Consider the following 72,089-nt stretch of genomic DNA (forward strand, 5'->3'; position numbering starts at 1 on the left):
CTTGCAGCTTTAATTTAACTTGGTTTCTTTCTCACTTGCTAGTCTCAAGAGACCAGAAAATGTTCAGAAAACCTGTAGGTTGTTAATATTAAATGGGTGACGTGGAGTCCTCACATTAACCAGCGTTCCATGCAGAACTCCACATAATCAAATATTAAGAGCAAATTCATGTCATAGTTATTGTAGTGTGTTTAATTAAGCTAAGCCATTGCATCACTCTTCATCTGTTATGATAATACTGCAGTTTTTGACTCCCTTCTGTTCACTATTAAGTATGTAGGATTAATCTTGTGAATGAATGGTTGGTGGGCCCATGCACACTGAATCCAAGAGCAAAAACCTGCTGCTTCGGTCATGACACTGATGATTTTGTATATTCAGTTCATTGTGAGGGTTTAGTGCTCATGATTTTTATTTGTTCAAATCATGTATGTGATTTATTGCACACATTGTGTCACCAAAGTCTATATTCTTGGCAAACCCCCCTCTATTCTGGGTAACCTTAGGTCTCCTAGGAGTTAGAGACTTTAGACACACACACACACACACACACACACACATGCACATGCACATGTACACACACACACACACACACACACACACACACACCAGTCCTCCACCGCCACGGGATACCCTCTCATTGTCTCTCTCCTCTCTCAAATCTAATTTGTTCTTTTATTTGGGCAAGAAGCCAGAGCATGCTGCACCTCCTGCTTCAGGCTGTGTGTGTGTGTGTGTGTGTGTGTCATAACCTTGAACCTACCTGTTGTAACAAGCAGCTCTTGGGAAGTCAAAGTCACAGCCTCCCCTCATTGGCTGAGCCAGGACTGCTATGCAAATTCACAGCCTCTGATTGGTCTAGATGGTGGTCGGGGACAGTGGAGGTACCAGGGGATACGAGAGGAGAAGGGGAAAAAAGAGGATGTGGAAAGAAGGTTAGAACATTTTAGAAAAGAGAGAACATGCTAAGAAAAGGGGAAAAGGAAATATGACAATAAGAGTGGAGGAAGGATGAGGAGAAGAAGAGTAAAAGAAAGGGACTGAGGTAGAAATATGAGAGGCAATAACACAAGAGGAAGAAAGAGAGACAGCAGTGCCTGGAATTAGAGAAAAGAAGAGAGTTAGAAGATGTGTAGAAATGGGTGAGAGAATGAAAAGTGAATGAGCTCTCAAATGTTGCAAGTAACTTGTTGGCTGAGACGTTAGAAATACTACAACTATTATTGGCAATTTTTAAAACCGGAAAATAAGATGAACAGCGAATTATAAGTTGATGAAACTATCTGACACACAAACATAACAGCTGTAGCCTATTTACTCTAAAGCCACACTTTTCTGGAACTTCCCCAAACGTCTGGAGGTCCTGATTCAGAACTAAAAGCTGATTAGCTTGAAACATTGATATAAGTGTTGTTTCTAACTCTTGAAACTAACTTAACGTGATCCATTAAATCATCTCTCTAGAGATAACTTGGATGACCCATATGGATAACATGACTTTAGACTTTCAAACTGCACGCATTGCATACTGCAGTCTTTCACATAACTTCTGTGAGGTGACGTAGTATAAAGAACCCAGGAGACTGCTATTCATGGCCTCTTGTCAAATTACTTCCAGAATTAATTAAATTAGCTAAAGCTGACATAATCTACTGCTGGTGATATTTGTCACTTCGGTCACTCAAATAGACGCCTTGCGATGACTGAAAATAGAACACCTGCTAATGTCACATTTTTTTTCTAAATTGCTAATAAAAAGAGAGTTATTTAGTCGGAGCTAGGTGAATCTGGTTAATTTGCCAACTGGAAACGGGATCCAAAATGGAACCCAACTGGTAGGATATGAGCATGGATGTTTCAGCAAAACTGGATACATTATACCAAGATGGTGCCTCATTCATTCCAATTAAAACTGCTCACCAGGTGTCTACTGAAAAGGTTTTTCAGGCCTCCTCAAAAATCTCCATAAAGTCCATAAAGCACACACACCAGAGTCCTTCTCTGGGTGTGTTAGGTGACTTCCTGCAAGCTCCTTGCACACATGAATAGAGAAAAAAATAATGAACTGATACGGCTATATGGAGTGTTTGATGAGAAATTGGTAATAAACATTTTTTTGGGACCAGTGTTCGTCACATGACTTGAAATGCTGGCTACAGACGCTAGTCCAAAATTGCCTCACAGTTCTACATTTTTATTTATTTTTGGCTTGGGGATGAGTGGGAAGAAAAGGTAAAGAGAAATTAAAGGGGTGATGGGAAAGATGCCATGCAGAAGAAACAAGGATAGCAATATGGTGTACGACAGAGGACAGGAAATGAAAGCATGGAAGTGGAGCAAAGGATAGAACAGAGGTTACTTAGACCTTGTAAACCACAGTTTCCTGCTTATTGCTCTGTTTTTGGGTACCATTTTTGTCACTATCTGTATTCATGTTTCCCTTTTCCTCCCTTTGCGACTGCTGTTTCATGTTTGTCTCGCCTCTCTTTTTCGACAGCTCTCTGTCTCTTTCTATCTCTCTTGTAATGACGGCGAGTCTCAATAATACAGACTGTCACTGGAGATTTAAAGTGGGCAGACTTACACACACACACACACACACACACACACACACACACCATTTACCACATAAAGAGAAGCAACAACAAGTACAGAAAGACAAATGAAGGTGATAGTATGAGTTGGGGAATAGAGTGACAGAAAGAGAAGAGGGAGAAATAGAGGAAAGAAACAAAAATAGACAGTAAAGACAAAAGCAATCAATTCAACCACATCCAAGTAGCATCATGTCCAGTCATCTTTTGTTTCCACATAACCTATTTGTTTTTGGAAACTGTTACCATAGTATCTTTAAATATCTTCACCACAAATGTTATACATAGCACCAGCACAAACAGATTTATTTAAAAATGAGATCCAGTGACTGAGGAAAATGAAAAGGCAGATCAATATAACCACATAAATGGTATACTGCACAGATACTCAATCTTTTGAGCTATGACATACTCACCGCCCGTAGGCGTAAAAGGTGACTCTGTACAGTTGATTTCAATAGAGACCAAGAGTCATGGCAAAGCAAATGTGTCAAACAGTGTCAATAATCCAATTATTTACTATAAATCAGTATCTTACAAATACTCGCCGCAAAGCTAAACACAGTATTGGTACGGTATCGCCTCCTCATAGCTCCAAAGTTTAGCCAGAAGTAGCATATTTACCAGTTTATTGGCAAAATGGCAATTGTTTGTAACTTAACTGAGCATACTTGAGGTTTATCCAAGACTGAAGGCTTAAGCCCTGATTGCCATGGTGTCATAAAAAAAGGTTTTATCCATTTGAACATGCATGTGGTCAACAGAAATCATGGCAATCTGCCAATTAGATTTGTTTTGACTGTGGGGATAGATCTGGGAACCATGAATAACCCTAGAAAATGTACTAAACTGAAGACAAATTGAGTGTATGGTCACTCTTACAACTAAGAGTTTTTGAAATATATTTTTAGGAGAAAGAATCTTAAAAATGTTGACAGTGAATGTTGCAAACCTGTTTCTACAAACACGTAATGCAGGTTTTTACAGAATGTGAATTGAAAAAATTCTTCTGAAGCAGTTTGTTTTTAACCTCACACAGATTGCAGTACATAAAGTAGCTTAATCGAGATTATTTTATACAACACCATTATTAAAACTAAATTCACAAAATAATTACAGAATGGAAATAAGTGAAAATACAGTATGGCCTTGGACGCTAGTCACCAACTGACACAGACTGATGAGGACTGCAATCCTGTCACTCAGACAAAGCCTAGAGCAAGTAAAACACTATTAAATGTTCCTTACCATGCTTGGCCTGTTTTTAAAAAAATCGATATCTTCTTACTATTCATCCCTTCATCCATTTTTCCTTCTCTCCTTTAGCCTGATGCCAAAGCACTGAGTTTAGATTTGTGATTGTCCAATCAGCAGTCAGTCTCTCAACATTGTTGTGTCTATTATTACTTACCCACAAGGCATCACTCTGCCGTGGGCAAGAGCAATTTAGCACCTTTTAATGCAAAGTGTTTACCAATGTGTGGGAATGAGCCTGGATCGATAGCACATCCCTGTGTCTCTTAACATCTTTTAACACCAGACTCCCCGCGCTGCTCTCAAGCCTGTAATTGTTTCTCTTAGTTTCGTGGAAAATCAATCCAACAATGATTGGATCCCATCCTCACCCCTCCCCACCCAATGCCTGTCTTAAAGCTCTCATCTTGCTTTTGGTGATGCATATGTACATATCTGTCTATATTGTTTGTGCATTATTCTTGTCCCTCATATGTCTACTGAAAGATCTACTGGTCTGTTGGTGTATCTGTGTATGAATATGAAAAAACAGGAAATAACAAAAAATATTTAGATTAAGAGCGTGGCATTCTAAACTAAATACACTCATATTTTAGTTGATGTTTTCAACTCTACATTTTTTTATCATAAGCTATTGCTTAAGGTTTTTTGCATTTGACTCAAGGCTGAAATGTGGTGAACTCCTCTGAATTATATTTGCATGTACAGTAAGAGAGCTTAGCTTTTTTTTTTTTTTTTTTTTTTTTTTAAAGAAAACAAAATGTTTTACCAAGGTGACTGGCTGTGTAACCATTTGTGTGTGTGTGTGATGTTGATGTGAGCTTCCAACATTTTCAGTTATAAAGGAACACTCCACTGATTTTACACATCAGTTTGTGGTTAGTACCACACAGCCCATGGAAACAGTTGTATAAAGTATTCTGTGGCTCTAGAGGGAGCTTTGTCAAGTCAGCTTGGGTTTAGAGATTCCAGCTCTATAACAGAGACACTGCATTGCAAACTGGGGAGGTCAATAAGTTTGAAAGACATGGGCATAGACTAGTCAGGGAAGAGCTGATGAAAGATGCTGAAAGTTGCATTATATAGAGGATCCATTGTTTTGTCTGTGACAGCAATACGAGGGACTAAACATAGTATATCTCAGCCTTTGCTGCATCCATTTTACCTTTTAAAATCTGTCTCTTGCAAGTGCGCAGACAGTGGTACAATATAACATTTCTGGAGTTCCCCTGTGAACGGTATTTCAAACATTAGAACTTTAATTGGTTGTGCAGCTCCAGTATTAGCTTGAGGAACTTTAATTTTGTTCATTTGACTTTTTATCATCATGAGTGATCACTGTTTTAGGGCTTTATTAAAATTTTGCAGCGCAAGTTTTCACAAGGAATAATGCAACTGTTCTCAAACGTTTTCTGTCATGCCTCCTTTAGAAACCGAGAAGTGTCAATGCCCTACCAGCCCACAATATGTATCATTCCTCACAAATGATAGGATAAGCAACTAATAAAAAAAGGATCCAAGAATTTCAGTAAAATAAAAGTATGACTGCATCAAAAAAACTTTTGTTTGTTAATTCCTTCAACTTTTCTGTAGGGATTTCTGATCCAGAGAGAATGAGTCCCAATAATGTGACATGTTAAAGGCAAATTTTCTAATCTAATGAGCAGATTGACATGTAATTTGATGTGGACTGTCTGTTGTTTCTAATGATTTTAGTTTGCATTTATTGGTTCATCTGATACCAATGTGTACAGCAACCTTACTCCTCATTGCTCAGGCCAACATACTGTCTCAACACAGGTTAACACTAGCACCACCAAGACAGTCTGACAGACCATTTGGGTTTTTATAATTAAAAAATACAAACTTTTCAGCCTAAAACATTTCTGAGCATTTATACCTCTGACCACCACCAATAGTCAACAGTTGCCTTATGGCCTACATTATTTTTTTAATTTGTGTAGAGTAGAGAAAAGAGAAAGAATCCAGAGACAAACTAGTATAATCCTTCCCACTTAACTAATATTTTGTGGTGTTCTTAGCTATGAAGTTGCACCCTCATCACCTACAGATTCATCAGATTGCCCATTTCTATTCTTTTTTTTGAATCTCTGTAGGGTTCATTGCCTGAAAGGATATTAGTCTCCCTTTTTATGTTGGTGCTTGTTGTCCTCAACCTCTTCCTACAAAATTTCCCATCTCATCTTCAGTTGCATCCAGCCAAGCACACAAGCACCCTCCCTCTCTGTTTGTTTCTGATAGTCAATCTCATGCCAAAGAAGCACACACACACAGACACACACCGTCTGCCTCAACATTTGTAGCTCCTCATGCTGCCTTTTCTGCACTCTCCCTCTCTCACTTCACACTTTGCAGTGCTGTCCTCCAAGACTTCCCTTTGAATGTCTTAGATCAAATAGAGTCTTAGTAACATCTGTCTATCTCTCCATCTCTTCATCTGTATCTGTTTTTGGCTCCCTTCATACCAGCGGCTAAGTCAGGGCCTTGGGGTGTGTAAAGGGGGTCATGATTTTAGAGGAGCTATGAAAGAATCTGGCAGAAATGTAATGATTACAGAAACTCTGAGTCTCTTCCCCTGTGACTGTGTTAGGTCATTCTGGGTGGGAAAGAGAGCACATTTCTCTCTGCAAACAATATTGGCTATGATTGATATATTTATTTACTACCATGTTAAATTGTTGTGAAAGAAGGAAAAAATATTACCCAACACAGTTTTGAATTGGGAAGTAAGGACAATTTTTTTTCCTTGTCTGTTTTGAAGGCTTTTTAAAGCTTTGTATTTGAGAGCTGAAAAAAGGTTCAGAATCACTGCTAAATACACTCAGTCTGCCTTTTCCTTCCTCCACTCCAGCTTCAGATTTCAATTCCATAGAGTATAAAAAACCAACGATTTATTCCTGCTCTCCAGTGTGAAAAAGGAGAGTATTTTCTGTCCTCCCGCCGACATGACCTTCTTTCACTCTGTGATTGTCTCTGCAAGCTTTGAACACTGCGGTTGCGGTTCTTTCAGGGGAGTTTTAATACAAAGCTCTGGAATAAAGCCTGTAAAATCAGTATTTTCTGGCTATATCAATTGCTTCTAAGGAGAGAGGAACTGGGAGTGAGTCAGGTATTACAGTGTAATTGAAGGATCCCTTTGTGGACTTCGGTAATAAACATTTTTTTTGTGTGTTCTGTTGAAGTATGTCCTTCAGAAATAAAGCATGTAATTGCTGGTTTGGGCCGTAAGTCCAGGTATTATATTGTGGCAGATTCTGCACCTGCTTACTGTAATTTTTTTATTAGTATAAAAGTGGAGGTTCTACGATAATTTTTCAGTGTGGTCTCAAATGTGCCTAAAGTATGTGGTTTCATGCCAACATACGGAGCCAAAGGCCAAGTAAAGCAGAAATTGCTCCAGAATTTAGATTATCTGGTACATATGTAGAAAATGCATATATTATCAACATGTTGATTTGAAATTGATACCCTATGCACGTACTTTGGCCTTTGAAATTGGAAGGTTATGTTGAATTTGGCTTAAATTGGGTGGAGAGGCGTCTTCCAACCAAGCTACATTTCAAATCAAGTCAATTTGATTCATGACTTCCTGTTAGTTCTGACAGTGAAACAAAAAAAGTGAAATTAATAAGGATGTCTAGCTCTCGATACTGACAATGCTGCAACATCAGAGGAACATGCCTTGGATGGAGTTTAAGCTAGAAAACTAAGCTCTAGAAAGTGTGACAGCACTTGGCCACTGACATAACTCCAGTAGCGGGATCTCCATCAGACGATTCACACCTTAGGCAATATGTAATGAAGATATGTTGACTTGGACGGCATTCTGCCGCCAGTGTCCAGCACATCCAACTGCCTTTCAGGAACACGGATGGCATTCTTTATTAGCACGTGATAATTATTTTTTATCACCGCTGATGGATCAGAGAGTGAAGTAGATGATGTAATGTTAAGAAGTCATGATGTAATTTTAATCACTTAGATCTATTTGCACATTCTACTGGGCATTAATTAACTGATTAACTATATTCTAAGTATTTGTAGGTTTACAAATGAACAGAATAACATTTTTTATTAGTATTAAGAAATCAAGGAGATTTATTTATCATTATTCAATGAAATGACAGTTTGCAGTTCATTAATGCTACACACAAAGAGAATTTAACTAACATAGAAAATAAATAAAGTGAACCAATGTACAGTCGTCTCTTTAATTCACACACTATGATTCCTTTTCTGATGAATGTAGGTTCTTTCTGGTAATACGTGTTTCAGCAATAAAGCCAAAAATGAATTAAAACAAAAACAGAGAAGTTTGAAGGAGCTAGACTGGCCACAGCATCTGAATGCACAGCCATTGCCATAGTCAGGACCTCCTGATCCAGTTTTAAACAATTTTGACTTAGCCTTTAAAAGTCAAACCCAATTAGCATCATCATGCAATGATGTTTTTGGCAAGCCAAACAAGAATTACATATTAAAGCAAAAATGTAGTAAGTTTAAAGGAGCTACCCACCACTGCACATATCCATTACAATAATATGATAATGATAATGATATGATGCAGTGATGTTAGACTTAAACCCTCACACTTTTTCAGCCACATTTTACTATACCCACCATTAACAAGACAAGATTAAAAAATCCGTATTTTCACTGTTATAATAAGAATGTTATAATAAAATGTGTTTGTGTATAAAAATAGAGGCACTGTTCTTTCTTTTGATGTATTCACTGTACTTATTCATAGAACAAAATATTCTTGAAATATTAGTGAATATGGTCTAAAATGATGGCAGAGGCTGGTAACTTACGATTATTACAAAGAGGTTTAAAAGAAAGTTTATGTAACTGTTTGTACGAACATTTCAATATTTCAGCGTGTGTGAGCCTCATGTTGTAGGTTCTAATGCGGCACAGGTGTTTGTCGTCTTTGTCCAAAGCTGTGTGTATGTGTTTGGATGTCTGTGTATGTGTGCTTTTTAGTCCCATGTGTGTTGTATCTCACTGTGTGTGCTTTATGCTTTTCATACTCCTGCGTCTAGTCACAGCAGGATACCAACAATTCTGCACTTAGCAATAAGCACGTAATGTTTTATTCACATTATTTTCCATGTGAGTTTGTGTGGATGTCTGATACTGTGTTTGTATGTGTAGTTGCAGTAAGCGGCAGACGTTTGTACACCTGAAGCCTAGTGCTGAATATGCTTTTGTCTTTACCGTTTATGGTTTATGTACCCACATTAGTGTTTTACCAGCTCTTTGTATGTTTCCAGTATGGAACCATTAACATTGTAATCAGTGTGTTTCTTTCTTCTTCTTTTTGTTGCGTTGGAGTGTTTCTCAGTTAGCTCGTCCATCCATTTAACATTCCCTTCATCCATCAATCCATCCATCAGTCACTGGTCTACCCCCATTCATTGTCATATTCAACTGGGACATTTAGAGTGGCAGTTTACCAAATCTGCACATAAATATGCATGAATAATAACATTACTTGATGAGTGGCAGTGCTTCAGTGTTTTATTGTACTTAGTCTTAAAATATATATTTCAAATCTTTACTGTTCTGCTTACAGTGGAGCTGAGTAGATAAACTGACATTAGGATAGCGGTCTTCACTCTTGATCCCTTGTTTCCTCTCTGAACAGTATTATACCAACCACATGTGTCTCCCCCTCCCCATTCTTCCTCCTCTCTCACTGTGTGTTCACCCTCCCTCCCCTATCCCCCCTCTGGCTGATTGCTGGGCATTAACAATTTAAATTGTTTGCCTTTTTAGTCACGCCAATTGTAATATCGCTCTCGGAGAGGCAGTAGTTAATGAGTTTCTACTTTGGGGTGCTCCCGCCGAGACGGCACAAGAATAGATCTCTCTCCTTTTCCTCTTCTTTCCATCTCACTTTTTTTTTCTTTCTCTCTTTCTGTTCTCCTTCACTGGCTGTCTGACTATAGGCCTCTCACTCTTTTATTAACAGAGGATATAGAACATGACAAAAGATCACAGGAAGTTATTGTCTGTGTGGGTCATTTTAGTGTGTCTGCATCTGTGTGTGTGTGTGTGTGTGTGTGTGTGTGTGTGTGTGTGTGTGTGTGTGTGTGTTTGTACCCTGAGGGCTTATTGCAAGTGTAGAATGTGTGCTTAATGAGAAAGCAGTGAGGTTGAAAACTATACATGCTTACTAATTTCTCCCTGTCTTTTCTAACTCTCTCTCGCTCTCTGTGTGTCTTATTCCTTTTAAAACCCTGCAAAACAGCAGGAAATTAAAAGAAAGTGTCAAACATAATTTATTGAGTTATTAATTTTTTTTTTATTACAAGCAGAGGCTGTCACATATGTTGTGGCAAGACATCCCATTACTGTATGTCTCTCACTCACTGCAGACTAAAAAGATGACTGTAAAACGTTTACAGCAGTAACAATATCGTGGCACATCATCATTACCAATTATTGCTTAATTTTATGCCAAAACACATCAAAATGTCCAGATAAAGTTCTCAAAGCACTCCTGCAAGCATATTCCACTTTGCTGCTGTCCATCACTATGCTCAGTATGTTCCATGTTTTTGGGGAAAATATAGCTCATTACACAACTGTCATTTACTGTTAGAGATTGCAGGCAGGCTTTAAAATTGATTTCCATGTTATACACATCTATTAAAATGACTTTTTATGACATTCATTTAGCAGCTGCTTTTGCCCAAAGCGGCTAATCGTAGGTAGAAAATGTCAAAGGAACAAGAGCTAATTAATGTCCTTGAAAGTGCACCCCCCCACCCCAACAAACAACTAAGAGCATGTTAGGTGCTGCAGTACAAGTGACTGACCACCTGAATAGACTTCTGTATACTTAATATTCTCAGAATTCATGATGATACACTAGCTAATATAGTTTATGTATATATATATATATATATATTTATATTTTGTTCTATGCTGTTTGTATAATATATGTTGTATGTATATCTGGAGTTTTTAACAAAAATAATTTCCCCCTGGGATTATTAAAGTATTTCTGATTCTGATTGATTCTGATTCTGGGTGACCGATAACATAACGCCAATGGAAGAGCAGGAAGTTGGTGCTCCAACTCATATACTGTATTTTCCTAGCGACATTTGAATTTGAACAAAACACATTGCAAGCATATATCCAAGGCTAAAGTATTTACAATCCCCTCTGCAGTATTCAAAAAAGTGTGCTTTCTTTTATTATTCACAGGAAAAAAAATCTATAATAAACATGTAATGTGAATAGTCCAACAAGTGATGAAAAAAGTAATAATATAGTTTCTACTATTGAGACTGACACTGCACATACTGTCCATTTACGAATGTTACAAAATGTACTCAGCTTTGGAAGCAAAATGCTGTTTAAAATGGGAGGCAGAAGTTACAGAGAGAAAAGGGTGATGCTATAAAAACGAGAGTTCAAAAGAAGGAGGGATATAATAGGTTTGAAAAAGGTGAGAAAGCAGAAACGAGAAAGAAAGAGATTAAAAGAGACAGCAGACAAAATTACACAGAGAATAAACCAGTTATAAAAGAACAGAGGAGGATAAAAGACAAGAGAAACTTGGCTCAGTCGTCTCGTCAATGATTTTCTCTTGTCCGTCAAACTCATCTCCTTTGAAAATGTTACAAACGGATCAAGGTCCCTAACTAGTTAACACCTTCCACTTTTATGCTGCATGAAATAAAACACTATTTTCAATTCTGCTGTCTGCCTCTCTGTCTGTGGCCCTTTTAGTTGATCTTTGATACATTTTAGGGTACTGTCTGCACAGTGCAATTGTCCAATACACTTGAATTTCCACATCAACAACATGACAAACAATGAAGAGGGCAGAGATGTTTGGTTGTGTCATCCCTCATACATTTAAAGAGAAAACCTCAACAGAAACCTTAAAAAAAGAACCTTAAATGCACTATATAGCTAATCTGCTAATGTGTTGATTTTTTATGAAAATTATCATCAAAATGACTGTAATTGTCATCTGAAATATCCTCAAAAAAAGGTTACTTATAGGAAATGTTAAACTATAAAATAACATTTGTACTTTGTATAATAAAATTTGCCAAATATATGACACTCAAGATAAAGATTTAATAGATATACTACATACAGTAGAAAAACCATGTCCACACGACTACTTTCTTTATGTTGTTTTTTTTCACCTTTTTTGATTTCACTCAGCCTGTGATCAATACCTGTCATGTAATCTCTATCCTTTATGAGCCTTGAGGACAAAGGAATAGCTGATGAGAAACAGTGAATCTCTCTTTGAGCTCTGTTATCTTTGACTCACTCTACCTTCCCTCTGTCTTTTTGATTCCTCTGTCTTTCTCACTTTCTTAATCTGTCAACTCCTATGATTTTTTACCCCCCTAATGTTATATTTGTTCTCAAGCCTTTTTATTTCACCCCATCCTTATTTTGGTTTTCTCTCTCTGCCCTTCATCTCAATTTCTTGTTCTCTGACCCAGGCTTTTGATTCTCTCAGATTTCATGTCAAAGAAACAGAACTGGCTAATGGAGATTTAAATCATGTACGGCATTGGGCTCCAAAGAAATGACTTTCCCCCTCAGTGTCTCATTTTTTAAATATACATATTTATAAAATATATTCAACCCCCCCTGTTTTCCCCTTCAAATGCCAAAACATGTTTAGATATTGTGTTGTTCTGTAATTGGACTTTAAACAGTACCAGAATTTGGTTTTGAGCTCACATTTGCACCATAGATGAGTGAGCGCTCTGGAGTAAAACTGGGTTTATGCCTCTGTGTCATGGTGTTGCAGAGGTCATTCTTGAAGCTGTAGCTCTTGTCTATGGCCGATGCCATATGGAGACCACAAGAACTGCGATCTTTGGTTGCTTATCTTTTTATAGGACCTGTGTCTGATGACACAGATTGCTGATAGTGAAGACTACATGGGCTACACTGAAGAAAGACTCTTTTCAGTAATGCTCATCAAATTTATATTTTGAGAGCTAGCAAATATATTTATAATTTTGATACAATCATCACACTCTTTAACAAAGAAAGGAAAATATAAACATGTTTACTTCAACTTAGCCATAAAGTCCCATTCATAGTAAGCAAAATGGTATGTTGCGATCTACCAAGTAAAGACATTTTCACTGTAAACTTCCCTGTTGTCTATCTAGATCACAAAGAAGTTTTACAACTGATTATATGCCTGACACGTAACCTTTTATCTCTATCAGGTATTTGTAAAATACAGGTACCTGGCTTAGCTATGCAGAAGATGCAGCATGTGTTGTTGATGTGGTCGAAAGGTCTTGGGTCTTTATTCCAGTTTAAAATGTACCAGTCCAGTACCAGTAAATATGGACCTGATACACCGTTTGTGCTAGTTTCCCTGCGGGTCAGGACTGCTCAGAAACACAATAGATGTGCAGTTTTGGTGACTAGATGAATGGCAACGGTGTTATGAAAATACATATCAAGTATACTTTAGCAGGATGGATGCCTTTCTTTAACCAAACTAGCTGTTATTACAGATACGTTTACACATTTATTGTCACTGCTACCTAATATTACCTCTGCATGATTGATTTGATACAAATACAGTTTAATATTTGCAGTGCTTATGAAAATACTTTATAATATTTTAAAAAGTAAAAAATAAATAAATAATAATAATAATTAATATTTGTAATACCTTTTCTGCGTGGTTGCATCCTTGCTTTTCCTGCATGTATTTCAGAGTAGATCATTTCTGTGTCTTGTTAGCTGTCTCACACAAAATAGCTGAAATTTATAATTTGGCGTTTTGTTTGACTGTCGAGAATAAGGGCTTCGTCTTTGAAAGGCAAATGAGTATTTGCATTCACTTCAACTCCTTTTTTTGTGAAGTGAAGCAAAACTAGGAGGTTGATTAGGAAGACGCAGAACATATGGGCTTGTTCAATTTGCTTTCTCATTTGTCTTTTTTGTGTACATTTATCCCAGAGACAGATGAGAACATAATTGTGAGACAACATGTTCATACTATTGTAGCCTTTAAATTATTTTCTGTTTCTTGCAAAATGAATGAAAGGCCTTTTTGCTGTATTATTTTAGGAAAGGCTTTATTAACCCTCACCATGTCTTGGGGTAATTTTGGCCCCATTTCAATGTTCTTTATGTCATAAATATGGCCTATTTTTATCTAATTTCACCAAAATAACATGGATCGTTCCATGGTATGAGAGCACCACATAAAATCAATTTTGTTTGATTGAACTTTAGAACACTTGTGTTCTTCCCTGCCATAATTTGACCCCAGAAGGGCCATTGGGTTACACTGTGCAAACACACACACACACACAGCGCATGTAACGCACACATACAAGCATACAACATACACACAAACACCACAAACACACACACACACTGATACACACACACACACCCCGAAGGACAACAGGTGTCAATTTTTGTCACCATTGAATAAAATTTAATGCTTTCAAAACAGTGTCCTGACTAAACTTTGACATATACCAGACTGTGATAATCAATCAACATATGTTTCTATTATATTAACTATAGTCAAAATTATTCCGATTTTTAGCTTTTTTTAAAACACAAAAATGCAATATAATTTCGCATAAATTAGGTTTACTGACCCTAAATTATAGAAATTTGGGTCAAGCTTGGTGTTAATGAGTTGGTATTGAGTTGACTAATAAGGTGAAACACAGTATTGGATCATAATTCATACCCTACCCAGACTGGAGTCAAATTCATGATGGAGGAACACAACTGCATAGTCAATGGGAAGGTATTATGAGGATTAAGTACTCCATTTACAGTTCTAGTGACCCTCCTCTAACTGCAAGGTTTCAGCAAAGTTTCTATACATTTTGTCCACCAACAGCCAAGATGCTGAACCCCTTCTGAGTTCCTCAGTCTACTACTGTGGATGAAAACAGCAGCTAATCGTCTAAATTGAGTAAAATGAAATTGAAAAGATATTGTGTGTGAAAGAATGAGAGGCCAAGGGACAGAAATAAAGATTAGGTTTGTGTGTTTCACAGCGTGTCCACTTTTGTGTGGGAATTAGATAACAAGCGAGAGAGATAAAATATGTGTGTGTGTGGTAAGAGAAAGATAGCTCTCAGGGTAGATTTTCCCTGATTCGTCTCACTGATTGTTCACATCTGTCTGCGTCTAATCGGTGAAACACACATTTCTATCCTGACAAGAAAAGTCCCTCGATTTCTCTTTTCTTTCCCTCCATCCCCCCATTCACTGTTAGTCACACAGTGTTGAGCAGCCTTGCTTGCCCCGAATGAAGGAAAAAGCCATTTTCTGATATAAACTCATTCAGAGATATACGGTAGGTGTAAATGGGTAACTCAGAGGTCCGTTTATACAGTTTTTTGTATACAAACGACAAATTTCATGTTTTAATCCTCTGAATTACTTTTCCTGTAAATCATTTTTGTAATTTATTTGCCTTTAATCAACCTCTTTCTTCATTAGTCTCTATTATTGACTGTTTGCCCCTCTTACTTTCTGCATTCATATCCTGTCTTTTCTTCATCGATCTGACGGCTTTCCCTCCATCTCTCTCTCTCCTTCCCTACTAATACACCTAGGATAGCATTAAGAAATGTTTTACCAGTTGTTAATGATGCCCCCTTTTTTTTCATTTCTAACTCAGTGGTCTTATTTTTTTTATTATCCCTTGAACATTTCCTTTAGTCATGGTCCTTATCAATGACAATCCCCTTATGCTGGTCATGGGAGAGTATAAACTACCATGTTCACTTACCAGATCTATTCAGTAGACATCAAGATCAGTCATGTAAGGTAAGATGAAACGTTGAAGATCTTCTGGGGAAAAATACTAATTAAAACTATAGCGATGGACTGCATAGAACATTAGTACAATAAGAGAGTGGTTTGTGAGGCATTTTTTTTTAATCTATTATCTCTATCACTAGGTTTAAATCATGTTTTGCAACCATCACTCTTACACACCTACCTCCACACCCACATTTTAGCCTCCTTTACCCTGGCACTGAGGTGTGGCGTTTCCAAAAAAAGAGTTGATCCAAGGCCCCTTGTAGTGTTCTGTTAATATGCTTCCATTTCTGCACTTTAGCAGTTTACTTAATTTTCTCTGTCAGGCAGAAAATTTCATAAAATCTAGTGAGCCATACAGCCTTTAAAGGATGCTTTTCACATGTTTGATGGTGAATGTTCCAAACATCCAAAACAATATGACAGTATGGACCCACCAGCCAACTCAAAAGCTGACCATCAGTTTTGTCTTACTTATGATAAAATTGGAGGAAATGGGCCCAAACTTGGAATTATCTAGTCTGTCTAATGTCGGGACATGAAATAAAACACATCTACGGGACTTTTTAACTTATGCAAACACAATTGCAATGTCACAATTTGCATGTTGTAAAGTGTTTGATGACTCAAATTGTTGTCAAACTGGGGCAAAATGATTTTCAGGAGCTGGGGAGTATGAAGAAATGCATTACACCATGAAAAGTGCAGCATACCTACTGCTTAGTAAATGTGCCAGAACAATGAAACACAATATTTGGTGTGAGATAAGTTAATATCTAATGTTACATCATACACCATCAGCCATAACATTATGATCACCTGGTCACCCTGTCTCTGGTTCCCCGCTTTTCCTACCTTGTTTTTGTCTTCACCAGTCAGTGGTCAGAATGTTATGGCTGATCGGTGTATATCTTCTATATGTTCGCTCTTCCCAAACACTCTTCTTTCACTCTTTACCTCTCTCATCTCTTTCTCACTTCCTGCACCTTTCTCCCAAATAACCCTTATACTTTTCTCCTTGTATCATTATCTTTCACTCTGTGTAATGAGCCTTGTTTGACACTCCTCTTACCTTGCATGCTTTCCTGCCCCCTTTTTTCTCTTTGTTGTCCATCGTTTCTTTAATCTCCTCCTTTTATTAACTGTCCTTTTCTGGTCTCATCTCAACACCTTTTCTTTCTCCTTTCTGTCCACTCTTTCTTTATGTCCTGTATGGTTTGTCTCTGTCTTTGCCTGATGAGCCTTGTCCCATCCTCTTACCAATATATCCCTCTTTATTTCTCTGATACCCCGTTTTCTCAATCTATCTCTCCTCATTCATTTTTCTTTTCTCATTACCTCACATTTCTTTAATTTACTCTCTAGCTTTATTTTCTTTCATTATTCACATTTTTCATTTTTCATTTCCTTCATTCCCTCTCATTCTTTATTTTGCCACTTAGTCCCTTTTTTATCTTTCACTCCTTCTTTTTCTGTCCTGCCAACTTTTCTCTGTTTGTATTTTTCTCCAAACTCTCTCTCTAATGGCCTGCCTTTTGCTGTCTGACCACAATAGTCTCAGAATTTGGATTACTGTAATAGGGCTTGCATCACCCTCATATGATCAGCCATCTGGGGCTCGCTGCCTTTTAGCATCCAGTTAGTATCACCCCAATAGGATCCGCTGAGAAAGCTAAGCCAGAAAAGCACTAATCTCTCAGCACTGGCCATTGTTAAATGTCCCTGACGGCCTTTGTGCTAAAAGGGGGCTAATTGATGTTGCCGCCTGCTTATTGTAGGCCTAGGAGGAAGCGGATGATTGTCGACCGCGCATATAGAGGGGAAGTGATGAGAAGCAAAGGAAGTCTGAGCTAGAGGACGCTATTTCAGGCCTCAAAATGACTAACCTCTGGACAGAATATAGAGAGCAACTTCGATTACGTTGCTTCATACTCTCACATTCTGCCACATTGGTTTAAAATATCTGACACACTGTTCGTACTTTTTCATTCTGAAATTTTGGAATAATTAATGCATTGCTGCAGTGACAGAAAAACTAAAAGTCATTCATTTCTTCAGATGTTGAGGACGTGCTTGCCTATTGTATTAGAAAGCCCTACCCTGTGGCACTCTGATCCATCCATTCCCAATAGAAGTGTAAATCTTTAAAATATTGACAAAAAAATATAGTTAGATCTCAAAACCAAAATTTTGAATCTATGGATTTATTGTCTATTGGCTCTCGCATGAAATACATTTAAACGTTTTTTTTTACAGAAATGTGTTGTGTGTAAAGATACATAGGCTACATATCTACTTTACATATGCAAATGATGAATTATTTCCTGAAACAGCTGGGCACAGTTTCTAGCAAACAGGAGTCAATAGTAATATGTCAGGGACTACTTTCAGCAGCAGACTAATACACATTTGGTGCCTTAGTTAGTATTGCAAGAAGATGCTGTTGGATTGACTCAAAATAAACTACAGTGCTCATGTTCAAGATAATGAAGAAACAGATCACGTAGTGTATTGGGTGGCTCACTGATGTGTTTTTAATAGTTTTTGGTCAAAATCAAGGTCAGTGGCTTGAAGGAATAAACTTAGGTATATTAGGCTTTGGCTACACCTGTAACACTTGCTAATGCAGTCAATTTACTGATGTCTCTGGTCTTTTCCTGGAACTTGTTCCTGTTTCTCTTTCTCAAATATACACCTGGCGCTGACTCACACTCTGTCTGTGATCACAAATGTTGTGTTATGATTTAGCGTTTCAAAATTACCCTCAATGTATCTTTCAGTTTCTGATATCAGACACCGGCATAAGTCGAATTGACTCAGAGTTGAAGATACTAAGTGGCTCATCAGGGCCATCTAATAATAGAAACTGAAAGATATGTCACAACATCTCCACTGTATGTCACCTCCAACTCTATCATCTCCTATTTCTGCTTTGTTTCAGTATCAGAGTTGATTTTCAACATTGCTTGCAACTAATCTTCACATGAAGACGGCACAGATATGATATATTTTTGTAAAGAGGGTCTGTTGTTACCAAGTTAGGAAACACTCTTATTCATTTTTTTTGTTAGAACCAGGTTATCCTCCATAAAATAGTTTCTACACACTAACACAGCAGTAACACCATCTGGGCGGTGGATTAAAAGCAAAGAAAATAGGGGAATGCTTTCTTATTCGTCAGCTTGCAGCACTGGCAGGCCAAATGATAACTCAATACTCACGCACACACACACACACACACACACACACACACACACACACACCCAGACTCACACAGACAGACATTCTTACGTAAAAACAAACACCCATAACTTAATGCCAGTGACAGATGAATGGTCCCCGTAGTTGCAATTTGATGGTGTGATAATTAAACAAACAAAAGAATTATTTTCACTCTGTGCCAGCCAACAGTGTTTGTGTGTGTGTATGGGTGTGTTGCTGTGTGCATCTGTTTGATTATTTTTGTGTGTGCATTGGCCTGTGTGGCCCATTAATGGGGTCATAACTCAGTTTTTTTTTTGCTGTTTTCTACAGATGACTGTGTGTGCGAGAGTGAGTGTGAGGGAGAGAGCGGGGTATAGCCTGAGGTGATCTTGAAATCATTTGGTCTTTCGCAAAAGTGAAAAACAGCTTACCTATTCATTTTACTGCTGTTTGTTTTCTTTTTGTTTTTGGATGGTATCAAAGGTTAGAAAAAAGTTGCATCTAATGTACATATCACAAAGCCCATTATAATGTTTTACCCATTGAACATACATGTGTAAGTTAAGCTGCATTACAGCTGCTGAAGCATATTACAACTATTCAGATTCATGAATGTGTTTTTCCTGCAGGCAGATGCCAGTATTCACAGAATACAGTAGTCTATTGTATGCAAATGCAAAACTTACTTGAGACTGGTAGTGATGTCAATCATCTGGTTTAATTATTGATAAGACACTAAAGGTAAAGAGATCCTTTCTTGATAATGCAGTTTAAAGCCATCCCTGTGAGTTGAATTAAATCTTTAAAGCTGTATCCTTAAGCCTAATGTCGTGTATCTGAATTGTCAGTGCCGCTGAACATATCTTTTTTTGCATTGGCGCTAACCTTACTGATGACAGGAAGCACCTTTGTCCCGGCCATGATTTTTACTAAAGCAAATCTAACAGCTTGAATCAACAATAGACTGAACTTCCTACTGAACTAAAGATGGTCAGAAGTACAGACTGACTATATTCTTATATATTCAAACTATATTCTTACTTACAAATCTTTGATCTGAACAAAGTGAAACAACTCATATTCGCAAAGTGATCTGTAATTTCTTCTTCTTCTTGCTTTGCACGAAGCTGCTCCACAGTCAAGGAGCAATGAAAGGATGAGTTTATAGATTGATGTATAGCATGCTCAACTTTGGTGCCAGAGATTTGGTTTCTGGTCCCATCAACTACCAACAAGATAGTTCTGGCTGTGTAATTATCGACAAAGACAGCAATCTTCATAACCATATCCTAGCTGTCTAACCGTAGTTAGAAAGTTTGTCATGATCACAATATTATGTTGACCAAGAAGTTCTATTTGCCTAAGTTTGGACATCGCTAATATCAGCAAATAGCAACTACCATAATGTTGTGCCATGTGCAAATATTGTAAATACCCCCAAAAATGTTGGTATTGGAAACACACCATTAAATGTAATCCAGTGTTTGCAGAATGGTCCATTACACGTTAATCTTCTAAATCTGAATCTTGCGTCATCTGCCAGACAGCATCTTTTCTTTCTTTCTTGCCACAAGTGACCAAATTTACTTTAGCTCTTCTCATAGGGCCTTTTTATGCTTAGTGTTTGTCTTTTGGGTTTCAGTCTTACAGCAGAACAGCTTGAAAATGCAAAAGGCTATAAAAGGTAGTGTCAACCAACACTGTGAGAATAATCAAGTAACATAGACCGAACTGGCCTTGGACTAAGTGTCAGTTCTCAGCACCACAGAAAAATCAACTTGTTTCCTGAACTGACCCTGTTTGGTAACATCAGTGAACCAGATATTTTAGAAACCATTTAGAAGTACATCAGGTCAGACACATTGTTGTAAATTCAGCATATTCACCTCAATCCAGTAAGCCACCTGGGCACCTTAAGAAAACTTTTTAAACCCATGGTAAAGTTCACCAATATCTGAAAGATCTTTTTTTTTTTACAGCTTTTGGGTGTATATGAGGGTTGAAATTGAATGTTGTTCCTTTGCTGTAAGAGCACAGCATGCTTGTCAGTGTTTTTCATTGTCCCAGAGATAGCAATGGTACTGATTAATACAACTGCCAGTGGATCAAGACAAGCAGAGATTGTTTTTAGGGCAGATAAGAGCAGATATGACAATATACAAGGTCTAGTGGAGCATGAGGGTATTTATAATAAGGTTTTTGCACTTGAATATGACGTTATAATAGTTTTATCTTTTCACAGTCCTGTAAGGAAGCTGTCTCACATGTGTTCATGTGTACTTACAACCCAGACAGATTTATTTATTTTTGACCATCCCCATTGATTACCTCCATATTATTAATACAGTGCCTAGACCTCTTGTGTGGCCTACACCTTAGGTCAATTATACAACTCTTGCTACTGGATCCATGTTCAGCGCTCTCAGTTTTTTGCTGCAATTTTGTGTGTGAAATCTCCTTGGCCATCCAATTTAAACTGTCCCTGCACTTTGGATGTTTTCATTTAATTGATAATCATTGTAGCTAAATACAAGCAAGCATCTTCTATTTGTATTCTATAATGTCATAGGTGTCTTAGAGGATGACACAAATGCATTTTTAATGTGATTGTAATTAGTTTGGTCTGATGGGGGGCCTTTATGTGCCCAACTCAAATGGATGGCATACAATTCATTTTCAGTCTATCTTGTAGTTTAGGCTTTACTTGCTTAACTAGTTTCTCTTCCTGCTACTCCACTTGGAGAAGCTCCAAGTCTTTCATCTCTAGAAAACCACCTCTTTCTGGCAGCCAGCACAGAGAGAAAAGTATGAGATCCTAACAACTGCTGAAGATATTAAGCTGAAGATATCAAGGCAAACAGTACAATACACACACTTTTTTCCTTGCATTATATTTGTCTTTACTGTTGCTGTGCAATGTTTCGATCAGTCAGAGATTATCAGGCACTAAACAGTTCCACAAATATAGCATTATGTACATGTGTTTGATTTCAAAGGACAATGAAGTAATGAAGAAAACAACTGGCCACCCACCTCGAGGCGGGGTCTGCCCGAGGTTTCCGCTTCTTAAAAGGAAGTTTTCCGTGCCGCTGCCGGCAAGTGCTTGCTGATGCTGGGAACTGTTAATAAATAATTTTATAAGGAGTACAGTCTAGACCTATATTTTTTTTATGAATTGGCGCTATACAAATACAATTGAATATAACTGACATTGAATTGAAAGCAATGTAATATATTGTCTCAGCAGGTCACACATCTCACAAGATCTGACTTCCCTCCACTCTGTCTGCAGAGGACTAGCAGATATACAGAGTCATAAATCAGTATGAACGTGCATATTACAGAAAAGACCCTGACACACCTACTCTTCTCGTGGATTAAGCCAGTCTCTTGTAATGCAGACTTTGGAAAAAACATAGCTTAATACAGGGACGCAATTTTTCCTCAGTTCTCTGTTAATTCATATTGATAAGGTGGACAGGATATGCAGGCTTGATTGCATCATCCTGTCTTCTGAAAGGGCCTATGATGCCAACATTGCAGGATTTTCACCATTTAAAAATACAGAATACAAAAATAAAGTACCACATCTTTACCATCAGCTATTCATCAATAAATCAATCCCAACAATTCTGCTGCAGAAGAATCCCCTGGCCCAAACACAGGATCACACAGGATCTGTCTTCTCAAGGACTTGATACACCATGTGGCCTAAAGCAGAGGTTGATGTGCAGCTCCATCTATCACTCTGAACAGACCACAGCTGGAAGGAGGAGATGTGTCAGGTACAAGGCCAAGACACCAATAACTTACAGGAAGTACAATGTGTCTCTATGTCTTGTAGTATCAAGAACACATTCCAGTACAGCCAGAAGCCCCTCACCCTCCCAATACACAACAACCAAGGCCTCTATTCCTGATTTGTTTTGTTTTTTAAGAATATAAAAGTCAGTTGCTCACAGCGTTTATCAAAGTATTTCTGAAATTCCAACCTGTCCTTCAACCTGTATGGTCCCTCATTATCCAGAAATATTAAACAAGATGCTGTTGTCCTGTGTCTTTTAATGTCCTGGATGTGCATGTTTCTGCTTTGTTGGATTTTAAAGGAAGACAGCATTAATGTGTGCATATCAGAACTAACTGGTCTGGACAAAGAAAGGATATACAGTAGCAGCAATCTTATAAATGTCCAAGGTTCAGTGTCTTAAATTCAGTCTTAATGACAATTTCCTCTCCTTTTTTTGGCTGTAGTATCCATAATGAAGATATTACACAGAGAAAAACAAAAGTGGGTAACTTTCCAGGTGGAGCAGCTTGCTCCTGACAGGCAACAGCATAGTGAAAATGCCACTGAGCCGATCAGGAGGGGGCAACATAGAGTCACCTGTGCAGTGCACTGTGTGTGTGTGTGTGTGTGTGTGTGTGTGCGTGTGTGTGTGTGTGCGTGTGTGTGTGGATGAAAAGCAAAGAGTGTGACTAATACAGTTGAGGGTGGGATTAACTTTTCCACCCTGAATATCATTCTCTTTAAACCTCCTGACACAATATGCTCTCTCTCTCTCTCTTACACACACACACACACACACACACACACACAAACACACAGAGACACACATGCACACACACACACACACACACACACACACACACACACACACACACACGCATGCACACACAGTATGCAAGTATCTGACTTCTAAAATAGCAAATGTTTACTGAGATGAAAGGTTTGGCTTATTTTCTCCCCTCTAAGAGGATCCAAGCCAAAATGAGTGACTGCCAACAATTTCTGTGCAAGTGTGTGTGCATATGTGTGTGAATGAAAATATGGCTTCTTTGTACCTTCGTACTTCCTTGGCACGTCTTCAAACGCTAGTGTGTAATCTAGGTCTGTGTCATTGGCATAACAAAGAGAAATGTGCACTGGTAACATGTATTATTCTTTAAATCAGCTTCTTTTTTTCTTGGTAATGAACTGTACTTCAAATATCATAATATTCACGAATGTTTGCCATCCTTTTCCCACCTCTGCCTCTTCCTAAAAACCCCATTTGTCTCTTTTCCTTACTTTCAGTTTGAAAAAATAAGGACCTCTTTTTATATTCCGTTTGGAAAGATTTTGTTCATTGAAGTTTATCCCCCCTAATATTTACCGCAGATATCAATAGAATACACTGAATTAACATGGTGTTTAAAGTCAAACGTTGTGTGTGAAATCTTCCAAGCTGTAATGCAGCTCTTGGTCATCAGGTATAGCTATCACTCATTTAAAGAATACTCCCTTAAAATTCAATGAAAGCTACTCCATCGCTGCATTACATGTGCATTGCATCACATCTGATTGAAGCGTTACAATAAAAAGGAAATGCTCAATAGGTGCAGCATGGATTCATCCTCAGATTGTGGAAACAGAGAGAAACAAAGTGTCTCTCTGTTGTATTTTGGCATATTACTTTATATTTTGTTTTATACTACAAGAATCCTTTACTATTTATATGTTTCACAAATGACGAGAGTATTTGCTCTAGAGGCACTATTAGTGTCTTGTGTTGCAGCTGATTTCCGACTAGTCTCAGGATATTAGACAATCGGAGATCTCCCCAATCATTTGGGATTTTCTAAATGCAAAGTAGTTGCTTGAACAGCGGCGAGAATGGCTGCTAGTAAACGTACGCCCCTTACTTCAAGGACAAGCCTTGCCTGAAACAATGCTCTCCCCCCATTCTCCGCCGTAGTGAAACAAACTATAAGGTATAGTAAGTAAGTGATAATGCCCGACAAGGTGTCCATTATTAGGAATTAATGGCCGATGCAGCAAGGACTCAGCCTCGGTACATGGGGCACCCCAATTCTTACTTTCTTACTAAGGTATTTTATTGCCTCATTGGTATTCTTCTTCCGTTGACCTCTGTCTGCCTCCCTTTGAATTATTCTCTCTTATAATTTATAGTCCCATTTACACCTGGTATTAATATGTGATCTCTATTTGGGTGTCTTATCTCTAAAAGGAAAAAAAAAAAGTAAATAAAATTAACAATACTTAATGCTTGTATAAATAAATGCAGAGTGCATTTCTATTGCTGGATGTGCCAGACACACACATCACATCTGGAAGCGGTCAGACGAGCCCTTTCCTCCGCAAAGGGAAAATAAGTAGAACCCATACAGCATCACCAGTTCTTTTGACCAGGGAATCATCATGTTTTTAGACACATGCAACAGCTCTGCCTGTCTTCACATTTGCATATTGAGATCTCGGCACAATGCAGGTGGAATAACGATTAGGTGTGTGCTTATAAAGAACAGGTGTACATGGAAAGAGTCATGATCAGATGTCAATATCTAGATAATGTATCCGAACACTGACTGCATGTAAATAGCAGATGTAAATGAAGCCTCTGATAGGCATGGGTATTTGGTTTAAGCTAGTATTCATTCAAGTGCTTTATGTGCATATGTGTTTTTAGCATGGCTGGACCCAGTACTGCTCACACCCAGTAAGTGGTGGTGCTTTTCTCTGGCAGCTGAGATACACCTTTATTATGCCTTGGCCCTCTTCTTTTCCTAATCCCTAATACGTCCCTTTACCCCCCCCGCGTATTTCCCTCCCTGACGTCCCTTCTGTCTCAGCAGGATAAAATGAGTAGGACAGAGGTGAAGAGAAAGAGCAATGGTATAATAAAATCAAAGCAGACTCATTACTGAAGGTCTCCTGAAGGGGTGAGCTAGGTGTGTTTTCCTCAACAAGCCATCCATTCCACTTTGAGTGTGATATATTGCGCTCAATTACGACAAACCAGTAGCGCTCACTAATGTCCCACTTTGCCCAATAGTCTATTTGTTTTTGTGCATTTTAAAAGACAGTTTTTTGCCCTGTCACAGTTAAAAGGGTTTGTCACTAATATCCATAAAAGTATAAGAGAAAACTTTAATTAACTACTCCTTTTATTAAAAATATACAACAGATTCCATTAACAGTATATTCCATAATTAATGTCCTCCATTTGAAATAAGTGATATACTCTGATAGAGCTTGATTGAAATTACCAAAAACAAATTATGGAACCTTTACCCTCTGGGATGAATGTTCAATAGTTTCCCTGAATCAAATTAAATTATGTTTGTTGTTATGCTCTTTTTAAAAACATTATTCATAAATAGTGAGATTAAAGATCCCTATGAGCAAAATCGGTACAGCAGCAAAACAACACAACAAAAACCTCACAGACAGATAGAGTCATAGCAAATGTAAGTACTGTACAACACAGAGACAATGCCAGTGTTTAAGGAAGACCAGAAAATGAAAAACTTGACAACATTTATAGTATTGTGAACAGGAAAGACAATGTCACAAACTATGGCTCAGTAAATGAGAAACCACAAACAGATAAAACAGAAACACTAACTTTTTGGCTCTTCTGATTGCATTATCACCTGCAATGTGTCATGTTCAGGCCACATTGTCAACAAAGAATCCTTTCAGCTACAGTCATATTATGGTGGCGACAAGTGCTTTATATTGTAATTACAGTTTACATTTGATTGATAAGTGTTTGAACCCAAATACAAGGACCACCATTTATCATTTAGTACCAAATGGACTTGTGTATTGGGAAACAGCGTCACATCATTTTACCTCAGCAGCACACGGCAGACAGAGGGAGTAGTAGTAAAGGTCAGTGGGTGCAGTAAAGGTCTTCATGGCCCATCCAACCTAGAACCCAAGTTTGACCAGGTCCAAATTATACTCAGTCTATTGGATCGACAAGGGGCTCATTTTACTGCAACAGGTCTCAGGTCTGGGAGTCAATATGTAATATTCGAATGGATCTGAATGGATATGGGAATGATCTGTGCATACTTTTAGCTGTGGTCACATGGAACTTTAGTAGATCCTTATGTAGAAGATTTCTTTTGAAATTTAATTATCAGATATTTTGTTGCTATGGGAATTATTTTGTCTTTCTCTATCCCAGTTGGCTCTATAATTGTGTCTTGTTGGTGTAGAATGTTAAAATAGGACTTTCACTTATTTCTGTATTAGTATGGAAGCATATAAAGCACGAAAAGAAAGAATTATTGGAATGACTTTCTATGATTTAACCTTTACTTAACTTTTTTTTCTTCTTTTTTTTGAAAAGGATCAATTTTAGGCCGTGTCTGACTGTGTGCAGGTCAAAATCAAAATCGGGTCTCCCTCTACAAGAGTACAATTCATAGGCTTCATATGAGGTTTGGGCATTATGTATATATTTTAAGTTGAGTCCAACATTTTCGACCCCTAAAGTCCTTTAAGGTGCTTTGACATGAATGATATGCCACTGTTTGACATCTATCTCTTCTTCCTGTAGTTAAATATATCTACTGTGAGATGCTTTGAACAATGGTGTCTGCCAAATTAACGTGATGTATTACAAAGTGTTTTCCAGTCACTTAAAGTCTATTTTACGGATCGAATAATCTAGCCTGGCAGGTTGACATGTGTAAATTGACCATAATGGTGCAATTTCGGGCAGCTATTGTCTGCAAAAAATCTCTAAAACACCACTGTATACTACCTGGTCAGCAGAAAACAGCAGACAGACACAGTTAAAGACTAGCTGGTGAACATTGTGGAGCTTTTAGCAGCAGAAGAACCAGCTATTTTCCTTCAGGAGTTGGTAGAGATCAAAAATTGAGGGGAAAAAAAGGCAATATTGGACATTCATCAGACATAGTTCAAGATAATACTAATGCTCCATAATTGTTGGATGCCATATCAACTTAAAAGGCGATCAGATGCCATTGTTTGGTTTACTACTTGTTTCCAGTCCCCAGGTGGCCCAAGTGGGTGCAAGTTTAACGGTACAGTGTGTAACATTTGGGAGGCTCTATTGACAGAGATGTAATAATACTATAATAATTTTTATTAGTATCTCCCTGGATCAAGCTGTTTTTTATCTACAAGGGGAGCTCTCTAAAGGAGTCCACCATGTTGAGCCAAGATGTTTCAACAGCTTGGAATGGATAAACCCTGCTCTAGATAGGGCCTTTCATGTTTTTAACCCCCGCCATTTATCCTACATGCTTGGAAGGCAAGTGGTATTCAGTTGGTTTCAATCTGCAACTTCACCGCTAGATGTCACTAAATTCTACACACTGGTCTGTTAAAGCTCCTTCATATTCTCCTTTTGTCACATTTGTGATAGTTATCTAACTGCAAAAGCCACAGCAGTGCCCCAGACAGACCTATCTGCCATACATAGAGGTGATTTCAGCGGCAATCTGTTCCTCACATACTGGGCGAGGTGACAAATGGGCCACTCTCAACTCTTAAGAAGCAGTATTACAGTTAGGGGAAAAGGCTTAGATGCACACACATAAACACAATCACAGTCATAACAAGGCTGAAGGAGTGAATAAATACTGCAGGCACACAAATACTTGAAATACACTCCAGCACACTGACAACAAATTTACACACAACAAAAAAAAATAGACTAACTCACAACAGTTTCACTCAAATGGACGTGCATGTAGTGAGACAAGTGCAAGCAGATATGCAGTGCAACATGTACACACACACAACGAAAAAGTAGAAGCCGAAAGGGGTTTAAGGGACTTGAACATGCATGCACACAAAATGACAAAAACACACACACCCAAAAACAAAACTTTAATATGTAGACACACACACAAAGACACACTCCAGTCCTAGCGGATGAGGTTAAATACAGCTTAACACAATATGAGTGTTTTTGGGTCAGCTGTCCCTTAGCGTGGCGGACAGACGCTTCACTGACACAATATCCCTTTAACAACATCATATAATGGATGCTGCAGGCACACTTTACGGCTTAGAGCAGCATTTTTAACTGCTTAGACTAAGCTCCTTTGTGGCACTGAAAAAGAGCAGTATAGGGTAAAATTGGTGGGGGGGGGGAGAATTGCAACATCCTCTTTAGATGATAGCCAGACAATAGCCACACGCTTAACAGATTAAACGGTCATAAGGTTTTTGACGCACTGCAAACAAAGCTAAGTGGAGGATTTTCACTTTCTCTCTCTCTGTATCTCCTTCTTCCCCCTTCCCCCCCCTTTCCTCTGTTCACTCTCTCTTTGTTTGCACAATTATCCACTTTGCGCTACTCTGTCTTTCTCTAAATGCTAAGATCTGTTTTAAGGGATCAGCTTGTGCTTGGGTGAGATTCGGAGCAATGAGCTAAGCTAAAATCATTGAGGGGATTGTGGTTGTAAATGTCACTGTTTCCCCTTATGGGGATTGTGCCTTTTTTTTTTGTTCAGATGACACACAACACACAACTGCCGCTATTGTTTTACCCCCCAGTGTGCTGACAAGGCTTGAATACAAACTGTGGAGGAAAGTCAAGACAGAAGTGATGAGTCATCATCTTTCTAAGATGCTTATTGTTTGGTGACAGAGACAAAGCCTGTTTTTTTTTTTCTGCACTTCTTGTTAGAGCACAGATTAATTGAAGACCACTAGAGAAAATGAATGCAATCCAACCGTCTTCTCTCTCCTGTGTCTCCCCTCCTCTGTGTCTTCCATGTTGGCTTAATGAAAAAAAAAAAACAGTATTTAAGCCACAAGCTAACTGTTCTGTGGAATTCTGTAAACCCAAGAGAGACTGCTTATAGTGTTGGGCATCATGAGTTATCTGTATTGCTGCAGTTTTAAAACACTGTTAGACCAAAAGATAATAATGAGAATAAGTGAAAATTATGAGAATTGTATGTGTAAATCCATTTTATTTATCCAGGCTGCGCCACATTGAGACAAAATAAATCATCAACAAAACATATTAAGTTGACTGTTGAAGCATATGAAAGTGCAATCTAGAACAATGAATGGAATGTGTGTTAAACATCCTAAATTAAACTTTACTAATGTTATGGTCTTCTAGTTTCAAGCAGTCTAATGTTTCTGAATGTCGCTCAACTTTTGTACTTTGCTGAATAACTTTTTCTCCATATTCTCTTTGAATTAAAGAAGTCACTTTGGGATTGGACACACATAAATGACCGTACCTATCTCTTTCACTTATCATAATGAAAATACAGTATTTGAGCAAATGGTCATTTGATGTGTGATGATTTTGAGGTAGAAGCAGTTGGTCACCATCTCACATTGTTGCTCATGTATTAGGTAGACAGTCAGTCGCTATTTGCTTCACAATGCAAAGCAAAATCACTAAGCATTTGTTTGACTTTTTTTTTATGTTGATATAGGTACTGTTTAAGTTACTAAATCTGATTCTGATACTGTGAAGCAGAGGAGATTCACTATGTGATTGCATAAGCTCTCCATGTCATGGGAGTGACAAAGACGACACAGTGTGAGGGGTTGGGACACCCTGGTAGCTCACCTAGTATAATGAACACTTCCCACTGAATTAGAATGGGTGGACATAGTAAACTTATATCCACTGTGCATCTCATTTTGATAAAAAGATCCTGATTCATCCAGAACATAACACAATCTCACCCTCCTCCATTCGTTTATTTCATTGACTCAGTTACCTCATTAGTGGCTGTTAGGAAAGTCTACACACAACATACTGAATCAGGACCGTTGACTTGCCTCCTGTCATCAGTACTGCTCAGCTATGTAGGCTGCTTTGCATCATTGCGTGTCCTCGTTTAGCGTGGTGTTTTGGGAAATACTGATTGTTGGTCTTATTGTTATTCAGCGAGCGCCAATGAAAGTGAACATATTTTCACTTATAAACTTTGCCAGGCTGTTGAGAATATCTCTTGTGATACAACAACACCAGCAGCAGAATATCATTTTCACTGAAAATAAGAAAATGAGGCCAGTGCTGTGAAGACGGGCTCCCGGTGGACCTCTACCCGTAAACATCACGCTTAGGATGGCTGCCATGTTTAATTATCGTCTGAGAAGAGAGGAGTTTTATCTCAGTTGTCTTTATTGTTGTATAATACTATAAAACATGCACAGCTAAGACAGAAATGCAGAGCAAAATCTGGTCTCTGTGCATTAAAGGAATAAACTGTGTGATGTGGCTTTCTGTTACAAACCCCCTGCATAAAAGGCTTTAGATGCCGCATTCCAGGTAAAGCTGAAGTACTTTTAACATCCAGCAATAAATATTACATCTTTGTGTCTTTGTTGTAGTAAGTTGTGGTGGCCATGAGTTCTACTCATCTGGATAAGAACACTGAATATTTTCAGCTGACACAAAACTGAACTTCACAATGATCCAGTTTAGCGACCTAAATTGGTTAAAAGGGGATATTACATGAAGTCAGCTATAGTTATGCAATGGCACAAGATGCTTTAAAACCACTGTCATTAGGGATTAAAGACACATGCACAGCATCAGGACAGGAGCTTATATAAACTCATTTAAACACAGGAAGGACTTATTGTATTAACGAGAGAAAGGAATTATGCCATTAGTGGCCTGACCTTTCCAGGGCTTTAATGTAAGATAGTGACATGATTCTGGAGGTCCATAAAGGGTAAAGGCTTACTGCTTGCTTATACAACCATGTAAGTACAGTAAATGACACCTGATGTGTCAACCACTATGTGTCACTAGCAGTCTAGGGTAGAGCTGTGTCCTGCTTGGACACTAAAAGTGAATATTTCAATGAAATCTTGTATAAAAATAATCCCCTTTGTCATTTTTAGAATAATACTGGGTATATTATATCTGTGGTTTATCTTTCAGATTTTGGTGTCATGCTAATTTTTATTTGATCAAGTATAATCAGTTATTTAAAGGAATACTCCGACATTCTTGTTGACTGGTAACAACAATTTTAAAGAGACATGTGGCAAAACATAAAGAAAGAAATGCTTTTTTCCATATAGCTCACAAGGGGGTCACTGAATGGTCTTATGTGCATGAAAAGTACGTGAATGATATGCTATGGCATTCACGTTCACAAGAATTCAGCCCATTTGAACACCTGTTGGAGAGTTTTTGTTTGTGTTAGCACTCTCCACCATCATCATTAAAACACCACATGGGGGGATATCTTCTGGAAGAGTTTCAGAGACTTGGATGTATATGCCAAGGAGTATTCTGGCAGCTCCTTACATTGACATCATTGGTCTGTTTGTAGGTGCACCACTAGTGAATTGACTGAATATGAATCACACTGACCCTGGTGGTCCCCTGACCTTTGTGGTTAAGAGTGAAATGTATTGACAACTAATGGATGGATTGCCATGGAAAGTTCTACAAATATTCAAGGTGATAATTGACTTTACACATAGCACCATTGACAGGTCAGTGTTCTCACTTAGTGAAATACCTCAACATCATGGATCGGTACACAATTTTGTACAGACGTTCATGGCTTCCAGATAATGTGTTGTCCAGACTGGTGAGCCCCTGACTTTTTCTAAGCATCACAACATAGCATTTACAATTGTTGTGGGTAGGGTAAAGTTAGAGAGAAAGAAGGAGAGAAAGATGAATAATGTAAGAAAGAGCACAGGTCAGGGAGAGGGAATACAAAAAAGAAGGCAAGGTGATTAGAATAAAGAAAGAATAGAAAAGGTTGAAAGAGTAGTAACAAGTAGAAAAAATTAAAATGAGGCAGGGGAAAATCAACAGAAAGAAAAATGTTATAAACACTTAAGATTCACCTTCTCCAGAGCAAAAGTATAATGTACCTTTAGCAAATATCCTAAAGGTGGAGGAAAATATTCTCAAACATGCAGCTCTTCACAGTACTTTGCCATTGTTGGTTGAGGCCAAACACTGGTACTGCATACAGTAAAATCCCCTTGACCCATCAGCATGGAAATTGGTCCAATTCAGGAGGATCAGCACTTGACCAAGTTCAAGGTAAAACTCAATGAATACAGTTTCCATTGATCCATAAATTCCTGCAAAATAAACTAAGTTGACAGTAGTAAATTCATGTTAAAAGAATTCTAATAGTCTTTAAGGGAGCTAATGCATCAATTTGCCCCATATTAGAATATAAAACTAATAATAAATAATAATATTAAAAATTATATTGGTGGTTATTAAATTAACTCATAGTATTTCCTGCAATTTTTTAACATCTATAGGAAATACCCATTACTAATCTTTACAACACTGCTATCCACAATGTGAGTTTACTTTTTCCTACCGTTCCATGCAGCCAATTGGCTTCCATTAATTTCTGTACTCAGTATTGGACATCACTTGGCAGACTCCTAACATTACTTGACATGTGCAATCAGTTTAAAAGTCTGCACTTACTTTACAGCAATAGTGTAACACTGACATAATTCAGACTTGATTTTCCCTGTGATGGATTATACAATTCAAGCAAGAGCCTACTAATTGATTTTCAAACTATTCTGAATTAAAAGGCAACAAATGGATGCCAGGGATTGCTTGAAAAGGGCATCCAAATCTCTACCCCTGAATGACAAAAAGGTAAAGTTTATAGTCTCAGTAAAGGAGTTAAAACTCCAAGTCCATTTTGTGTATCCAAATTTGCAACAGGAACAACCTTCATATTGAACAGATCCACAAGATGGTCTGCCTCTTAGTTTTAAAGTTATAAACTCAACGAACTTCATTTAAATAAATGGTTAAGTCGCTTTTACCGAATGAAGTGCCACAATGGTAATTGGGTCCACCAATGAAAGCTGTTGCATTTGCAGCAATATGAACTGAGTGTCGTGGCGACGGTCCTGGAAAAATCCTGAACATTCCTACGCTGCAGCTTCACATCGGAAGCATTTAACTGAACATGAGTTGACTGTTATTACGAAGTAATCACAGGAAATGCAATATGTTTGTCAGTGTGCTTAGCACTGACTGCTATAAGTCATCAAAAACGCTTCTACAAAATAAAGAATATAAAAGAAATGAAAATCTAATTGATCATTTTCAGCCTTTTATAAGATCAGTTTAAAATATTTCAGGTAGTAATGGAACAAGAAGGAGCAGCCAGTGAGCTGTTAGATGAAAATCTGCAGGTGACATGCTTCAACTTCTCAGCGAGGTAACCAACTCTATTCACTGTGCCCTGCTGTTCAGACTCATGCCATATGCAGCATAAAATCAGATCATGGTTGCTCACAGAATGATGGAAAATGGCCAATTAGTGCCTGACTTCTTTATTAAAAAGACACTAATTTGTTGTCAGAATTCTAGGATCTGCAGTACTGAACTACACTTGTCGTTATGCCTAGGTGTCGCCAAATCAACCAGGATCATAATAAATAAGAGAATTTCCATGACTTCCCTGATTTCCCAACTGACTACAAAAACTACTACTAAAAAAACAAACTTTAGAACAAGTCATTTGGATCACAGCCTCTCTTTTTGTGCGTATTAAGTGGCTATGGTACACAAGGAGTATGAGTAGGGATTTTTCATATCCATGTTTTTGTTTATTAGTTCGTACATATTCAAAAGAGCCAAGGGCAGCCGGATAATCAGTGCTACCTGAATGAAAAGCTGACCAAAAAATTTTTTTTGCAACAGTGAGCTGCCTAATTTTCAAGCATATACCTAACAGTATCTAACACTGCACTCCACTATAATTCCACTTAATTGCTCTTTTCTTTCTTACCTCAGCTGTGCTTCATACCTGTTGCCACATTTATACATTATTACTGACTCTCTGAGTACACATGAACCTTTACCTGCGTATATTATAAGCTCATTTATACCATCCCATTTCTATGGTTCTGAGTGACAGGAGGAATGATGTGTTGATGAAATCTGTTCATGCCGTTGTTTGAGGAGGTACGGCGTGTACGGGTGTTTACCTCAGCCCTGTGAACCTGCGGGATGCCAAGCATTTCGTGTAGTTGATATTTCTGTCACTGCCGCTGTGCTTCTAGTTCTCTCATGGCAGCGATGATTGGTTTTTGATAACAGATACATATGCATAACAAGCAACCTCACTTGTTTACCTGCTCAGCGTGACGTTAGCCTCACACACACACACACACACACACACACACAGATACCTGCTGGTGTTTTCAGGCTTTTAAGACACAGCTGTTGGCCCAGTGAAGATCATCTAGTGTATGGCTGTGATGAAGGAAGAATATGAAAGTGGGGATGGAGGGAGTGGGGAATGGATGGAAGCAAGGGGAGGGATCGAAGAAAGAATAAGAAATGTATGGATATGTAGAGAGAGTAAAAAATATATTCATATATGTTTTCATTAGTGTATAATCATCTGAATATAATGTTGTGGGTTATCTTCCATGTTTCTACAGTAGCCCAGAACAGACAAACCAAACACTGGCTGTAGATGAAGTGAGCTCACTGGGCACCAGGAAGGCCTAAAGTGAAATAAACTCCAAGTCTAAGTTTTTTTTTTTCTTTCTTTACCAAAACCTCTCTTTATCTCTTTCTCTGCACTTTTTCCTGTTATTTTTGTTATTGTCTGCTGCCATCCTTTCTTTTTCTCCACTTTCTCGTTTGTCTTTAGCGTTCCCCCGTCCCCCCTTTTTTCCTTTCACTTTTTCTTCCACCTGCCTGTTCTCTCTCTCTTCTTCTTCCTTTCTTCCTCACGTGTCGGCAAGCAGACGGTGACTCTGACAAGTAGACAGCCAGACAATTACCTTTTTTCCACTAGAGTACATTTGATTATCTTGCAGACTTGGAGTGTACAGCAGGTGAGCTTTGTTTCGTCTCACAAATCCAACTGACGTCGCTCACACACAGCGACACACACACGCACACACAGCAAACTCCATCTGAGTTAATTTGAAATGTATTTTTTTCCTCACAACCCTGTTATGATGAACCCAGCAGGTCTGCTTCGAATTGTCTCCGGCTCCGATCAATGCCATTCATGCAGACAAACAGAGACAAAGTGAGAGCAAGTTGGGATTTGATCATTTAGGCAAAACGGCTCCACAGAAGAAACGCGTTTTGGTAGGTGATGAAGCAGGTGGGGGATGAAAGAGGAAAGGAGAAAAAAGAAAGTGAGAAAAGATAAAACATTAAGAAGAGGAAAAACAAATCAGTGATCTCAAACAGCTGCTGGTTGCTCGGTTTAAACAATGGGAACGCTGGGTGCACTACACACACGCAGTAATTGTGTAATTGTAAAAATGCACATATACAGAAAAACACAATACACATGCTGTATGCTTACATGCATAAACACATTCCTACACACTCACGCATAGTGCATCCCTGCAGACTTCCTCTCCTCCTCTTCAGTCGGGTTGACAGCCTTTAGATAAATCACTTGACGGAGCAGCGAGCGAGCGAGTTGGCTGTTCTACCAATTATTTTAATGAGAACATAAGCTCGCCCAATTCATCTGAGCTCCGTTCAAAGTACCCCCCTCAGGGAAGACAAAATCATGCTGCTTAAAGAGTTTTGTTGGCTCTTTTGTTTTGCCTCAGAAAATCCGTTATGAAACAAAAACTGTTTTGTTTACATGTCAGATTTACTAGGATGAGAATTTCTGGTGTTGCTGCATAAAAAAAACATCCTGATGCATATTGAGTCTGGAACTGCTGCCAAGAAACTTGCTGAGAGGGTTAGAGGTTCAGTTCCTTGTAAAGCTTGAGAAAGCTAAAGAAGAGCAAGGCACTAACACTGTTTTTGTTGACTTATCCCATAAAATGTTTATACTCTCATCTACATGGTTACATAAATGGCAGATCTGAAGCGAGTGAAGGACTTGATGTGCAGTGAGTGGGAGGGAGGTTGGCCTATGATGGGTTACAGATATTGTGCCATCAATAAAGTGGTTCGGGTTCAATTCATGCAGCAGTCAATGTGTCAATCAGCCACTGATCTGTTTCCTTTTTATAAGCTGTTCTGAAAGACTGCACCATAGCTAAAAATACCATTGGTATTGGTCCAAAACAACCTGTGACAGTTACAAAGATTAATGGGAGCGTTTTCTGTTGTGCCACCTCAAGGGTTAATGTTTGATTTAGGTTAAGGAAAGATCACTAAGGAAACCAATGTCGACTCTTGGTAGGGTAAGACATAAGAGCTTCAAACTCAAGTCAAGCTCTTTACACCAGCTGCCTAACCTCCCTGACCTGAAAATACTTTCATGATAACAATGAACAGCAGGAAACGTAAGCATTACTGCCGCTTATTTTGTATTATTATTATTATTATTATAAATTTCAAAATCATATACCACTTTCTTAAACAAGGTATACTTTTTTTTTTTTTTTTTAATGAGGTATGCATAGTGGAAGGTTGGAGGCTCCAGTAATTTAAAAGGTCTTACTTGTTTCTGAGTGAAGGGTCTTTGACTGATTTCTTATTAGAAATTCCTCCTTATTATCTTATTTTCTTTTAGGTTGGTGCTTACAAGCGTGCACAAATTCCAGTGGTGTATATTCACACATGGCCCGGGGACACCACAAACACACACACACACACACACACACACACACACACACACACACACACACACACATAATCACACCTCGATCCAGCCCCTCTCTGAGTCTCTTTGAGAGAAACAAAGATCAAACCTGAGCAGAAGCAGGAGGAAAGAAAAGCTGACTGAGAAGCTGACTGTAAATCTGAGACATAAAAGAATCCTTGAATACCTCCTGCTTTCTGTCTCTCCCAGAAAAGAGATGGATCGATATGAAAATAGACAGAGAGAGAAACAGAGGGGCCACAAAAGAAAGAATGACTGCAATGACAGTGGAACATTAAAAACAAAATGACAAAGGAGCTCATGCAAGAAGGAAGAGGTATGAAAGAAAGACAGAAATGAGACTCCAAGCAAACAACGGGAGAAAATTAAGAATATTATGAGAGAAAAAGAACCCAGCGCGAAGAGGAGAGAGACACAAAGAGAGTTTAAGTTTTCTGTCCTGCTGCTCACGATGAGAGACAGCGAGATAATTAAGAACAGGGAATCTGCGAGGTTCATCATTAAATTCAAGATATTTTAAGGAGTATTAAGTAATCTCTGACCTTTACAGGACCATGAACAAAGAGAAGATAGAGAGTGAGAGAAAATCCCCTCATCACTCCTCTCATTCTCATCTTTTTATCTCCTCCTCGCGTGTGCCTTTCTTTCACCATGTTTCCTCTGTTTTCATTTAACCTCTCCCTTCCTCTGTTCACCTCCCTCCGTCATCGCCCACTCGCTTCCTTCAGCTTTCTTTCTTCCTCCCTTTTTCCATCTGCATCCTTTCTCTTCCTCCTCCCTCTTATCCATTCTCAACCTTCTAACCCCCCTTGTTATCCCTCTTTACCTTCACCACCTTTCTCTCTCCCTCCTTTTTTCCTCTTCACCCTCTTACTCTGTCATTCATTTTCTTTACCCTCTTCCTCTTTCTCCTCCCCTTTCCTCCCATAGTCCCTCTCACTCTCCCCCCATCTTTTCACCCACCCCCCACTCTCTCTCTCTCTCCTCTCTCTCTCTCTCTCTCTCTCTCTCTCTTTAGTATTTCTAATCCATAAGGACTCTTGTAATGACAGTGTGCAGATTCCAAAGGCCTCGCAGGCTTCATGCTGAATTACCCCCTTACCCCCACACACACAAGCATGTATGAAATAACGAACACACACCCGTGCTGATGTGATGCCAGCTAACGAGGGAAATGCATCAGCCGCTAACGAGGAGCAAAGCACTGACAACACCTTGTAGTTTAATGTCGTCTGCTAATCAAGAATGAAGGCTACACACACACACACACACACACACACACGAAACAACCATATATATATTTGCATGTTCTTACACACACACACACACACACACACAAGCTGTTTTATGTTGGGTTTTATTATGAATTCTTTTGATTTGTGATCGTCATTGAAAAAGTCGTGGTGGGCATCAGATTGGGAGTGACGGAGCTAGGAGGGAAAGAGAGAGGGAGGAGAAAAGAAAGGTGATGAGCACAGATGGAGCTCTGTGAGCAAGAGATTCACAGAGCGATACAATGTGTGGACGCAATTTCAAATATTATGTTTCTAAATAACAAATGAAATCTGGAGCCAAGAATCTAAAGCAACATTATGTAAGATTTGGTAAACCTACTTTTTTACGATTTGGCGCCCCCAGTTTCCCCGTGCAATACCACTGGGGTAAATATGGACAGCTGTGCATTTCTAATGATCATTACTTATGATCAAAAAGTGGCAAACTAACAACTTTGCTATCATAGCCAAACATCTAGACAACACAGGACATAGCAAGCCAGTTAATAATACTTACAAGTCCAACAGCAAGAAAACCAGAACGTCATCTGTCTCACTTCCTCCGTCCTTTACAGGCGACACTTTCCGGCTTTGCATCAGTTTACACTACTGTACATAGATACTTTGGGATTTTAGAGGTGTTCATGAAATATGGACATACATAGCTTTCACTGGAGAACTATTGATAGTTTGCTGGCCTAAACATAGTCAAATGTAAACAAATAAAGCCAACTGAAAACTGAAATCGACAACAACAATATCCATATATAATAAGCAGATGTACCAGAGTTCTCAATTGCTGGTTGCATGATGATAGATTGAAGAGTCCGACAGAGGCGGGGCTTGTAAACAAAAACATGTTATCACACTTATGTTCCCACTTTCCTAGACCTGTTTAGTAAATCAAATGCTATCATCACCAATATTGGTGACTACAAAAACTCTGAAAACAGGTAAAATGTTGTTTCCTGTTACTAAAATACGAAAATACTTAATAAAGGAATGATAATAATAATAAATCTAAATTTACTTTGAGGTTCTGTTTCATGGTGGCATTGAATTGGATTTCTAACTGAAGTGTTGTTATTGTTTAAATAAAATAAATTTGTATTTATTCATCTTACAATTTCAACACGAATCTTCACTCAAAGGCAGTATTTAACTCCACATTACATTGCACTATACTTTACAGGAATGAAACTGTGATGCAGTCATATGTTGTGTATGTTTATGTTTATGGTTTAGTGAGTTTATGTTTGTACCGTAGTGCACGTGTGTGTGTTTGTGTGTGTGTGGTTGTGAAATATATCGGTATAGGCGCTCTGTGTTGCGTTTGAAACCGCTATCTCCTCACTGCAGCTGGATAGAACACAGATTGGACCAGAGCTATAAATACTCTCTCTGACACACACACACACACACACACACACACACACACACACACACACACACACACACACACACACACACACACACACACACCATAAATACACCTTGACGCTGAGCTTGAGCTCAGTCCGCTCTGCCAAACCCGATTAAACAGGAAATAAATCACTATAACACACACACACACACACACACAGACATTTTAGCACATACACATATACAGATTCATGTATCTGAACACATACACACAAATACAGAGAGCACAGGTGTTAGCCTTTGCTGTGGCGTTTGGATGTTTAGTGGTGGAAACAATTTGAATACTGGCAGTTGAACTTGGATAAGGGATAAATCTGATTTAAACTTCAGTAAATCACTACTGATGAAGAAGTGAGTCCTTTAGGAAACCTGTAACTCTCATACAAACTTCGCACTAGAATACGTTGATTGTTTTTTGTTAGTTACCTGTAACTTAACTTAAGCCACATAAATGTCCTTAACGATAAAATGTACAATAAGCATGTTAGTAAAGCAAGTTTCTATTAATTCATGCCAGAAATACAAGCAACACAAAGGTATACGTATAACTTATACACACAGTAGTTCACCACACACCTTTTGCTAGGATGTTTTTTATTGAGTAAGAAGGAATGAATAGATGAAAAATCTGTCTGTTTGGCATGGAAAGGCTTTAATGGGCAGGAATGAAGAGAAACACTAAGTTTGAGATCAGTTCAATCACTGGTGCCACCATGCAAGTTTGCTTCCATGAGTGACCTTTTGAACTTTTCAACATGCAAGAAATAAACATTGGGACTGGATTTGGATGATTGTGGTTTGGGATGCTTGTTCTCTTACATCAACACATTGTTTACTGGTGGGACTGTCTTAACCTCATTAGCCGGTGTCTGGCTGATTAGCATTAGGCTCTTGGGTGCAGAGAAACAACAATTACTGATCATTATCACCATTTATTTAAATAATGAAGCAGCCAGGGCTTTGTATTGGCAAACAAAAGGTCAGAAATTAGCAGGGAAAACCTGTATGCATTTGTGTATGTATATGTGTGTGCATGTGCATGGTTTGTGTGCAGATGTTAGGTGCATTTTACCACAGAATACATGTATATTTACATTTTGTTTTACTTACTTCAATTAAAGCTGCAATGAATTCTAAAGTTATGAATTGGCATCATAAGTACAATGTTATGGGTCATTGGGGGTGCATGAGGCAAACACACACATAGGACATTCACCCAGTAGAAACCAAATATGATCTTTTGGTAAACCTAACAAAGTATTTTTGTTGCCTGAACCTAACCAAACTGTGAGCTCAGCAAGCTTTATTTTTAAAGTGTAACCAGATGTTGCCTATTTACAATTGCTAACTTGACAGTGGAATGAGAATGTGTTGACGGTGGACCTTTGGTGTGACACTGGATTGTGTGGGGAGACGCAAAAAAAAAAAAGAACCCTATCCCAAGTTGTGAATTCATACAAAGATGGTAGTGGGGAATGCATTGTCATGTATTATACTTATTTTGAACAATGCAAGAAAAATAAAACTGATAATAACATTTTCTATTCTTCTATTCTATTTTTCTTACAAATTCAACAAGGAGATTCCAAGTGTGAACCTATTGTGACGTCATCCATTGGTTTGTGGAGTGCCGTTTTGAAGCCTCCAGTGTGCCGTTTTGGTTGTCATCATGACAGTTTGAGTGAGCAGCAGAGGCGAGTTGAGCTGCTCTCACTGGCTGTGCAGTTTTGACTGGTCTATAGCAGGAAACAATGGCAGCTTGTCTGGTCACACGCAATCTTGTATAACACCTAAACAGTGCACTAAAATATGTCTAGTTTGACAGTTCAATCCGTCAAACTCGTCTATTTTACTCTAAATGGGACGATAATTTACTAAATGAGAATCATGTTGTATGGAAGAAGACCTGAAACTAGTGATTGAGTCCATAACCTCATTAGGAAACTGTTTACTGAGCTCATAAATCAAGTAATTTCTCCATAAGACCGCATGCTATCAGGTCCTTAAAAAGGTTTGCAGGTCCCTAAAAAGTCTTAAAATGTATTAAATTCAAACTAACAGTTATTCAGGCATAATTCAGGGCACCATGGACAAATGCAGCCCAGAGAGATGGATGACGTAACCTCCTCGGTTGAATCTCCTGCTACAATCTGAAAATCTGATACAGTTCAAATTGGTTTACAAGCAGCTCTAAGAAAGACAAATTGAAACCTAAACAGAGAAAACAGCAAAGGAACAATGTTAAGAGCAATAACTGTCATTTCAAAAACATACCAGCTGCATATTTGTCAAAATTAGTCCTGGAAGCTGCTGCCAAATACACAGTCAAACTAATTTAGAATGGAAACATGTCTCTAATGTGATGTTGCAGGATTTCAGTGATGGAGATCCATCTTGTTTGAGTGTGTGCCACTGATTGGGCCTTTAGTACATGCTTGCCGCTGCTGCTGTTGTGGTGAATCACAGTGTTTCAGTGCGATAAGGGAATAGCAGCAGCTGAATGCTAACAGGCTGATTGAAGATGCTGGTAATTACTGTCTCGCCTTTGCCGTGGAATGATATGTGTTAGTATTTCATGCACAGTTGTCTTCAGCCGTGTGTGTGTGTGTGTGTGTGTGTGTGTGTGTGTGTGTGTGTGGATTATGTGTTTGTGTCAGTGTGAAGCCTTCAGGTGAATTTGCCTCTGTGTGTGTTCAGTTAGATGAGCTCATCTGTCTATAAATGCATACTGCACTGTATTTGTGTGTTTATGAGTGTGTCTGTTCAATTTTGCGCATGTTATGTTTGTGTTTTTCACTGTGTGTGTGTGTGTGTGTGTGTGTGTGTGTGTGTGTGTGTGTGTATGTACAGGCAAAGATGCAGCATAAAGATAGGTGTGGCAACAAATGTGTCATATTTGTGCACCCTTCTGCTTTTTGTTTTACCCTTTGGTTTCTTTCATTTTTCTCTTTCTAACACACACACACACACACACACACACACACACACACACACACACACACACACACACACTAATCTCTCCTTACATTAAGGCACACACCATGTTAAGGTGCATGGAGTAGCTCTCTGCTGTTGGGTGCCAAGATTTAAATTAAGTTCTGCATTTGGTTCTGTGCAGATATTCATCCAGTTGTCACCACTCAAATGTGTTCTTTCCTTGGTGAGACAGAGGACGAAAAGTACTCATAATGTACTCAATTTGTAATATATCTGTAATTTGATTCATGACAAATTACTTTATTTCTGACATGTCCTTACAAGAAAAAGGTAGGAGATAATAATAAGATAATGGCAGGGATAAAAAAATGGCATGATGAATCCTGTCTGAATCGTATGATTTGTACCATGTAGTTCTGCATTAGAGGCCAACTGAGAGACTGCTTTATTCATCACACTGCTGACATTCAATTTGAAATATCAAGGTTTTTGTGTGACTCTGGAGGCGACATCCTTCACTGCTCAGCTGTCTTTAGCATTGATGAATACCAAGCGGCAACCTCTGTGGCTGAAAAATAAAGCCAATGTGGAAGTGCCAAAAACTGCAGTTCCTCGAATGGCCATTTGAGGTTAAATGCAAAAATACGTCTCCATAAGCCACCATGTTAAAATGCCCAACTTCACAGCAGAAATAAATGTGTTTACAGCTTGGTTCAAAAATAAAATAAAATGTGGGTCTCCAGCAAATTTCCCCATTCATGACAACTGGACAGGGTGAATTTTATTCACCTGTTTAAATTATATTAGGACTTAAAGGTATGCATTATTAAGGACATGTCCATTTTGACGTGGGTGCTGTCAGAGGCAGTTTTTCAGCAAACAGGCTTCATTCCGCCCGCCTCAACTCCACCCATGCTCAAAGTCTTTGCCCATTTTTGGATTATCCGGTAGTTGGCGTAGTCAGGCACTGCCAAAATGGTGATGGCCAAAGCCGTCCAGGTTTACAATGGCTCCTTAGAATCCTGTGGGTGATATCACAGAGACTACATCCATATTTTAGGCAGTCTATAATGAATAGATACAATCAGAGAAAGTGCTACTTTTACGGTTACTTGAAAGCCGCATTAATTTATATTTGGCCACCAGGGGACAGATGAACTCCTAAAAAAAACTAACGGACGCATAGCTCTGACATATAGCTATTATGGCCTTAGAAAGTTGCCATGGCAAACAGCAAAAAGTTGCCATGTACACATCCGGCAGACACAGAGCAACTGCAGTGTTTGTTTGCAGTCATGTTATGTCATTCATCATTCATCTATGTTTAGCTCAATTTCGTTCTTCAACCAAATCTGGTAAATATCTGGTCTTACAGCTGCTAGATGTTCACGCTTGTCTCTGTAGGGTTTGGTTTGCAGGCTGTGTAAAAGTATACGGCGATAGTTATAACATAAACTGTGTGTGAACGATTAAAAGCTTTTAACATTTTTAAAATTAAAACCTTTTTAAGGTCTCTTATCCAAAAGCCAATATGATCATATGATGTACATCATCCAAAATGTGTTTTGCATTAAGCAATGTGGCACTGTAGCAGTCTTATTAGGTTTTGTGAAGGGTACTGAACAGGTCCACTGACTCCATGTTCTCCTCAACATCCAAAAGACACCCGGATGAATGAAGGGACTGCCAAAATGCATTTGTTAAATTAAGTGTGCACTCCTTCAGTAAGTCAGTTGAATAGAGTTTGTTGCTGTATCGAAGCACCTAGTTTACTGGCAATCTGAACAAGGGGGGGCCATAATTTCAAGTCACGCAGAGGGGGTGGGGGGGCATATGCAATGGAACATATAATATTACTGATGTATTAAATAACGTTGTGGAGCACCCTTCTTTATTCCGACACCACACAGTCACATCTACAGTACACACATGATGAACACACACACATGCTTGCTCAGATTAACCCCTCTGATCCCACTCTAACATTCACACACAACAGGCCAAGCCTATTTACACATAAACGCACAGATGAAACTATAGCAAACAACAAAGTACATCCAGTCCAGTCCACAACCAAAACTCATCTTGCTGCCTTGAATCTAAATCAACATCATAGTCATTATCATCACAAGTCAACACTCATATCAGACTGATGTGCAGAGTCGCACACACACACACACACACACACACACGTCGTCGGAGTCCGTGGTGGAGATTGACGCTCCAGGTCTGTTGTTGAGGCCACAGTGGAAGCTGGAGTCTTTTTATCGGCAGCAGTTGGTGAGATTGAGTGAAGGTGTGTGGTGACTAGTATTGTTTGGCTCATAAAAACACAGATACAACTTAGGCTTTTATTCATATAAAATAGTTTGTCAGAGTACAAAAGTTACCCGGGCCGTGGCCCCCCTGACCCCCCCTGTTCCGCGGTCTATGGGCAAAGCTACTGTAGTAGTACTGCTTACACCTTAATTACACACAGGGGACATCAATTGAACTAATTATGTGTCTTTTAAAAACAATTGGCTGTACCAATAAGGCATGTCAATGCAAAGGGTGTAAATAAAAAAGTTTGTCTGTCATATTTTTAGCTTGCTTGATTTAAAGACATTTGAGAAAATTTCGGTTTGTTAAGTTTATTTTATTTTTTTCTGTTTCAGTGCTTTAAAACTCCCTAAAACACACTTTAATGGGGAAAATAAAAGTCTGTGTAACATCCTCTGTACAATAGAACATAAAAAAATTCAAGAGGTTTGAATACCGTCCTCACTTTCTTTTGGGAGTGTTTGAGGGTAAAGATGTTCTTTAAGGCTCAGCCTAAAAGGGTTAGGATTTGAGGTAAGGCTAGGATAAAATGTAAATAAAGTCCCTCACATTAGAAGTGGGTGTGTCTGTGTGTGTTTGTTTGTGCAGCCCCATCAAGCTATTATATGCAAGCAGTCCTATCGTCACATATTGATTTCTAAGAAAAACATTTATGTGGAAACATCAATTAAGCTGTTGTCACCCTCCTGTACAACGACACATAATTATTTCACTGCCTAAGGCCATACATCATTTTGATTTCCTAACCACTGTTTCACTATATGATCTGTGTGTATTGATCGCTGTGTGTTTTGGCCTGGGCAACAGTGAGCAGCTGTTTATCTTGTAAATTAGATAGAAATCTGTATGCAAGCTAATTACATGTTGGGTAACAAACTCAGCTGGATATGAACCACTGTTGTTTGGGAAAAGAAATAGGAGAGAGCTTCATGATAAAACAGCTGTCCTTTATTGTGAATAGAAGAGAAAAGGTGACGCCTACACTGACAGAATGATTGTCGGCTTTGTGAAAAAAAAAAGATCTGCAATCTATCCCTGCAAGCAGTATAATTTTCAAGTTGTAATCATATCACTAAAAAATGTAACATTAAACATACTGTTGGTGCAGAGCAGTTTTTCATGGTTTGGGGCCAATACAATAATAGTTTCAATTAAGGTACATCTTAATGCTACACAGTGTGCTATGTGGTTTTAGTCAATGGTATGCTTCCAAATTTGTGGCAACAGTTCAGAGAAAGCCATTTCCTGTTTCAACATGTCCCTGTTGATGAAAGTTTTTTTTCTGTTTGGTGTGGAAGAACTGCACAGAGCCCTGGCCTTAACCCTATCCAACACCTTGGGGATGAACTGGAACATATTATCACCTATCTTCAGTGTTGGACCTCACTAATGCTCATGTGGCTGAATCTCTGCAGCCTTGTTCCAAAATCGGGTGAAATCAGAAGAGTGGAGGCTGTTGGAGCAGCAGCAGTTTAAGACCATGGTTTTAGAATTGTACATCAATTAGATATTGATGTGATGTTCTGGTGCCATCATACTTTTGGCCATATAGGTTATATACCAAATGCATACAAGAGGATAGTATTTTGTTTATTACTGCAAAGGATTAAAATCTAATTTCTGCTCCTTTAGATGCGGAGAAAGATGGATAGATATGAATGTTTGGTTAACAAAGTGAAAGTCAAAAAGTGCCTTTCACTTTACTCCAGTCTACCTGAAGGTACAGCTGCAGATTAAAAAATAGTTTTGAGCCTCAAGACAATTGAGACGTGTATTGTGCACAGAAGTGGAGTGGCCCCATATGAGAGTGGCGTTAGTAATGTTTTGTACACTAACGTGAGTCTCCAGTGAGTGTACTGGGCTCACAGCAGAGCTCAGAGTTTGGTTATGTGTTTACTCTGAAAATCTCATCTCCTCTGAATCAATACTCCATTTACCACAAGCTCACAAGACTCTCGCTGAGTAAGGCGCGCTGTGCTCCTCTGTCCTGCCGCTCACCCCCTTCTTCTGTTCTCCTCCTTACCTCCTTGTGCATTGTGTTTCCTTTCATTCAGCCTGATTCCTCATCCTTTCCTCTGCGGTTCCCTCCATCCGCTCTCTTCCATGTTTGCCTATTTTCCCTTTCTTCACAGTTCGTCTTCTTCTTCACCCTTTCTCCTCCACTCGTGTCCGTTTTTTTCTCCCTTCCAACTTTCTCTCCTTCTCTCTTTCTTGTCCTCATCTTCATCCTCATTTTCTCTCCCTTCCTCTACTTTCCTACTTTTCCTTTCCTACTTTTCTTCTTTACATACTTGTTTCCTATGTCTATTGCTGTTTCTATTTCATTACTTCCTCTTCCTCTCCTCCTTCACCCTTTCACATGCTCTCCTTGTTCCTCCTCTCCTCCATTTCATTTTCACTTTTCTTTCCTCTCTCCTTTCTACTTCTCCTCTTCTTTCCACCCTTCTTTTTACCAACATCTACAGTACTCCTTTTCTCTCATGTTCTTGCTTCTCTCCTCTCCTGCCTCTGCCATTTTGCTTCCTACTCTCTTCTCCCCATCCTCGATTTCTCTCCTCTCCTTACCCTCCTTATCTTTATCTGTATTTCCTTTCACAAATCTCTTTGTACCCCTTCCATTACTTTGGCTTCTTTCTTTCCTTTCTTGTCCCTTTCTTTTGATGTTTCCTCTCCAGTCCTCCGTCATCCAACCTTCCTCTCCTCTCCTCTCCTAAAACCAATTTCCCCATAGGTCGTGTGGGGTCTCTTCATGTGTGTGCGTGTGTTTATGCGAGTCAAGCGGCAGCTGTATTAAACACTTAGCCTTTTTCCTCTCCTGAGCCGAGACAATTTATCCATTGCTCAGGGCAAGAGGAGCGAAATGGCTAAATCACATTGTGCCATTAATTTAATTAGCTTGTAATTGACATTTTAAATGCTTCACATTTAAATTAGCTGGCCTGGCGTCACAATGGAAGTCACAGCAACTGAGAAATTGATTAAATCTCAGCAAAGCAGTGGAGAAAAAAAAGAGAGAGAAAAAAGCATGACAGGAAAAGAGAGCACATGCGTATGAGAGAATCATACAAGAATCATACAAAGGCGATGAGGAAGAAAGAGCAGGAGATATGGTACAGGAAAGAAGGGCAGTTAGAGTTGTCGATGGAGAGCATAAGGGAGGAGAAGAGTGTGTAAAATAAAAAAAATATTGAGACTGAGATATGGGGAGGTAGCATAAGAAAGAGAAAACAGGAGAGAGAAGTCAAAGTGTCAGATGGAGAGAGACAGTTATCTTCTCTTCACCAGATGCTGCACAGGTGTGAGGTCATCTGTCCTTTGGCTCATTCATCCCAACCAAATCCCCCAGACGCTACTGGTTCAGTCAGTGAAGGAAGTGTAGACCAGACTTGAGACAACATTCTTGTTGGTGTATGTTATAACACTAGGCAATGCTGATTTGAACCAAGATTCAGATTTGTTCCTGCTTATAAACAGAGTTCTCATCCAAAACAGACAGAGAAGATGTGGAGGGTTGCTGTGTGTTGGTATCGCAGGAAACCTAAATGTTCAAAATTGTGGCACCAGACATTAAAAAAAAGTTTTAAAAAGTAAAATACGATGTATATCTGTTTCTTTCATAAATTTGGAGAACACAGGGGTTATAGTAGACACTTGCATACTGCTCTATAATGAATACTGGGACTAAATAAGCTTTGGAGAAAAACAAAGAAAATGCTTACAGATTCCCATTCTTGCGGCGAATACACTAAACAGTCCAAAGGGAGGAAACCATTGATGTGGGCCATTGACTGAATTAATATTATTAGCATGGCTCTTGTCAGATTCTGATATATGTGTGTGTGTGTGTGTGTGTGTGTGTGTGTGTGTGTGTGTGTGTGTGTGTGTATGCCTGTATGCGAGAGAGAGAGTGTGAGAGACAGAAATTTTGAATTAACATGATTAGTATGGTTCCTGCCAGTGTCTGCGATGTGTCTGTGAGAGAGAACAAATGATAGGAAAGAGTGTGACTGATAGACAGGGTTACAATTTAGACAGAACGAGGGTTGAGAGTTAATATGGTTTGGGTCTTCTAAGCATCCATGAGACAGAGGGAAGGAGAGAGAGAGACATTGTGTGTGAGCAGCAGTCTGTATGAGTGTGTATCTGCATTGCATATTTGAGTGTGTCTGAAGAAGAGTGTAGAACGGCAGAACGACTGCTGATGTCAGCACTTTTCATCTATTTTCAAAGGAGCCCTTCATATACCCACACACACAGACACACACATCCAGGCAGGTATACGGCTAGGGCCTGATCTCTCCTCCATGGTTTTTTAATATTCTTTTTCAAAGGAAAGTCCGTCACAACGGCGAATGTTTGATCTGTCAACTGTCATCAGCAGACAGTGGACAGTGGGGGAGAGCCAGAAAGAGATCTATTGGGTAAATTTGCAGGTTTGAAAATGCATTTATCTAATTGCTGCATATGACATATAAGGGTAGACATACACAGTAAATTGTGTAGAACATGAACATGTTTTGTCACAAATGAAATCAATAACTATTTCTTGTGTTTTTGGTGAGAGGCATTTGAGATGATGTTTTATCTATAAAAAAAAACCTGGTAGACACAAATAAAAATGAGCCCTTGGTGATGTCCTTGATCTTGGGCTGTGACACAAAGTTGTTTTTCCTGACCAGAGAGTACATTTTTGTCCATAGACTGACTGAATGTGGAAAGTCTACAAAGCTCAAACATACAGATGAACACAACACCATGTTCTGACAAAATTAATACATATTTCAGTTTTAAATGGATGTCTATATTCCACATTTGTTAGACGTGTTGCTTAAGTCCTCATAAGGATGAAACTGGAGCAATATAAAAAAAGTATTTCATAGTAAAATATGTGAAATACTGTATGAATGCCTTGATGTGGTTCTATCTTGTAACGGCAAAGGTATCCATTTGAATGAAATGATAAGCTGTGGGAAAGAAAGGAAATTCTCTTTACATTTTATTCTGAAAATACCGACTCGAAGACCATATCAACCATAGCCTTATGGCTGAGATAGTGTTTTTCTGGGAGCCAACTATAAAACATATCATACTGCTTGACTGTTTTAAATCTAAATTCAAATAGGGGAAGTTCAATGTAAAGTGTTCAGAGTTATTGCATGTAAGTTTTGGTCATTATTCCCACTGGTATTAATAACATTAAGGTGAACTCTTAGGAGGGAGTATAAAGACAAGATTAGGATGGGACTTAGAAATAAAGATGCAGAGCAAGGAGGAAATGTATCTCTAAAGTTTATTTCCTTCTCTCCCACTCTTCTTGCTGTATTTTTTCCCTTATCCTCAGCGAAGAGAGAGATGATCTTTACTGATCAGTAAATGCATTACAAGCCCCTGACACAGTGTGTGCGTGTGTGTGGTTGTTTGTGGGTGTGTGACACACCAGCAGCTTGTTTCTGCAGAATGAGATCCCTCTTTACCAATAAAAACCTGTTGACCTTCGACTAATGAAAGTTTAAGTTTTCTTATTTCTTCTTTCATAAACTGTATTCATCTCCAAAAGGATTTCATTTCATCAAGAGCATTTTGCTCAAGGCTTTTGTTGCATTTATCAAGTCCAATTTAAATTATTTAGATTATTATACAATATATTATACCATGGCCTTTGATAGTACTTGTTTCTGAGAGGCTGAGGTATCCATATGTAACTGGAGACCTCAATGTTATCCCGATAGTTCCTTCAATTTGTATAAGAGACATTGGACTCTAGCGGTGAGTGAGCTTTTATCAATGAAATGTATGTATAACTCTGAAAAAGGCCATGTATTCAAAAGAAGGACAGACTGTCTTTGTAGACAAGTCCAGGATTTATTCTCATGTTTTATTTGTTAGGTATGTGAAATGGTTACTGATGTGCAAGTACGAAACGTCTCCAGATGCATGAATGACACAATCACACATTCCCTTCAGCAGGATTCCACATCCTGTGGAGACCTGGTCTGCAAAGAAAGATTAAGTACCCTAGTAAGCATTTTTAAACTTTTAAAAGGACACAAATGACAGTAACCTGTAATTTCAGATCGCAGAGCTGCTGCTGACAGCCGTGCTGAGAAAGTCATCCGCTGCAACCTGGTGGTCATAATCTAGTCCTGATTCATATTCCAGGAGGATTGGACAGTTGTTGCTCCATGTGCCTACAATTATTTGCTCTGCCTCTTCTGCCACTGACAGTATCCTGATTGTGACGCTATCCAAAAAGAAAATAGATTTTGGCCTGTCCTGAATAAAATGACCTTGACTGTTTGGCTTCTGTCTTATTGGCTGGGTTGTAAGCAGTAGAGAATGTATTTGTTTTTACAGCTGATGCGGAATCTTCACACTATTTCAACATGACTACATACATACATACATAAACATTTGCAACACTGATTTGGAGCACTACAAATAGTGCATTGAATTGAACATTGAATTAAATGGCTGCTTATTTGATTTGAAAATCGATATGATACCAATACTGTCACACATAGACAGTGTGGTCACAAGATAATCTGGCTGTCTACTGTTTTGAAGTGAGTTAACTGGCTGTATACTTAGGATGGATTTCTGCTCAATGGAGTTGTAATAATGGCACAGTGGATTATGCGTCCATCTTTCATTTCTTTTCTCACAGTGGTACGAGTTTGACTCCCATAAAGAAATAAAGTAGTTTACCTTTTTATGTTGAAAAAGGCTAAATAGTTCTTCCACATAAAAACAACAAACTGTGTACTCAACAAATAAGCTCCAAAGACTTTTAGAAAAATGAATTTATTAGAAGAAAATCAAACTGGCTCTTCTGCCTTCTTTGTTCTCTGTTCCCTCCAGTTCTTCAGTCCTCCCTCCATTAGCTGCCTGAAGCACCAACACCTGTCCGAGTGGTGAGGAACTCCTGACTGGGAAGGTAGAACCCCTTTACTACCTGTCCCCTTCTGATGCCACATTGTGTATCGCCCCTCGTAGGTCAATGTCATGGTCTGGGTGATTGCGGGTGAAATCAGTTCACACTCACATTCACACTTACGGGCAATTTTAGAGTCACCAATTAACCTAAGCTGGAGCAGATGGAGGAAAACCCACGCAGGCACAGAAAGAACATGCATACCATTAATGATAATATTAATAAAGAAGAAGTCTGACAGGGGCCAGACAGGTGGCTGATCAAGTGAAAAAGCACAATGGCAGGAAAAGTCAGGACAGAATGTCTGGTTAAGATTTTATAAAGTTTGAGACATTCATTGATTAATAATATGGGATTCAGTTCTCAGAGGTGAGCTTTCCTCTGGTTGCAGACCCATCCCATACAGTAAATATACTGCGCTGTGCAATTGCAGCCTTCAGGTTTGTTCACCTTTGGATTACACTTTTAGCCTCTTAAATATGGTTGCCAGTCAATAGCCGGAAACTGCTCAGCTGAAGAGGTTGTTGTTGAGCAGATGTGGGGCTCTGATTGCTTTCTAATGTAGGACTAAAATACCACGATGGAGGTGTTGTGTCTGTCTTATCTATATGGTAACTAGCTGTGTAGCAAAAAACATTGTTATTCTGAACACAGCTCACTTTGTAACCGCTGATTACATGGATCTATCAGCTAGAGAGGCGTTTCCAATTGTTTTTCCATCCGACTGCAATCAACAGACGCTCAGGCAAGTGTGTACCGACCCAATTCCTCCCCCCCAAACACACACACACACACACACACACACCCCACACACATCCCAAACACACACACACACACACCTAAAACAAATGCAAACACACAGGCATCCATTCACATTTTAGCTATAACAACACCCATTTAAAGACATGCGTTCTGCAGTCATTAGGACTGCTATGTGTTTTAGTTGTTTTGAAAATCTGAACTCAAGCACTTTGAAAATGAAATGACACAACTATTATTATTAAGTCATTTTTACCATTGAATAATTAGTTTTAACAGATATACACCGATCAGCCATAACATTATGAGCACTGACAGGTGAAGTAAACACTGATTATCTGGCAGCTGTCAGTGGGTGGCAGATATTATGTCATTAAGTCGATGCGTTAGAAGCAGGAAATGGCTGATTGGTGTACAGTTTCTATACTATCCGTCTGATGTGAATGAAAATACAGAATCACATTTGTGAGGCTACATGCAACTGACAGTGAAAATGACAGGTTTTGTCAAGAAACATCATCATGAGTGGTTAGAACAACAAATGGAAATATCACTCTCGTGAATTCAAACAATCAACCACTGGCGCCCTTAAACAACTTCCACAGGAAATTAAGTTTTATTTTACAACTGCCCTTAAAAATGACAGCATGTCAAAACACAAGTGCTTGGCAGTGGACCAATCAACGCTAATGGTATTCATAGGTTGATGTTTATACTTCATTTTGAAACATGCTGTACAGTGGATGGGTGTTCAGAGCAGTACATACAGCAGTGCTGTCTATTTCTAGTTAGTCTCTATGCCTTTCACTGACATCACCCAAAGACCACAGCAGGGCCACTGCTGGCCATTTGGTTGCCCTAAGTAATTGCTTTGTCTGTGCCCAATGGCCAGTACAAGCCTGACATGAACGTTATTCTAAAGATGGGTGACAATTTAAAGTAAAAACCAACACATTCCTCCTAGTCCCTGGAACCTTCTGTCTTCTCCCATTGGTGTTCAATTGAACTGTATGCAGACTTCCTTTAACCTCAAAGTCATGTTTTATTTGATATAAAATATTTTGCCAAGATATACTTTCACTTCAGTCCTCAAAAATAACAAATTTGGGCTCAAACAGAAGCTGTGTTTTAAAGTTTCACTTGGTCAGTTTAATGTTAAAGTTAATTTAGCTAGTGAGACTTAATTGATGACATCAGTGAGCGGGTCCCTAAACTTTGTTATCACTAATAGATCTTCCAAAACAATTAGATACAGTTAAACATCCTTTACTCTTACAAGGGTTGTACAGTAGTGGCTTTGATAGAAAGGCTTGTGATTATTTCCAGAATTATTTGGTCCCTTCCTCTTCACCATTTATATTAATGGCATTGTCTCTCCATTGAGTGGCTGACAAATCCATCTTTATGCTGATGACACCATTGTGTACTGTATTGCTGATTCTGTACAACTAGCCATTGAGAACTTGCATCCTTCCTTTAATGTTCTACGTAACGCTCTTATGAATCTTAAACTTGTGCGTTACGCAAATAAAACAAAATTAATGCTGTTTACTAAAGCCAGAGATATTTATTATAATAGTATCCATATACCCATTGTGAATCAACTGAACAATGAGACAGTCACTGAATATAAATATCTTGAGAATAATAAGACATTTACATTTAAATACCATGTAGACATGTGAGCTTGCTGTTCATTGACTACAGCTAAGTGTTTAACACCATAGTTCCCTCCAGGCATAACAAAAAACAAGAACGTGGGATTAAATACCTCACTGTACATGTGGATCCTTGACTTCCTGCAGACCCCTGGTGGTAAGGGTGGGCAGACACACCTCTTTCACCCTCTTCCACCCCAGGGCTGCATTTTGAGTCCCCTGCTATACTCTGTGTACACACATGACTGTGTAGCCACTTTCAACTCCAACACCATTTTCAAGTTTGCTGACAACATAGCTGTGGTGGGCCTGATCACTGATAATTTGGTAAAAGTACACACATTGTTTAGTTTAGTAGAAGTACAGATACTCTTCGAAACTTTAAATAGGATCATGTCTCCCTCTCTTTTCTTTTTCATCATGTTACATCCGTTACGTGTGATATGTATTGGTCTTGATGTTGGAAAGGCATGTGATGATTCAAAAAATAATAATGACCAAAAATTCCCCCAATGAAAACTAAAGTAACAAGCCTGTTTATAAAAAGCAAGGAGTAGCAAGTACAGATATATATGTAAAAATGTAGGGGGTAAAGGTAAATAGTTATGAGAAAAATAAATACTCTAATAAAGTACAGATACCTGACAATACTACTTAAAAACAGTAATGAAGTATTTGTACTTTGTTGCTACCCACCAGTATTAAAAACAATAAAAATGCTTACCTGAAGGGAGTGGAGGACCACTAACCTACAACCTACTTGTGAACATCAGCAAGACTAAGGATGGAGGTTAAAATAAAACATATATTTGTGACTACTCCTATTCTATTTAAGCTAATTTTTAAAGATAAGCATCAACACCTTAGCCCCATTCTTTTATTTCAAATCCAACACGAGGCGGTAGACAGGCAACACCAGAAAAAAAACATACTACCTTATAGTATAAGACAGTAAAACAGTTACAAAATTTAAATAAGCAGAGATAAGACATAAGCAAAGAAAGTCAGGGCATAACAACATTCTGCCAGTAGGATTCAACATCCCAACCTTTAGGAGTACCTGTCAGGTACACAGCCTGCTGATCCTACAGGGAGACCTGGTGGTCTGTTCTCCTTCTGTCTTATTTTTCTATTACCAGGAGCTACAGGGAGCCTCAGTAAGGAGAGCAGAGGGTCACCGTGGTGTCACTCCCTGGATGTGTGAGAGCGCCGACATCTGGACACGGAGAGACTGAATGTGTGTGGGTGCATGAGGCGGGAAGTTAACGTGTGTGTAAAAGAGGACTGTATGTGAGAACAACATTGGACGTGCACACGTTTGTATGTGCGTGACCTACCACCAAGGGACAGGCCAATGAAAACAACATCAGGAGATTGCTGCCCTCCTACAAAAACATAATCGCAGCAGCACAGGTTAAAAGTCAGTTCCAGTCTGTGTGTGTGTGTGTGTGTGTGTGTGTGTGTGTGTTCACCTTTGTAGACTTGAGTAATCATCTGTGTAGCGACATGTACGCATATGTGAAGGATTATGCATGTATTTGCATATTTGTGTACTGCATACGTGTTGTGATTCACACAGCAGGACCAAGGGTCATGTTTCCACCCAGCGTGATGATGCTGAGGGTGTGTGTGTGTGTCTGTGTGTGTATGTGTATTAGTATGGGACACTGAGCGCACGGCAGGGGACCAGGAGGTGATAAGTCAGCCTTCTACCTAGAATTATAATGATGTCCGCTGCTCTGCTCCTGTTCCCTGCTGGACACCCTCCATCCCTCTACAGCTGCATCTTTACTGTACAACACACCACTTGAATACACACACACATACACACCTGTAGTACTGGTCGCACTATTTTATCACATTCTTGTTGTAGTTCTGCTGCACTACAGCTCCATCTTCCACAGGGGAAAGTTTTTGAAAAATGTCCACTTTCTTCTTTAGCTGGTGGAAGCAATTTAACAATAAAAAATGAATACAAGGAAGTATAAGGAATCAGTGTATGGTCACAGATTAAAGGTACCCTTTTGAGTTTTCTTATAATCAAACATGTATATGAGCATAAGTCTTTGCCTTGGGAGCCCGTATCAGTGATAAATTATTATAAACTCAAGTTTCAATAGTTTTTTCTGGAGCGTTTGCTCATAAAGATATGTGGCATGTGAGTAATGTGTTAAGAACCAGTGTTTAGGATTTAGTAACATCTAGTGATGAAGGTATAACCAACTAATTTCCTACTGCTCCCCTTCCAAGAACGTAGAAAAAACTAAGGTGGCTAGAAAACTTGCAAAAGGCCCTATCTAGCACCAGTGTTTGGTTTGTCCATTCTGGGCTACTGTAGAAACATGGTGGTTACACATGGCGGACTCTGCAGGACCCGCTCCCTCTTTAGATACAAACAGCTCATTCTAAAGTAACAAAAACACAACAATTCTCCTTTTTATGTTATTATACAGCAATGAAAACATACCTATGAATGTTATACTTCATTTCTGCCAACAGATCCTCAGATGTTACACACTGGACCTTTAAGGCGGACTTAAAAAAGGAGTGAAAGTATGGTGTTGGAACATTATGTCTACTATGCAAGGAGGGTCTAACAAAAGATGTTACTGAGTTGCATTATGGGGACTGTAGGAGTGTTTTTGAGAATTTGACCCTGATCAGTCAAGATATCACAACTTCTGTATCATTTTTGACAATTTTTAGCCAACAACTCTGTAAAAATGCATTATTATATTGACTATCCCTTTAAAAATAATACCATAATAAAGTGTGGCGGTATGAACCGGTTGACCACAAGAGGGAGATTCCATTAAGATCGGAGTAAAAATTAATGCTGGCTGATTTGGTCATTTACTACAGTGAAGCTAGAGGCTTTAGTGTTTGACCTGCTGTACGCTTTCTCCTCTCTTCCTCTCTTTTTATCCTTGTCTCCTTTCTCCTTTTTGTCCCTCTTATCTCTCCTCTAGTTTCCACTTCTGATCTTCACATTTCTTCTATTATCTCACACCCACTTGTCTCTTCTCTCCGCTCTTGCTCTCAGCTTTCCTCAGTCCCCACGGGCTCCTCTCTCCTCTGCACCCCTCTACTTTGTCTCTACTCCTTCTTTATACTCACCTCATCTTTTATCCACTCTTGTCTCCTTCTAACCTCTTCTGTCGTCGCCTCCTTTCACCTCTCTCCTCTCATCTCCTCTCCTCCTTTCCCCAGCTTTTGTCATCTCTTCTCACTGGCTTCTCCATCCCTCCGACTTCTTTTCCACCTCTCCTGGTCAACTTTTGAATAGCCCGAAACGAGGAATAATCTCCTTGGCATTTTAGTGAACCGATGCTTTCTGATGACCTAGCTGTGGCACCGTGTTCCTCCCCAGGCGAGGAGCTAAATTACAGCAACCTTCACATCGAGCAAAGAGCATCGGAGAGAAAATTGTCTCTCTTGGGGAAAAAAATTGTATCTCTATTTAGTCCTGCAATAACACTGCGAGGAAGCCAGAGGGAAGATTCAACCCCTCTATTCCACCTAAACATAGTTTTATAAAAAGGGGGCCTTTTTTGATATCCTATTGTACGTCCCTGTTCTCCCCTGGATCTCCTACTTCTCTCCATTTTTTCACTGATTCTCAACGCTTTCTCTGTGGGTTGCCTATTTCTTTCCCCGTCCTTCTCATATATCATCTTCTCTATCTGTTTGTCTGCTCATTTATTTAGTACCGTGTTTCCCTCCTGACTTATTTCTCTTTCTTAAAACCTTCTATGTCAAAGTTGTTACTCTTCTTTTGAAGCTGTTGCAATTCTTTCTGATTGAAGTTGATTAATCACTATGTCTCAGTTTAAACTTAAGAGCTAAGAAGAATAGAAATGTGTGAAAGAACAGATCTTTCAGTGAAAAACACACTGATGTGTGTTGACCAAGAGGAAGCAAAGCAATTATCTCTGAAAGTTTGGTCGGAAAATGTTGTAGTCAACATCTTGACTTGGGCGCAGAAAAATACCCTCTTATAATTGTATTATAACTTCATCATAGTTTGACACAAAAATAATTGGATTAAAGTCGTAGAAAGGAGCGTCTCAAAACTTTTAATATATTTATAAGGCAAGTCTGTTGAACAATCACCAGAAGAACAGGCCTACAAAAAATGTACCATTTTTAGTTGATGAATAATTTTTTTAGATGTCAAACACATGTCAAAATATATGTGTAACAGAAACAACACACAAATATTACAAACTTTTGTGTGCCCATTAGTACAGCTGCTGCAGTTTGTGCTGTGGAGAAGCAGTTAAACAGAGACAATTATCCTTTAGCCAATCACGTTGCAGCATGGCATTAGACACCTTAATATATGCCTTAATAAGAACAGACGGCTGAGGAGACGCTTGCACACAGTACCCCCACTCACACACACACACACATACATAAACACATGTACTTGTGCATGCAAAAAACACACAGACAAAAAAAAAGTGGCATGAATGCAGCATATATGTATATTTCCACAATACATACCTACACACACAGAGAGATACATATATTGTACATAACACGCACACAGACACACTGAGGCCAGGGTGATCTGACTGGAGAGGGAATGATTTCACCATATACTCATCTCAGTCTCCATGATTATGGCCATCGGTAGAAATGGCAAATAATGGCGGCAATGTGCTGTGAAATGAACCCCATTATGTGCGTGTGTGTGTGTGTGTGTGTGTGAGTTTGTGTGTGTGTGTGTGTGTGTGTGTGTGTATGTGCGCACTTGTGTGAATGTGAGCGAGCAAGTGAAAGAGACAGAGACAGAAAGACAGGGTAGCACTAGTCTGGGTGACTGAGAGGATGACAGTCCGCAGAGGTTAGAGAGAGAGAAACAAGAGATGAGTGAAGATGATAAACCCACTGAGACAACGTGTGTGTGTGTGTGTATGTGTGTGTGTGTGTGTGTGTGTGTGTGAGAGAAAGAGAGAGAGAGAGAGCCAGAGAGAGAGCGAGATATATATATAGAGAGAGACAGCCAGCAGATATGATTGCTGGCAATCATCCTCTGCAATTTGATCAGGTCATCAAAGTGTCAAGCTAAAACATTACAGCCAGGACCCCACCCACACACATGCACACCTACACCACACACACCACACACACACACACACACACACACACTCACAACTACAAACACACATGCGAGCGACAGTAGTCTTGCTGATACTTTCAGTTTTTTTCTAAAATCATAAATGTAGAGGGCATTTAAAGCACTGATGAAGAGTTTGGCATCCAGGTTTGGGAACAACAGGAATATGAATTATTCACTCATTCACTCAGAACTATAATAAATGATAGCTTAAAATAATAAATTTGAGTTCATAAATCACATGCAAAAATAAAAAAGAACTACAATATCGTGATATACATAACTACCATGTCACTTTTTATCTTATGTAAATAAAAGGTCAAACCATTTCCAATGATTTTTTGTTCAAGTTTGAACCTTTGTCTCTTTTCTCACTATTTTTCACTGTGTAGCTTCTTCCTCATTCCTCTAAGCTGGCATACAACAAAGAAAATGTTTTAATTCAAGCTCTTGGTTGACACTTATATGACCGGATTCTTTGTATATATACATACTCACAAGTACATGAATACTCATGACCATCATCATGTACAGTTCTGACAAGGGCACACATATGCAAGCTTTCATACATCATACATTCCCACACACTTGAAAGCTGTTGTGTTTCCTTGAAAGAGGAAAAGGATCACGGCGGTGCAAGACCAGAAATTAAGAGAAACATAGACAGACTATATACTATACAAATGAGCTGGTGATTATATACCATACTAGTGATTAAACATGCTAAAAACTAACTCAGTTCAAATTTTCACCCCGTTTTCTGTTAAATGAACAGTATATAGGATTTAGTGGCATCTAGTGGTGAAGTTGCAGATCGCAACTAACTGAACGCCAATGGTGTGTAGGACATAATTCTAAGATAATAATTCTATGGTAAGAAAAACACATATTCAGGTGATTATACACTAATGAAAATATTATATTCAATTTCTGCCAATACACCCTCCTAAATGTTACACACTGGGTCTTTAAATATATTTTACATGATGAATTTAAATAAAAAACTTCTAGACCAATGTGTTTTTATTTGGTCATTTCAGTTATTTTTGTTTAGTTTTTTAATGACATAAAATATTAAAACTCCGCTGCTACAAGCTGATTTTCCAAAAGCAAAATAGTCAAGAAAAGGTTGCACATACAGACATGAGCACATTCTTATTATTTTCTCAGCAATGACTTCAAATTCAACTGGACATTCAAATGGAGCAGGGCTGCAACATTATAATTTAAACACACACATGCACACACACACACACACACACACACACACACACACACACACACACACACACACACACACAGAAGAAGCTTATTTGAAGATTGCTTCAGGCTGTTATAGTGGACTGAAGGCTGTAAAATAATCATCATATTTATTAACAATATCAATATTGCATAACCCCTGATCCAAAGGTGTGACCTTGTGTGTGTTTGTGTGCATGCTTGTGTGAGTGTGTGTCAAGGCAGGGCAAGTTGAATTATTGGCTCTGCTCGGCCAATAATGCCCCCCTACAAAATGTGAAAGATAAGAGGGTGAAGAGGGGGACCAAGTCTCCTGAGAAGAGAGGAAGACGAGAGATGAGACAAAATTGGAAAAAAAAAATGATGTGTGGAAAAATGAAAGAGAAAGGGGGAGGGAAATAGACACACACACACACACACACACACACACACACACACACACACATACACACACACTGAAAAAAGTGTAACATGCAGTTCTTCATTCAAACAAATAACTGCCATTTAAAACAGGATAAAATTATTGATTTGATTGTGAAACTCATTCTTTTTGCATTTAGAGACATCAAGTTTGATTAATACTGAACTAAATATACATCCAAAGGACCCAAAAAAAAGTTTTTGATTTCTCTCAAATTATTATTTTTTTCATCATGACCTGCAGGTAATATTTTTAGTTTGAGTCGAACGTGAATTGTGCATGCGCATTGCACACTGCACAGTCAGAGCACATGTTAAGTCCCGTAGCTCTCTCTCGGCATGCTGGCCAGACGCACCATTTGACATCGTGGATATCGTTTACCTCCAGGGTGGATTTCGTCCAAAAATAAAGGTAAGTAGCAAAGCAGTTGCTGATAATTAAAGTTTTAGTGTTTTCTGTTGTCAAAATTGCAAAGAATAGCCCAATTTAAGTACTTAAATGGGGCCTTCGCTATTCCAATTGGGCTAAACAGATCTTGCGCCTGGAGATTTGTTCATTGCAGTTTGTAAACAGAACATTCAGACTGGGCCCGTCCTCTCGGGCTCAGCTGTGTAGCCTCCTGTCCCGGACAGCAACAGTTGTCAGGACCGGAAAGGAAAGGAACTGCTGTCCTCACCTGGCTGTGGCCTTCTCCCTTGGTGGGGAGCTACTGTCATTGTTGCATTTGTGAAGTGACCAGTGCTGTTGCCAGCTCTTCCACAAACCGGCGAGATGCTTGTACAATACCTTGATTCCAGTTCAAATCCACAAGCAGCATAAATTAGTGAAAGCAGAGACATCCAGGATGAAAACACGTCAATGACCACTGGCAGGTCTTCAGAGAGGGCTGTAAAAGGCAGGATTGGCCTAACCTGGCAAAGAGACATCCAGTCTTCCCTCTTCTAAGAGAGACCGCCAGCGGTCTCTGACATAGATCCTGTAATGCTCTGATTTCAATTAAATGTGCAATGGATCCAATCGTACAAGCACCGACTGTTTGTGGTAGAGCTGGGAATTCAAAAGCTTGCGTATCCTCCACATTGCATAGTAACCTTTTGTCACTGTCCCTGCAGGATGCTGATGCTGATCTCAGAAGGGAGTGTGTCCTCAGATCTCTCATCATATACCTGGGAGAATGTGTTGAGGACCTGATAAAAGAATACACGGTATGTCCAAATCTGTTGTCTCTCCATGATGAGACGCAACTTTAATAATCCTGGGGGAAGCTTGACAGCTCTGCCATTGGATGTGGTGATTAAACATCAGTTGTTCACTTATACATTTTGTCATAAATTTTACTTCAGATGTCCGAGAAAGATCAAGCCGAGCAAGAGCTGGAGAGTTCCACCATGGCGGTCTTCGTCTTAAGAGAAAACTCGAGCCTTCTACAACAGCCCAAAGAGATTGGGATCATCATTGATGGTGTGGAAGTCCTCAATGAGTTGCCTTCTGTGGCAGCTGGAGTGGTAACATGCAGAAGTATGTAATTCAGAAAAGCACAGGAACTTATCAGCTCCGCTCTGAGGACTTGTTTTTACTGACTGTGCCTAGAGTCCATACTGAACTGGGGAAAAGGGCTTTTAGTTATGCTGCTCCTTTTTCATGGAACCAGCTGCAAAATGTGCTAAAACTCAAGGAGCTGGTTTCTATAAACAGGTTTAAATCCTCTCTTAATGATGTTGAAGCTGGCTCTTCTGTCTGTACATGCATTGTTTGATGATGTTCTGACTGTGACTCTATTTATATGTTCTTTGTTGTTTTTAAATGATTGTCTGTAACTGTGGAACTGTGCTGCTGCCTGTCTTGGCCAGGACTCTCTTGTAAAAGAGATTTTTAATCTCAATGAGACTTCTCCTGGTTAAATAAAGGTAAAAAAAAAATGCTCTTTGGACTCTGTTATACTCTTAACATGGAATATCCACAGGTGTCAGGTTCACCTTTGAGGCTCTTCAGAAGATCCTGATGGAGCTTGGTTCCAACAAGATGAGCTCCAAGATGAGCAAACTGAATGGTGAACTCCACACTGCACAGTAGTATGTGTGGCATGCGTACACGTGCTTGTGTGTGTTTACACACAAGCACAGGTGCACACTCTGTGGATGTTGCATTTATATTGAGGTAGCCTGTAGTAACCACAAGCTGCTAGCCAGTACTTTATGAGGGGGAGAACCTCAGCTGCACTTAGTTGCACCTAGTCAAGGGTGCTCCAGCCATTTAAAGCTATGTTATATTGTTGGGCTTTGAGTGAGTGTTTTGAATTTGGTTGTTTGAGGGTCGACACTGCTTCCAGAAAGCAATATTTCATTTAATTTCATTTAATTACAGTTCAGATTGGATAGAGCCTGTGTTAGCCTATTTCCACGTGTGTGTTTGTCCTGGTTCATTTGCTTGGTAGGCAATCTTTTTTTTATCTGACTTGCATTTCTTAAAGATCATTACAGTTTATATCTGTGCTGAAAACATTGCAGCAGATTCTAAGTTCAGATACCATCTTGATAAAGACTGCCCATTTAAAAGGGAGATTCCAGTTGCCAGAGGGTGATAAAGCAGTATATGTTTTCTCAAAAACAATTCACTGTTATTATTCCTGTGTGCTACAATATATAGCATCCTCCCCTGCCCTCATGGCCCTGTCCTGCTCTCTATCCTCCTCTCTCCTGCCTCTCATCCTCTCCATCCTTTCCTCTGTTCCCCTCTCCACTCTACTGCCCTCTCCATCCTATCTTCTCCTGGCCTGACTAACCTAAGAAATCAAAAGTAGTCTTATAGTTTAAATGAATGATTGGCATGAAACATAAAAGAGATCAGTACCTGAAAATTGTATTCTTACATGGCTATACAAGTTGTAATGATTTCACATACAAATAAAAACATCAGTAACTTTGCGTCTGGATGTTTGATCCCAGGCAGTACAAGGAAATGACAACAATATCAACAGGGATCTCACCCTTTGTTGAAGCATCTGTGTTTTATTTAAGTTTCAACTGGCTCCCCAGCAATCCACACAACAGCACATGTTCTTACAGAGAATGATTAGAATCTATTTAAATAGGAAACTCTGTCGCAATTGGCTGATTAACATGAGAACATGATCCTTTCAAAGGCATGGGACTTTCCAAACAAACACAAAGCATCATTATCTCCCATTACACACTGAGGATACATTTGACCCACACTGGAATAAAAAAAAAAAAAAAAACATGGAGCTTGTTTATGTTGTTGGTCAACATTTTAGAGTGGGTATGCCCACGCTGTAATGTTACTGAGATACAAAGCCACTTTTATCAAGAAGTTCCAGATAAAAGAAACAGAGCTCCTTCTCCTGTTCTTTGATAAAACACTCCACAGAAAAATGGCAAGAAATCTCCAGGACCTTCTGATTCTTCTTCCCTTTCCACCTCTGTTTTCCATCCTCTCATCCTCTCTTCTCCCCTCTCTACCCCCCCAGCCTTTCTCCTCTCCTCTCCACCGTCTCCTCATAGTCCAGGGTTGCTCACATATATCTGCCCTCTTTTAGATTAAAGCAAATGAAGGCCGATCGCCTAATGTTAATATGTTGCATATGGTTCATATGGTAAAGAATAATAAATACATTTAACGTAATCTGTTGGCCAAGTGTCTTTTTTTTATAGAGTTTATAAGGTGGGAGACACAAATTATTTTTGAAGTTAAGTCAAATAAAATGTGAAAAATATAGTTTGGATATATGTAAATTAATTGACTGGTGTCAATGCAAACATTAATTCATGTTAATTCAGTTAAAAGTGAATACATTAGGTTGGTTCAATTTCAATTTATTAGTTTGGTTCAATAACTAAAATGTTAAGAAAACAATTTGGATCAAGGCAAAGAATTAAGGTTGAGTCAAGTGCATTATTATTGTTTACATCAACATAAAATAATCAGGTCATAAGAAGTTACTCAATTTAGATTCTGTGAAGTCAAATATTTTAGATGTGATATCTGGACATCATTTTTTTTTGTTTGAGCAAGGTTATACTTTTTTCAGTGCAGGGATGAAGAAAAACACTACATGCAGAGATAAAATCAAATGTTGTGATGCATCCTTGAACTTTTGCAACTTTCTTGACTGAATGCACACTCGTACACGCGCTCACATACATATACACACTTCATTACCTAGACTGCCACAGGCTCATATGGGAATATGGGAGGACTAATAATTCATCTTTGTCATTTTTATAGACAACCTAACAGAGTTAATGATCCACATACGCACACACTTGCATGCATGCTTGTATAAATACATGCATTGTCTCCAATATCTCATACTGGTACTGATTTCTTTACATGCATACACACCTCCATAAACTACACAACCAGATGCACACATGCACTCGAAACTACACACACATACAAACTATAACAGAAAGAGAGAGACAGAAAAAGAGAAGAACATCAGGTAGAAATAATAATTATAATAATTTTATTTGTACAGCACTTTTCATGCTAAGAGTAAAGTGCTTTCCATAGACATCATTAAAAACAAAACAATCACAAATATAAAAAAAACAGCAAAAGAACAGCAAAATAAAAGCACACAATTATAAAGACCATATAATAGAAATTAACAAAGACATCATTCAAAATGGTAGAACAAGAGAAAGGCTATTTAAGAAAAGTCGTGGGCTGAAAGTCTTGAAGTTACTGTTGAGTTCTTTGCATTATACAGACCCAAACAGGCTGTCAGACCATCTTGACAAACTGAGAAAAAGACAATTTTAATGATTAAGGCAGGTTATAGGTTTATTGTTGACCACATAACGTTACAGGTTTATGAATAAGGTTACCATTACACTGGGTTTGAGAAGCTTTATCTTAACGGAGAACAGAAACACAGTTCATTCAGCTGACTATAATCTACCAGCTTCAACCAGGTTTTTGACAAAAATCTAAAAATCTAAATAGAAACAAGTGATAAAAGATAAAGAAGATAAATGTCTTGTTGGTCAGTGACCTTAAATTAAACAAGATAAGCTTGTCTAAAAACAAAAACAGTGTAAAATATATTATCTGTTATCTGTTGCCAGCGCACTGTTGGGGGGAAGACCATCCCTCCTAAAGAATGATCAGTGGTTCCAGAATAGAATAATAACGGACAAGTGGACTGAAGCCGGGTGTGGAGACTTAAAATCCTGTTAAATCGTTCAACAGCTCTCTTAAATCTTCTATAGAAGCCAGTGGATTCTGCCGTTCTGTGCATAAATACCGTTCCGACCCAGTCCAATGATCCATGGGTCCTCCTGGGAGCACAACCCAAAGCTCCCTTCTGCTATGGAGCCATGGACTGCGGTTATCAGCAGGAGAACATAAAAAGGTGAAAAACTGTTTAAAAACCATGATGGAAATATGGCATTTATGTATCATGTATTCATTTTAAGAACGTTAAGTGTCCTTGTTGTTCCACATTAATCTGATGTTTTCGTCTGCCAAAATGTTTCATCTCTTCAGTGAGACAGAGACTTCGGTGGATTTCTTAGTCACACGCTCCATATACACTTTATGCTTCGATATTTCAAGATTTTGAAATTTGAATTTTTGAGATTTCCGAACTGCTTTAAATTTGCACGTTTCTTTTAAAGTGCACATAAAAAGAAGTTGATTGAATCCCCCCCAGTGTTTCTGGTATTCTCTCTAAAAATTGCTGTTGAGTTTTTTCAAATGCGATTTCTCAACCAGTAACAAAATTCAGTTCACCTTTATTATACTGGGGGTGGCATTGGATCTTAGAAATTGGTTATTGCAAACTTGTGCACATAAATCTGACATGTTTTTGTAAATTGGGTGAACAGATCTTTTCAAAAGCTCCAAAACAAACACACTGAGAGCATTTGCCCCCTTTACACCTCCCCCTACTGCCAAAGTAAACTGCAAACCTGTTGAGAATACTGAGTATTATCACCTCTTCCTCCTCTGAATACATGTGAAGTGCAGTGACAAGGTGTTTACACGTTGATTTTTATCACACCTCTCTATCAGTTTGTGTGTCCACTTACAGTGTGCCTCCTGTTCTGCCAGTCACAGCTTGCTTTCTTTACCTCCCAGTAACCAGTTTGCGGGTTACATTGTAATTGCCTCTTCATATCAGACAGTCTTTTGAGGAGCGGAGTTTGTGACAGCCACTCGCTGTTTTCTCCCTCTTGTTTTCTGTCTTTCTTCATGCCTCTGTCCCCAGTTAGCCTTCTGTGAAGAAAACTATTGTGTTTTATGATAATGTCAGACAGTAAATTGGCATAACAGCTTGCACTCTTTGTTCTCTCTCTTCCTCTTTCTTTCGGTTTATGAAATGAAATTGGTGTTTCTTAAAAAACTAAATCTATCTATCTATCTATCTATCTATCTATCTATCTATCTATCTATCTATCTATCTATCTATCTATCTATCTATCTATCTCATTAAAGATGGAAGCAGTCAGCCTGAAGAAAACAACAGTAAGCTTCTGTAATACTCCTTTTCTTTATTTTCTATCTCGTTCCCAAGCTCTCACTCAGATCGAGCCTCATCAGAATGAGCTGCCATCTAGTTTGAAGTTTTGAAACAAGAGTAGAGCATTAGATTAGGTTTGTCTGATTTAAAATTCTCTCTAAAGTGATGTCTGCGCCAAGCGTCTCTTTTCTCCGGCTGCTTTTGAGCAGAGTCTGAGTCATTTTGTCTTGTTTTCTCCAAGTCGTTTGAGGAGACAAAATGCTCCTCGGCGCGTTAACAGGCCCTCTGATGTTTGGTTCTTTCTGCTGCTTTCACTGCTGTAGACTGAGCATACACTTTGTGCTTTTTTTCCCTCTGGGGTGTGTGTGTGTGTGTGTGTGTGTGTGTGTGTGTGTGTGTGTGTGAAAAAAGTTATGATACCAGTGTGTTTGTCTGTTGTGGACTAAACCTACAAGAAAAATGAAACACTAATGAATTATTTTTGTTGCGTTCACATGCAAGGAACATTTAATTGCAGATACATTTCAGCAGTTTGCATGAGACTTTGAGTCTTTGAGATTTAGAATCCTGTCAAAAAAGAAACTAACTTAGAAATAACTTAAGTAACAAAAATTCAACATTTGTGAAAAATCAACTCAATGGTAAACTCACCAGATTAAAAATCAAGCAAAGACCTTCAGTAGATTGTTCCCCTTGTTGTTCCTAACCCTTCTGCTGCATTCTTAAAACAATGCATGTATTTCTAGAGCTGTATGACAAGGCAAGCAAATAACACGTAAACTTTCTATATCATTTCACTCTACTGTGGTCTGTGTTTGCACAGATGGTAAAAGATTTAAGATGTTACTGCAGTGAATTGTCTAATATGAGTCATCAATTACCAGCATTTGGGCATACCTGATTTATGCTAATGCTGATATTAACTAAAAACCAAAAAGTGTGTTTAAGAAATGAGCAGAATTATCAATGCGTATGTAAAATCAATGTTTATCTCTCCCTCTTTGTTTTCAGTTTTGTCCCTCATCTTCTTCTCTTTATAACTTTCTTTCTGGGACGATGTTCAAAAGATCAATCTTACATTAAATGTTGCATCTTACTACTTGTCTGTGTGCAAACGGACACACATGATACACACATATTCTCAGGCACACACAAAGGAGAGCACAAGGTTTCTGCTACAGTCTCTACTTACTTGGAAGCTTTTTGCTCAGATCAGAAATACATCCAGCTGACACCAAGGGAGAGAGAGTGAAAAAGAGAGAATCAAAGACAAAAGGAGCAACTTAGCTCCTGCTGTGTTTATCTTCATCCCTTTCGGCTCTGGAAAATATTCCTTTCAACTAATTCTGTCTCGTCATTCAAAATGTTAAGATTTCTTGTCATAAACTGCATGCAATTATGGATATTCCTTAACATTTAATGACATTAATCATCCTTGTGACATTAATTGTGAGACTTTAATATGTTTACACATACACAAACACTGTGCAAACCCAAGGCATTACTTTGCAGCACTCATTTAAAGAGGGTTTTTTTTTTTTTAATGACAGGACTAAGGAGTGAGAGGCAATCAGCTCCAGTGCATTTATCCATTCAGTCAAAGTTTCTTTGGCTTTATGAAGGAAGAAATTGTATTTACTTTCAAGAAACACTTCCACTACTACCACTGGTGTCACACAGAGCTCTCCTTTATAATAACCTTACTTTATCACAGTGAAATAGACCGTGATATATTAAATCGAAAAAATGCTACATGTAGTGCTTTAGATGGGCATTAAACTGATTCCTCAGTCTAAAGCTAAGGGATCATCTGAAAACTTTTAGCTTTATTGATCAACTGCAGGTGATGAAACTGTGTAGAAAGGTGTTGGCTGGAGGAGTCTGCATATCATGGTCATTGAGGACAAACTGACACGTAGTTTCAGTTGCAGAGCAGCCACTTTGCTGGCAGGAAAGAAACTGTTTTTGTGGCGAGAGGTTTTGGTCCTGATGGACCGCAGCCTCCTACCAGAGGGGAGTGGTTCAAAGAGTTTGTGACCGGGGTGGGAGGGCTCAGCCACAATCTTGCCTGCCCGCTTCAGGGTCCTGGAGGGATGGCAGATTGCAGCCGATCACCTTCTCTGCAGAACGAATGATAAGCTGCAGTTTGCCTTGGCAGTGGCGAGCGAACCATATGGTGATAGATGAGGTGAGGATGGACTTGATGATGGCAGTGTAGAAGTGCACCATCATCATCTTTGGCAGGTTGAACTTCCCCAGCTGCCGCAGGAAGTACATCCTCTGCTGGGCTTTCTTGGTGAGGGAGCTGATGTTTAGCTCCCACTTGAGGTCCTGGGTAATGATGGTACCCAGGAAGCGGAAGGACTCCACAGAGTTAACTGGAGTGTCACACAGGATGATGGGGGCAGGTGGGGCTGGGTTCTTTCTAAAGTCCACAACCATCTCCACTGTTTTTGGACCATTTATCTCCAGGTTATTCTGGCTGTACCAGGTCACCAGATGGTCAATCTCCCATCTGTAGGCGGACACATCTCCACCAGAGATGAGCCCAATGAGGGAGGTGTCATCCGCGAACTTCAGGAGCCTGACAGACTAGTGACCGGAAGGGCAGCTGTTTGCATACAGGGAGAAGAGCAGAGGAGAAAGAACGCAGCCTTGGGGGGATCCGGTGTTGATGGTCTGGGAGGCAGAGACATTTTTCCCCAGCTTCACTTATTGTTTCCTGTCGGAAAGGAAGTCTGTGATCCACTTGCAGGTGGAGTCAGGCACAGTGAGATGTGAGAGCTTGTCCTGTAGTAAAGCTGGGATGATGGTGTTAAACGCAGAGCTGAAGTCCACAAACAGGATCCTGGCGTAGGTTCCTCAGGAGTCCAGATGCTGGAGGGTGTTGTGCAGGGCCATGTTTACTGCATCGTCTACAGACCTGTTGACTCTGTAGGCGAACTGCAGGGGTCCAGGACAGGTCCGTTATGGCTTTCAGGTGGGAAAGCACAAGGCGCTCAAAAGACTTCATGACCAAAGAGGTGAGGGCAACAGGTCTGTAGTCATTTAGTCCTGTGGTCCTTGCTTTTTTGGGGACAGGGATGATTGTGGATGACTTGAAGCAGGCTGGCACATGACATGTCTCCAATGAGGTGTTGAAGATGTCCGTGAACACCTGAGACAGCTGGTCAGCACAGTGCTTCAGGGTGGATGGAGAGACAGAATCTGGTCCAGCTGCTTTGCGGGGGTTCTGCCTCTTAAAGAGTCTGTTGACGTCCCTCGATTGGAGGCAGAGAGACGTCACTGTGGTGGAGGAGGAGGGATTCACAGAGGTGTGAAGTTGTGGAGTGGCCCTGGCTCCTGCTGAGCTGGGGGGGAGGGACTGGTGAGGTGGGGTGTCACGGGGGATGGTGTCAGGACTGCTCCTGTCTGTCGAAGTGGCAGTAGAACTCATTCAGCTCGTTTGCCAGGCGCAAGTCATTGATGGAGTGGGAAGTTTTGGGCTTGTAGTTGGTTATCTGTCTGAGCCCCTTCCAGACAGAACCAGTCATTGGCTCAGAACTGATGTTTGAGTATCTCAGAGTACTGTCATTTAGCTTCTCTCACTGCCTTGCTAAACTTGCACTTTGACTCCTTAAACTTGTCCCTGTCCCCACTCCTAAACGCTTGCTCCTTCTGCAACCGTAACTGTCTGAGATTGGTTTAGAACCAGGGTTTGTCATAATAACTTACCCTGGTGCGTGATGGTACAGCAGTCCTCACAGAAGCTGTTATATGATGTCACAGCATCTGTGTACTCATCCAGACATTCAGTAGCAGTCCTGAAAACATCCCAGTCCGTAGAGTGACTGTAATGTTAACAGTGATCTAGTATGTTCTTCTCTCTGGTCAGACATTTTATAAACTGTTTGTGTTTAGGAAGCTCGTGACTGAGGTTTCCTTTGTTAAAGTCACCAAGGACAATAACTATTGGTGCTATCTATTTGTCTCGTAAATCCCCCGCCCGAGTTGGAAAATGTAAATCTCGCTGCTATCTCGTGACATTTCACCGAGACACACCCCCTTTTGGTCGTAATATCAACCGTCCCACTCGGGGTTTCCCAGAGTACACCGAGCTGAACGAGGAGGAATGTACGACTCGCAAAACAAAGATGGCTGCACCCATATTTCATGGTAGTTGAGATGTATTTTCTTTGTCTTTGACTACGTTGGTCGTTTTAATGGCGATTTTAAATGCTCTTACACACTTGTTTACATTGCTGCTTTAGTCCGGTCACCA

This window comes from Dicentrarchus labrax, unplaced genomic scaffold (assembly GCF_905237075.1).
Source record: "Dicentrarchus labrax unplaced genomic scaffold, dlabrax2021, whole genome shotgun sequence".
NCBI lineage: Eukaryota > Metazoa > Chordata > Actinopteri > Moronidae > Dicentrarchus > Dicentrarchus labrax.